The following is a 57,836-nucleotide window of genomic DNA, read 5'->3' on the forward strand; positions in this document are numbered from 1 at the left end:
ACGACCACAATTAAATTTTTTTTATGTGATGTAACCAGAAATTAACGGTTTTTAGATTTTTCCCCTTAGGTCTGCTATATTTCCGATTTCCGACAGACGGACGGACAGACAGACAGACAGACAACAAAGTGATCCTATACGGGTTCCGTTTTTCCTTTTCAGATGCGGAATCCTTAAAAATGGTGCGCCCTTTCTCAAAATGACCCGGTATGCAGTAAACCCGGTTGAACAGCTTTTTGAAAGCTTGTTAAGTTGTATAATGAGTTTACTAGTAGCCCACTCACAGAATGATCTAGCAAAGGGCTCTCGATGCAGGCTCTCCGCGCGTGAACAACACTCGGCACAACTAGCACTCAGCCGCTCAGTTTGCTCAGTTTGATTGATGATAACTTGCTCAAGAGTCGCTTCAGGACTTTTTAGGGTTCCGTAGTTAACAAGGAACCCTTATAGTTTCGCCATGTCCGTCCGTCTGTCCGTCCGTCCTCGGTTAATCTCAGAGACTATTACCTAGTGCTAGAAATCTGTAATTTGGCATGGGTAAAAATATTAATCACGCCGACAAAGTGGTGAAATAAAAATTTGATAAATATTTTTTTTAGGGTAGCTCCCCTACATGTAAAGTGGGGATGAATTATTTTTTTCTCGTCTACCCCATAGTGTGGGGTATCGTTGAATAGGTCTTTCTTAGATTTCTAGATCCGTTTGTAAAATATGGTGTTTTAAAGTGCTTATTATTATTAGAGTAAGTGCCAATTCTCTATCAGCCAAATGGTAGTATATAGGAACATGAAAAAATTCACAGCAGTAGTATATATATAATCAATTTTAAAGGAAAACTATTATGGCTAAGTAGGGTTCACAGGTTAAGGAGTTATATTATCTGTTTTTCGGGGATTGTGACTACGGAACCCTACACTGCGCGTGGCCCGCCACGCACTTGGCCGGTTTTTACTCTTTGACTGTTATCCATATTGTTCATCAATATATTGAGTAACATCAAAGTTAGTACTAAATTTAGTAGAATACTTAATGAGCGGTGGTAGCCTAGTGGAAGACTCGTATTCGAAAGGTCGGGGGTTCCGGGGGTGCCCAACCTCTTTTCTTCTAGTTCTTTCTTTTCTTTTCTGAAAATCTTCTGAGCCAATTATATTGACGCGAGTTTTTCATCACATAGACATCTCACATCACATTAGAACTGGCTCTAAGACATATTTTACAATAAGGAGAGACCAAATTTAATAATTTATAGAACTGCGAAATTTTGGAAAATTATTTTAAACTAGCTTTATACTCCCGACTGCGTGAATTACACAAATTTCAAATCCCTATTTCACCCCCTTAGGGGTCGAATTTTCAAAAAACCTTTCTTAGCGGATGCCTACGTCATAATTGCTGCTCGCGACTACGTCCGCGTGGACTACACAAATTTCAAACCCCTATTTCACCCCTTTAGGGGTTTATTTTCAATATCCTTTCTTAGCGGATTTACGTCATAATAGCTATCTGCATGCCGAATTTCAGCCCGATCTGTCCAGTAGTTTGAGCTGTGCGTTGATAGATCAGTCAGTCAGTCAGTCACCTTTTCCTTATAATTATTTAGAAGAAGATTTTTGAAGATTTTTGTATAATTCAGAGAAAGCTCTATTTAAGAAAATATACACCAAAAGGAATTCTTGTTGCCGTTTATAAAATTTTCTTCTCTTAGTTAGGTATATTTGGCTCGGCATGAAAAGTTAAGGGTTAAATTCATACAACAGTTGAAGTGGGTCACCACTCCCCACTCACCCACGCGTTCGTGTTGTAAAGCAACCCCCAAAACTTTGTGACTATTTGACATATTTGTGGAGTTTAGCACATTTTCAAAGCTATTTAACATGATAAACGTTTTGGGTAAAATATTTTCTATTTATTGCTATAACCATCATCATCATCACCATGACTACCCCATCCAGCTCACTACAAAACTCAGGCCTCCTCTCATAGTGAGAAGGGTTTTGGTCATAGTCTACCACGCTGGGCCAGTGCGGATTAGCCACTGGCATTAGCAGACTTCACACACCATTGAGAATATTATATAGAACTCTCCTCTGCAGGCATGCAGGTTTCCTCACGTTATTTTCCTTCACTGTTAAAGTGAATGATATTAAATTATTACTTATGTTACCCCCTTACGGGTTGAATTTTCGAAAATCCTTTCTTAGAGGATGTCTACGTCACGATAGCTATCTGCACACCTAATCATAAATAGGCCCGATCCGTCCGAAAGTAGTTTTTTTTTTTTTTTTTTTAATTCAGATACAAGTTAGCCCTTGACTGCAATCTCACCTGGTGGTAAGTGATGACGCAGTCTAAGATGATAGCGGGCTAACCTGGAAGGGGTATGGCAGTTTTTATTAAACCCATACCCCTTTGGTTTCTACACGGCATCGTACCGGAACGCTAAATCCCTTGGCGGCACGGCTTTGCCGGTAGGGTGGTAACTAGCCACGGCCGAAGCCTCCCACCAGACCAGACCAGAAATTTAGAAATTATAAAATTCCAAACCCCTGCCAGGAATCGAACCCGGGACCTCCCACTATTAAGACCACAGCGCTCACCACTGCGCCAGGGAGGTCGTCAATCGTCGTCGTCGTTTGAGCTAGATCAGTCAGTTAGCTTTTCTTTTTATATGTACCTATACCTATTTAGATCTAATTTTAATTTTACTTTTGTTTTATAAAGTGTTTATCTAACAAATAAGTGGTGTTATTTTCATTTAATGGTTCTATTCGGAGTGGGTGAAGCAAGCCAAAGCAGCCTGATAAGGGAAATAATGGGAAGTTTCGGAGTCAGTGGCTCAGAAAATGAATTATGGAAAACCGACTTACTAAGTAAATGTTTGTACTGCCGCAGTCTAATTTATGTAGTGTCTACGGGGATTAGAATAGCTTTGTTTATTATAAGTTTATGCTTGACCATTGTTTTATTACTAATATACTAATCCATACTAATATTGCGTCTGTCTGTCTACAACAGGATACACTGTAATCGATAGAGATTGTATATTTCTATTGCTGCTATAAAACATCGAATTATAAAAACCCGGCTAAGTGCGAGTTGTGCCATACCCCCCCCCCCCCCTGAAAAATACAATTTTATTGAATTTCTAATTTAATATTCAGTTTTGGGCCAATGTTCTACATCAAATACCAAAATTTCAGCTAGTTTGTAACTCATTAGACCCGTGCCACGCGGACAGACAAACAGACGGACAGACAGCAGAGTGACATTAATAGGTCTCCGTTTTATCCTTTGGGTGCGGAACCCTTCGTGTGCGAGTCTGACTGTCATTTGAGCGGTTTTTTAGGGTTCCGTACCTCAAAAGGAAAAAAGGAGCCCTTATAGGATCACTTCGTTGCCTGTCTGTCGCGTCTGTCAAGAAACCTGCAGGGTACTTCCCTTTGAACTAGAATCATGAAATTTGGCAGGTAGGTAGGTCTTATAGCAGACATAAGGAAAAATATTTGAAAACGAGAATTTTTGGTTACATCACAAAAAACAATTTATTTTTTGTTGTCAAAATGTCGAAAAAATACGACTGTATACAGCCGTATTTTTTCGATATTTTGCACGATAAGTCAAAAACTATTATGCATAAAAATAAAAAATAAATTGTAGTACGGAACCTTCGGTATGCGAGTCTGACACGCACTTGACCGGTTTTTTTTCATAGTGGGAAGTTGTGTCCTTTTCCAGTAGGGATAGAGCCACTCTGGCATAAGTACCTTCGCGAGTTTTGTGTTAATTTTAGTTAAATCAATGGCAACATTTATTGGACTATTCAATGATTATTACGAACAGGTACTTAGGGAAGCGTTAAGTGGAAGGCACATAATCTTTATTAGGCGCTATAAATAAGTATTAATCGCGCCATAAAAGAAAACGAGGCACGAATTAGCTCTAATAGTATCGTCAGAGACATTAGGCAACGATGATAACTAGGTTAGGTACACTGTTTCAAGAGATCGTTGAAAATTAACGCGTCTCGAATTGTATTACAATAAGGGTGCAAGTTATTTTGATTGCTTATTCGTTTTATTGCAATCGTTACAATCTGTAATTTTATTTTGTTGTGCCTAACTATCTTTAGGGTGCCAACGGTGCCAACGAATGAGACTCCATTATTAAGCCTCCGCTGTCCTCAGTTTGTTCATCCGTCTGTCTGTCTGTTGGCGAGCTGTATCTCATGAACCGAAACAGAGGTGCAAATATTACCGTTCCTTAGTTCTGAAGTACCAATGAAAGGTCAAAGGTCACAGCGTGTTAACGCATAAGATGCAAGACATTATGCTGAGCTGTACATATTACATTTATACTTTGTGTCTATCTGTCTGTGACGAAAAAAACAAATAAATGAATTTTCTTTCCTCTTTCGTTCTTTCAATGTACATAGCTAATAGAAAAACAAAAACTTTTAATTTTTCGTTTTTTTGTGAATTAGCGCTAAAAGTATCGTCAGATACCTACTTTAGGAAACGATGATAACTAGGTTATGTACACTGTTTGAAGAGATCGTTGAAAATTAACGCGTCTCGAATTGTATTTGTACAATAAGGGTGCAAGTTATTGTGATTGCTTATTCGTTTTATTGCAATCGTTACAATCTGTAATTTTTTTATTTTTTTTTTTAAAAAGAATATTAGCCATGTTAAATGACTTATTCCTTTTTTTTTTTTAAAGAATATTAGCCATGTTAAATGATTACTTTCCTCTCCAATTAAGCGTCAGGCTTGTGCTAGGAGTAGGTACGACAATTGCATTACACGACTGCCAGAAAAAAGGAGTGTAATGTTTTCGGGGGTGTAGGTTGTGTATGTGTTTCTTTATTCCACCATAACTTCTAAATGGTTGAACAGATTTGGATGTAGGTAAGGGGTCTCGTTACAATCCTACAGCATCTAGATTGACACTGGCTATAAATTAAAAAAACAACGAAAATCCGCCCTTTATTCATTGTGTACAAATATAACCTTTGCAAATTTTTTGTCTTTTAGATCCAAGGGTTTGATGCGTCAGTCAGGACTATTCTTTTTATTAGTGTTCCGACTCCACTTTTTTGAAGATTTACTACGACTCCACTGTCCGTCCGTCTGTCTGTCCGTCTGTCACCAGGCTGTATGTCATGAACCGTGATAGTTAGATAGCAACAAATAAAATAAATATTTAAGGCGGCTCGCTGTAAGGGTGGTAAATTGGGCGGAATGGAAATATACCCGGATACGGAATAATCTACCACCTTACAAAGATTAGAGGAAAATAATAATTTACTTTACTTGATCTATCTACCTAGTAAAGAATAGAAGCTAGCCGTCGACTCCCTTGTAATGTATATGAGGTGTTATAAATGAAATTTGCTAGATGTTAGGCAAAATTGTTTTTAATGTAACTTTTACCGGGGTCGCTTAATACATAGTGATGGCTAATAATGCTTAGTTATTCTAGCTTAATGCCAAGACTTAATTTAGATACATTAGAATGCCTTAGGTAGATAGTACATAAAATCTATGTTTTAAATTTAAGATGCCATTGGCATGGAATAGACAATGACACAGTAAAATTCATAAAATTGTTTCAAAATAAAGCTCAGTAGTAAAGACAGGGTTCTTACTGTACACATACACTAAGAAGGTTCACTAAACTGTTCCAGGATACAAACATTTGCTTACTTGTAGGTGCGAAGACTGCAATGTAGCTGGACGGCATCGGCCAAGATCCAAAACTCAATTTAACTTGATTCTTCACAACCGAAATGTTTCCTTACAAAGATTTTCACCAAGTCTTATCCATAGAAATTAAGTTGCCAACGTGAATGTGCAAAAGAAATAAATACGAAAACCGAAAACTAAAAACGGAAACGCAAACGGAAAACGCAAACGGAAACCCTGTAACAAAGAAAAACAAGATTATAATTTGTGCTGTGTGAAAATTTCGACACGTGGAATTTTCCCGATCAAACACAACTCACCTATTGAACTCCTGGCCACCAATGGTTTTCAGGAGTCCACCCACAACCCATTATCCTCATTTATTTGGGAAGGTAAAATAACTGGAACTGAAAGGGAAATCATGAAATTAGGATTTTCTCTAACCAAACCGCCATTTTGTCGAATCCACATTACTTGATTTTTCACTCACCATAATTGATGAAACATTGAAATACGTTAGGATGACTAAATTTATAACTATTGTATTTTCCCAGGCGAAGCCATGGGCGAAAAGGAGTGAGATTTTCCTGGAACGAAAAAATTCGTCTTCACATGTTGACTCCAGAAAAATTCTAAATCTCACCAATCGGTGTTGCCTGACGCAACCCGAGTGTGGCCGCTCTCATTTAGTTTGATCATGAAGCCAATTCATTTTTGAATATTTGCGGAACCTAAGGATATATTATAAGAACCGTTTTGTTAATGACTTAACAATAAACAAATGATATTATGGTTTTATTTAATTATTTTGTTTTATTTTTACGACAATTGACAACGAAGCAAACGCCATCTATTGTGGCTCGAATGAACTCTGAACATCGACCCACGCGTAGTTCTGCACCTTGATGCTAGGTGGCACCAACATACTTTGAACAAAATTGATTTTTATTAAAAACGAAACGCTAGTTAGTAGTTCAAAATTTACAACGTCACATCGCACACAACAAACGTGATTTTTTTGCTTTTTTTATAGATAACTAGCTTATGCTCGCGACTTAGTCCGCGTGGACTACACAAATTTCAAACCCCTATTTCACCCCTTTAGGGGCTGAATTTTCAAAAATCCTTTCTTAGCGGATACCTACGTCATAATAGCTATCTGCATGCCAAATTTCAGCCCGATCCGTCCACTAGTTCGAGCTGTTCGTTGATAGATCGGTCAGTCGGTCACCTTTTCCTTTTATATGTTTAGATGGTACGGAACTCTTCGTGCATAAGTCCGACTCGCACTTGGCTGATTTTTTAGATTTCAACAACAGTGGAATTTTTTGCTTTAGGCACGAATTTAATAGTACATTTTTCGTTAATTATTCCGTATAAGAGCATAAATTTCGTCACCACTTGTAGTAGGTACGCTACTGTGAACATTGTTGACCAAATTACACTACATATTTCAGTAATGCGCAAATTAAATTCGGTCGCGGCCAAAATAAATTATTCCGATGAAGTTTCAGCTGAAATTCGCGAGATAATATCAATCATCATGTACCACCGGAACTGGTATTTATTGACTTTATGGATATTTTATAGAGCGACTGATGATGTACGATAATTAACCAACTAGAGTATGTAAAATAAATATTATATAAACTTTTATTTCAGGCGTAACATAACCTATAATTGTGTGTTAGTACAAAAACAATTAATTAATCTATGCTAGTACTTATTACTAGCTTAACTTAACAACTAATCCTACTAAATTAAAAACTAATCCTTATATTCACAATGCTCGTCTCCTAGCGCCTATGCCACCAGATCATATAGATATAGGTATTATTTTTCATCTTTCTAGTGGTGGTAGTATTCAGCGCCATCTATGAAAATTTTATCGAACGTTGCCTGGAAACACTCCTCATTATTTCCTAAGAAATAGAAGCACTGCAGGCTGTGAATTTTGAGACAATTACCCTATTCATTACATTATGCACCGCCCACCCACCCATCACCCATTTCGTTATGCTATAATAAGTAAATATTGTAAGTCCGTTTAGTCGCACAGTAGATACCGCGCACTTTGGCTGCGCTCAACGCGCTGCTGAAGGACTCCCCTCGCTGTGACATATTTCCTGACAAATGGGCTGACCTCATGGGTCAGATCACTTTTGTGAAAATTTATAATTTTGCTTTTTAAAATTTATAATTTTAACAATTTTTGTTAGTATGTTTATGTTAGTTTGTACTCGTAGTTTAATTAGTGTAATTGGCCTTATGACCGTTCTAATTAAATAATAAATTAATTAAAAAAAAAAAAAAAAAAAATGGAGCGTTCGAAATATTTTCTATGCGTTGTTGTTCATTGGTATCGAGTATCAAGACTAGTTACTTACAAGTGATACAGAGCACACGGTCACACGTTGCCGCTGCGGTTAAGTGAATATTCATGAGATTAACGACACAACCTCCGGCCGTGACACACATACATACATACATACATCAACAAATGTATACTTTGATGTGGAATTTTTTTGAAAAGCAGATTCCGGGAAGAGAGCAGGTACTGGCATTTCTAACTGGAAATCATTTATTAATACACTAGATGAAGCCCGCGACTTCGTTCGCGTGGATTTAGGTTTTTTAAAAATCCCGTGGGAACTCTTTAATTTTCCGGAATAAAAAGTAGTCTATGTCCTTCCCCGAGATCAGTGGCGTGCAGGTCATAGAGGCATAAATGCACTGCTTACCCCAGTTGTAATAGCTCAATGCAAATTTTACATTATGACCTGCCAGTAAACAGGTTCCTACCTAACTAATGCCTACCCTGGCTTCAAACCCGAGATGTACCCTAACTCTGTACCAAATTTCATCAAAATCGGTTGAACTGTTGGGCCGTGAAAAGCTAGCAGACAGACAAACAGACAGACACACTTTCGCATTTATAATATGGATGTATGGATGTATGTATTATAAGTCTTATAAGGGCGGTTACGCACTCATCCCATCTGAGTTCGTGAAAATACGTGTCGAAGCCGTCATAGAACTAATATTATTATATAGAAATTATGTATATTAGACATCTAAATATCTACGTCAACATATGACGTAGATATTTTTTATATCCGTATTTTCACGGATTCGGATCGGATGAGTGCGTGATCGCTCTAAATGTGAAATTGTGTCTGTTCTGAGATTTTCCCGTCTCAGATCTTTTCAGATCTCATTGTCCTTTTGGACAATGCCGATTTTTTATTATGTATTAATACATCTAAATATATTTTTAGATATTTTTTATATCCGTATTTTCACGAATTCGGATCGGATGAGTGCGTGATCGCTCTAAATGTGAAATTGTGTCTGTTCTGAGATTTTCCCGGATTTGACAAAAAGGACAATGCCGATTTTTGTGTTCTTGCATCTTATACCTATGAATCATTTTATTCGCCTGTTAATTAATATGGATAGAGCATAAAAAGAGCTATAGATTATAGTCATAATGGATATTTAGAGCGGACACCTTTCTAATTCCGGAGCGAGTGTTGCACCAGTTCGGTCTAGATTTATGGACCGCACATGCGCGAAAAGCTAATTTTTGCGTCCCAATTTCCGTTCAATTTAGCTTGGATTTTTTCTCGAGACCCAATCTTCTGAACTGCGACCATATTTTATTGTCTGGCGATAGTGTGCAGCGCGCATTACACAGAATTCTCTACTTTATGAAAACAGTGTACCTACCTAGTTGGGATGATATCCATACTTCCATACAGCGGCGTGCTGGTTATAGAGGCATAAATGCACTGCTTACCCCAGTTGTAATAGCTCAATGCATATTTTTCATTATGACCTGCCAGTAAACAGGTTTCTACCTAACTAATGCCTACCCTGGCTTCCACACGGTGCACGCCACTGCTTCCATACTAATATTATAAATGCGAAATTGTGTCTGTCTGTCTGTCTGCTAGCTTTTCACGGCCCAACAGTTTAACCGATTGATATGAAATTTGGTACAGAGGTAGCTTGCATCCCGTAAATTGGCATAGGCAACTTTTCATCCCGGAAAATCAAAGAGTTCACACGGGATTTTTAAAAAACCTAAATCCATGCGGACGAAGTCGCGGGTATCCTCTAGTTTCCTAATAAAGACTCTAGCACTGGTTCATATAAAGACTACCCGCAAATAACCAGCTGAACAGACTATATTTAGGTCAGCACTAGGTACAAAGGTTTTTCTTGAACAAAAGTTTTCCCAGCTTGTAACAGTTCTCTCAACAAGATAATTGAGTGCAGTTCTTCTTATTTCCTCTCTGTGCCCGCACACGTTGCCGGTGAAATTGAAAATTCCTCACTCCGATACGATCTCGTTTTTGTTCTGAGCACTGTAAGGGCAAGCGTACACTACCGAAATGTCTAAAAGTATATTATGAACTTTTTTACATGTTTTTAGGGTTCCGCACGTCAAAAGGAAAAACGAAACCCTTATAGGATCACTTTGTTGTCTGTGTCTGTTTGTATGTCAAGAAACCTACAGGGTACCTACTTCCCGTTGACCTAGAATCATGAAATTTGGCTGGTAGGTAGGTCTTATAGCTGACATATGGGGAAAAATCTGAAAACCGTGAATTTGTGGTTACATCACACAAAAAAAAATTGTGGTCATCAACTAATAATTAGTATTTCAAATTTCGAAGTAAGATAATTATGCATTATAGTTTTTGATTTATCGTGAAAAATGTCGAAAAAATACGACTCTAGTATGGAGCCCTCGGTGCGCGAGTCCACCTGCACATCGCACTTGGCCCATTTTTTGACTAGAATCGGACTAACCTGTATCCTCCAGACGTACTAAATATGCATTACACACAATGCAAATCTATGAACTGATAATGGTCCAGTGTCTGTCTGTATATAGATTATTAATTACATAAGTAATCCCCTGTGATTGGAGGAGATTGTCCATGACACGTCGGGGATTAGCCGACGAACAGTACCCGTAGTACAAGATTTTACGTCTCATCAAACCAAATTCGAGAGTCGAAATACTTCCGCGTTACAGTAAAATGGACCTAAACAGCCTTGAATTGAAGTCAAATATTCAATGCCACTAATTTTAATTTCGCAATGTTTTCGCTTGGAGCGCTAGCTGTAGTAGTGTAGACAAACTTGAGCTTTAAAACAAGGTATTTAAGATCCAGTTTACTGTAACGCGGAAGTATTTCGACTCTCGAATTTGGTTTCGTTTGGTGAGACGTAAAATCTTGTACTACGGGTACAGGCGTGCTCATGTTTGCAATATCTAATGCTTTATGCATGCGTGCGAGTGTAGAATATTAATAAACAGGGTGTAACCAGTAGGGCGATTGTCTAAAACCTTTTTTTTTTTTTTTATACAGCAGGGGGAAAATCCTCATGGACACCCGTAGGTCTTCTTGTTGACAGTGTACCCGCCTTTCAGCCTACAACACAGCAACATTCTTGTCTTTTACTCTTTTCCTCTCCTTTTCTCTTCTTCTTCCTTTTCCTTCATTATTATTTCAGCAAAGTCTGTTATAGCTGTCCAGTTTTCCTCAGTTTCTAGCATTTTTTCTATTAGATTTTCTACTGTTAAGTCTCCCGTTCTACTGACAATCTCTCTTCTCTCTCTTTGTCTAAAACCTGCATCAATCATTATTACAATCTCAATTGTTCTGATTGGCTGAATTTGTGCCATTCTTGTTGCAACAATGCATTGTGGCCAATAGTGAGCGAGCATTAACCAATCAGATATGATTGCGATCGTGACATTGTAGCTGTCAAACAACCGCGGTAGGGCCACAGAACGCTGACAAAAATGAAGACAGGTGATAGTACTGATGATAACTGATATGAAATCACAAAAAAAAACGCGAAATAATGCGAAAAAATCCTATAGTTTGTAAAATTTAACGATATATTGCAAATAAAACATCTGACTGACACTAAAGGTCAATGCCGTTGCGTAAGTAGGCCACTCGTAGTCAATGCCGCGTCGTAGGCGGGACCCGAGTTTTGCACGCTATACATTGCGAGTTTGAAAAATACTAAATCACTAAAACTACAAAGTGAGGCAAATGTTTATTGGTATAGGATTGTGTTTATGTAGTATAACAATAACGTTAAGTTTTTGCTAGCGTTCTGGTATGCATGAAAATTGAAACGTGATTGCGAATTCAAGAGCAAGAGCCCGCGCGTGCCAGACCTTCGTTATTTTACAATAGCTGAAAGTTTTTTCTGCGATATTGTCCCCAACACAGGGAGGAACGACCAGCGACTATGAAGTTTGGATCATATGGCTTTGGCAGATAACAGGTAGGTACCTAACAAAGACGTATAAAATCTTACGTCAAATCATAAAGCCTATTTTTTTATATCTTTTTCGGAATAGTATTAGAAATGACGTCATCCATTGTCAGACACTTACGGCGCGGCGGTTACGTACTCATCCGATCCGACTCCGTGAAAATACGTTCCTTTTTGTTTTGTATGGTAGCTTATGACATAATAAATGTCGTATAGATATTTTTGATATACGTATTTTCACGATTTCGGATCGGATGAGTATGTGATCGCTGTTAGTATCGTGGCAAACTTTAATGGCGGCCATTTTGAATTTTTTATTATTTGGTGTTAGATATTATAGCGGCAATAGAAATACTGTAATATGTACGAATTGTCAGTTTAAACGTAGCATGTTCATATTAGCTGTAACATAAAAATGCAACTCCTCAATATATCGAAGTAGGTTGCCTGCACATCGGATTGAAAGAGAGGTGATGCAAAATTATGTAGGTTACGTACTTAGGTGGTTAAGCAATAAGATTAAAACAATAGTATGCAAGATTTCTTTATTGGTATTGTTAGTCCATAAGCAAGAGTAGATCATAAGCCGGCTCTCAATAAACATCTTTCACCGTTGCCGCATTTAATTATTACCTATGGCTACAACATATCTCAATACAATACATGTTCTATAAAAATTTAATTTCTCTACCTATTGCGGTTCACGAGATACAGCCCGCTGACAGACAGACGGACAGGCGGACGGATGGACAGCGGAGGCTTAGTAATAGGGTCCCGTTGGCATCCTGCGAGCATGGAACCCTAAAAAGTTCCCACGATCACATCCGATATACAAGCATTACGCATGCAGATTAGTTCGCAACTCGCCTGTGCTCGCACTCCACTCCACTCCGCTCCGCTCAAAGAAAACTTCTCGAGGGGCCTTCAAGTCATTTAAAAGTTTCCGGGCAAATAATGAACAACTCAATCTAGTTACCAGTTATTCGTTACTTAGCTAGTTTTCTTTAACTACATTTACTATTCAATGAATAGTAGATAACTTTCGTAATTTTGGATCTATTTGGTAGGTACTGTGACTGCTGTGAATGTACGTAGGATTGTTGTTAGTGCCTAGATAGCCTGTGTATACAAGATAATCTAGAAAAAGCTCTTGAGTAGGTCGCATACTCGACGTCTCTCAGCGTACGTCCTCGAAACAAAGGCGGGATACCATCGTATAGGACTAAGGAATTTTTAATTTCGCTACTAACACGTGCTCTTGTACATAATACCTATATAGTACGCGACAGGTCGATATGGCAATCGGGGAGGGAACGCCTCGCACGCCCGCACAGCCCCCGCGCTACCCCGTTGCGGGCGAGCGTGGGTGACGTGCGGGTGTGCGGGGTGAACCCCCGCCTCATACCCCATTTGCCATCTCGACCTGTCGCGTACTATACATTCATCATGATCAACCTATCACCGGCTCACTACAAAGCACGGGTCTCCTCTCAGAGTGAGAAGGGTTTTGGCCATAGTCTACCACGCTGGCCATGTGCGGATTGGTAGACTTTACACACATCTATATATATAAAAGGAAAAGGTGACTGACTGACTGACTGTCTGACTGACTGACTGATCTATCAACGCACAGCTCAAACTACTGGACGGATCGGGCTGAAATTTGGCATGCAGATAGCTATTATGACGTAGGCATCCGCTAAGAAAGGATTTTTGAAAATTCAACTCCTAAGGGGGTGAAATAGGGGATTGAAATTTTGTAGTCCACGCGGACAAAGTCGCGAGCATAAGCTAGTTTGAAAATATAATGGAGAACTCTCATGTATACAGGTTTCCTCACGATGTTTTCCTTTACCGTTAAAGCAAGTGATATTTAATTAATTAAAACTCACATAACTCCGAAAAGTTAGAGGTGTGTGCCCGGGATCGAACCCCCGATCTCTGATTAGAAGGCGGACGTCCTAACCACTAGGCTATCACAGCTTATTATACTTATTTGTACATAGCAGTACTATACATCGCCGATCGCTTATTACTAACTAAAAGTTTCGTGCCTGTATTGGCCCTGAAAACTAAACTTGATAAGAATTTAATTAAAAGTAAAGTTTATGTAAAAAGTAAAAAAAGAAAGGGCTAATTTTAATTAAGCAGCAGTGTGCAGTCTATGAGTTTTTGTTCAAAAGAGTAGTTTTTAAAATTTCAATTAACTTATTAATAAAACAAGGGACGAATAAAACTTAGTTGATCCTTTAAATGGAATTTTTCGAAACTTCTGCTTAATTATTTTTTTATCTTTTATCAGGCACCTTCTTTTTTAAAGTCAGTTATAAATAGGTAAGACCCAAACAAGGTCTCGATCTTTAGGAAATAATTACAAGGTAAACTTTAAACGACTTCAAAGTTCTAACAAAGATGCTTTAAATACTTTTCGTACGTAAAAAACCGGCCAAGTGCGAGTCAGGCTCGCGCAATGAGGGTTCCGTACCGTATTCGTATTTTTTCGACATTTTGCACGATAATTCAAAAACTATGATGCATAAAAATAAATAAAAATCTGTTTTAGAATGTACAGGTGAAGACCTTTCATATGATACCCCACTTGATATAGTCACTCACTTCGAAAGTTGAAAATACTAATTATTAGTTAATGACCACAATTTAATTTTTTTTGTGTGATCTAACCCTAAATTCACGGTTTTCAGATTTTTCCCCAAATGTCAGCTATAAGATCTACCTACCTGCCAAATTTCATGATTCTAGGTCAACGGGAAGTACCCTGTAGATTTCTTGACAGACAGAAGGACAGACAGACAGACAGACAACAAAGTGATAAGGGATCCGTTTTTCCCTTTGAGGTACGGAACCCTAAAAACTAAGTTATAAAAAGGGATCGTATAACAAAATCGGTCAAGTGCGAACCGGACTCGCATAGGAAGGGTTCCATACCATCGTATAAGATATTTTAACACTTTTATGTACAGCACTGCAAGTTTATGACAACAGTTCCATTTATATGTGATCATGTAGTAAACAATTATATTAATTATGTTCGTTTTTTTGATTATTTTTTAATGAAAATAGGTATTACAATAAAAACTTAAAGCTAGCCTTATCTAATTACTATACAAATCATGCCCGCGTGGAATGGTGCAAGAATACTGGCTGCATTTCCGCGCTGGACAGCCAGGCTGATCCGTTGCGCAAAAAATGAGCCAGCCCTTCTGTCACCAGATGAGTCTATTAATCGCGTTAAAATGACTCGTAATATTATTTTTGCCGTAAGACAATTTTTTTGTGTGTATTCACGGTTTTTGGATTTTCATGATAATCTACCTGCCAATTTTCATGATTTTAGGTGAACGGAAAGTTACCTTTCCTTGACACGACAGACAGACAGACAACGAAGTGACCCTATAAGGGTTCCTTGTTTTAGGTAGGAACCCTAAAAACAAAGTTATAAAAAGGGATCGTATAAAAAAAGGTGGAAAGTTTAAAATGTCTCAGCTCAATTGCGTGAGAGGGCGGCCTAATTGCGTTGACGATTGAACTCAACTTTTTCTATCAAAAGTTGCGTCACTTACCGAAGCGAGAGCGTTTAATTTCCTGCTCAAAGTGACATCGGACTCAATTTACAATTTATTCTAAGGCAGTGGTCCGACCGCCGACGATGAACGAGAAACGAGTAGAACTAGAAACTTAAACGAGTTGGCGATCAGCGGGAAGCGAATGTGTGGTTTCGATAGTTTTGTCGCCGGGCTATAAGCAAGTGTGCAAGTGCGACGAGCGATTACTCGCGCCATTTGCCCGCGGTCGCTCAGTCCTGTGCAAACCTGCGCGCGCGTTACACGTGTTCAAGCGAGCGAGCATCGCTGAACGAATATCGCTAAGCGAGTTTATTTTTGAAAGATCGCCGCTCAGCGACAAAACTTGTAAATTAAGTTGTCGCCGGCAGTGTGAACAGTCAGAGAGCAACTTTTGATACATGCATCTTTTTCGTTTACACGAAATGTACATTTATTGTGCGTTTCTTGAGAGAGAAAATAGTTAGTCGATAGTTAGTCGTTTTCTCGCCGGCGCGGCGGTCGGACCACTGCCTAATAGAGAGAAAGCCAGCGAGTACCAGACTGTTAGTTAGCTTACACTCGACACAAAGAAGAACTTTACGAGCATGAGAAGTGAAAAGTTTAATTTTATACTCCGTTGAAGTTGAATTCACCAAAGCACTGGTGATCTTTTCAGGAGAGAATCCCGCCATTCCTGCGGGCAGCGGGCATGTTATGAAATTTTTCATTAAGCCTAGTGCGCTGCAATGAACGCAGTTATGTCGCCTGCTTTAATATCGTTACCGGAGTTTCATTAGCACGTAGGCACCTACTGCCGTGCGGGTGCCAGGCCGGCACTGACCGTAACTGCCGTGGAAACTTAATTGTACTAATATAGATTATTTTCAACGTCGATTTTATCGTCGAAAAACTGTTGAGAATACACAGTTTTAAAATAAAATATTTATAAGGAAAAACAGGCCAAGTGCGAGTCAGGCTCGCGCACCGAGGGTTCCGTACTACAGTTGTATTTTTTCGATATTTTGCACAATAATTCAAAAACTGTGATGCATAAAAATAAATAAAATTCTAAATGCACAGGTAAAGCCCTTTCATATTATGATACCCCACTTGGTTATAGTAATCTTACTTTGAAAGTTGAAAATACCAATATTTGTTCATGAACACAATTTAATTTATTTTTTTGTGATGTAACCACAAATTCACGGTATAGCAGACATTACGGGAAAAATCTGAAAACCGTGAATTTGTGGTTACATCACACACAAAAAAAATTTTTGGTCATTTACTGATAGGCAATTAGTATTTTCAATTTTAGAAATAAGATAACTATCTCAAGTGGGGTATCATATTATGAAAGGACTTCATCTGTGCATTCTAAAACAGATTTTTTTATGCATTATAGTTTTTGAATTATCGTTAAAAATACGACTGTAGTAGGTACGGAACCCTCCTAATAAAAAGCTTTTAAAAATAAAAGAACTCTATCGTCTAGACCAGACTATACAGAATACAAAAATTAGCGTTCTATTGTAGGTGAATGTGACCCGTTTACACTTTTGGCCTTTACTATTTACAGGTACAATCCCAAACAAGCGCCTGTCTGCAAACTATTTACTGAAACCTTAGCTTCGCTTTTTTACACTGTTCAAGTGAAATCTATAATAACCTGTGTAGTATTTATGTGAGCTGAAATACGAGTTTAATTAACCCATTTACTGGCTTTTATGCGGTGATATAATGCATATATTTTTAGATCTCACTCGTCATAACTCTATGACAGTTGTGTCAACTGTCATGTCAAAAGTACAATTTTAGTCCTTCAAAAGTGAACCGTACTTTTGAAATGACAGTTCACACATTAAAACTAAAATGGCGAGTGAGATCTAAAAATGTACCCACTAATAGCCTAGTGGTCAAGATCAACCCATCGCCGACTCACTGCTGAGTACGAGTTGCCTCTCAGAATAAGAAGAGTTTGGCCATAGTCTACCACGTTGGGCAAGTGTAGATTGGCAGACTTCACACACCTTTGAGAACATTATGGAGAACTCTCAGGCATGCAAGTTTCATTACGATGTTTTCCTTCATCGTTAAAGCAAGTGATGTTTAATTGCTTAAAACGCACATAACTCCGAAAAAGTATAAGCTGTGTGCCTGGGATCGAACCCGGACCCCCACTTGAAGGCAACGTCTTAGTCACTAGTCTATCACCGCTTCAAACACCTAGTTACTTTTGTCAAAGAGTTCCTACAGGATTTTGAAAGACCTAAATCCACAACGATGAATCGCGTTCTTTATTTATTTTTATTTGTACCAAAAACATTTACAATAGAGAGAAAAAGAAAGTAAAAGTGGACAGGGAAGCACTTATCTCTATGAGAGATCTCTACCAGTGACCCTTGCCAAAGCGTGGCAGACCCTTGATCTAGTCCTAATCCTAATATCCTATTCCTATATATAATACTAGCTGATCCCCGCGGCTTCGCCCGCGTAGATTTAGGTTTTTAAAGATCCCGTATAGCCTATGTCACTCAGGAATAATGTAGCTTTCTACTGGTGAAAGAATTTTTAAAATCGGTTCAGTAGTTCTAAAGATTACCCCCTACAAACAAACTTAACGACATTACCTCTTTATATAATACAACGGGCCGTGCAGCAGAAATCGTAATATTTTAATTTCGCCATAACTTCAAAACCAAACGTCCAATTTTAATCATTCAAAGACCAAATATTATCTCCATAAACTGTTCTTAGTGATGAAATCATTTATTTTGATAAGGATTAATAGCATGAGTAAAATAAACGCGTTTAAATGTAGTCCAAAAAAAAATCAAGATTTTTAAATAAAAAAATGGTTGCTGTGCCTCACTCGACATAGATGGGTATAGTGTGTCGCGGACTTTTTTGTAGATATTTATAAGATCTACAATTAATTAGAACATTTTATGGTTCTATCTTTTATAGTTTAGGCAGCGTACGCAAAATAAGTAACTTTACTGGTTGATTTTTTACACCTTGTGTCCGAAAAACCCAAATATCTTACAGAACCCTTGAGCCTATTCAGTACAAACAAACAAACAAACAAACAAAGTTTTCCTCTTTATAATATTAGTGTAGATTATAAATGTGAAAGTGTGGATGTTTGGATGTTTGTTACTCAATCACGCAAAAACGGCTGAGCGGATTTGGATGAAATTTGAAATGGAGATAGATTATACCTTGGATTAACACATAGGCTACTTTTCATCCCGGAAAATCAAAGAGCTCCAGCGGGATTTTGAAAAACCTAATTCCACGCGGACGAAGTCGCGGGCATCAGCTAGTCTAAAATAAAAATAAAATGATATTAATAATATCTGTTTGAGCCTGCATCATAAAAAATATACCTACCCTAATTTTATTAATTTTGCTGCTGAAAATTCGCGAACTCGTATAAAATTAAGTCTATTTTTGTAAGAGTCGCTAATTAAAGGAGATTGAAAAATGTTGAAAAGTTGCCCAAATTGGGGCTAATTATGTTTACGGCTGGACTGCAGGCAACTTTTTCTATCAAAAGTTACGCCGTTTCACGTTGTGAGAGTAATAATTACTTCGTAAAGCGACATCGCACTCAATTTCAATTTTTAATTCGTGCATTTTACAAGTTTTAGGGTTCCGTACCTCAAAAGGAAAAACAGATCCCTTACAGGATCACTTTGTTGTCTGTCTGTCTGTCTGTCGGTCTGTCAAAAACCTACAGGGTACTTCCCGTTGACATAGAATCATGAAATTTGGTAGGTAGGTAGGTCTTATAGCAGACATTCGGGGAAAATCTGAAAAACGCGAATTTGTAGTTACATCACACAAAAAAAAATTGTGGTCATGAACTAATAATTAGTATTTTCAACTTTCGAAGTAAGATAACTATATCAAGTGGGGTATCATATGAATGGTCTTCACCTGTACATTCTAAAACAGATTTTTATTTATTTTTATGCATCATAGTTTTTGAACTATCGTGCAAAATGTCGAAAAAATACGACTGTAGTACGGAACCCTCATTGCGCGAGCCTGACTCGCACTTGGCCGGTTTTTTTATATTCGACTACAGCAACCGTGAAATTCCGAATTTCCAATTCCGAATTTCACGGTTACCCGAAGGTTGCCAACGGTACCCTATTACTAAGCCTTCGCTATCCGTCCGTCGTGAGGAAGAGGGTCCGGTCTACTACCAGGACCTCGTTACCTCGGCGGAAAGCTTCAGTAAGCTACGGGAGTTCGCGCACCACTGGCACAAGAGGCGGAACAGCTCGGACCGTGATCGTGGACCAGTGGGTGCTTGTACCTCGTCTGCCCCAGAAAGGGGAGAAAGACTCAAAGGGACAAGGATGAGTAGAAAGAATTTGTAGGGAGTCAAGAAGGCGCCCCGCGAAAGAGCCTCCGAGTAAGTAACGAACGAGCGCCCTCCCGCGTTTCGGCCCATATAACCGCAAGGTTGGTGGGGCCATGGGAGATGGTGGGTTGTCCGTCCGTCCGTCGGTCTGTCAGCGGGCTGTACGTGGTGAAACGTAGGTACTATGTAAAGAGTTGAAATTTTCACAGAATGTCTATGTCACATTCTTCTATTGCTGCTATAGCAACATATAATAAAAAATCAAAATGGCTGCCATGAAAATTAAAGAGATACGGAAGCCAAAAAAAGGATTTATGAGCCCACAGCATTATTCTAAGAAAACCCCTATTATAATTGGAACAGATCACGACTTAACAATGAAAAATAATAAATATGAAGCAAAGAGAGCATTAATAACAATTTTCAACAAACTGAAATAAAAATGTATACCATTATACCGTTCAGCCTTTAAGCCACTCATACAGCCGTTTCGGATAAATCTACGTTTTTTGATAAAACAATTTTTTATAGAGCAAAGCCTCAGGATTATCTTTTAAGTCCAGATCGAGTTGCCATGAAACGGAAGGGGCTTTATATTATTATTATTATCTCCTACGTAAATGTGTTTTGCAAAATAAAATTTGGTAGTTTATGGAACTAGAATTCAATATAAAAAAAGAATAATTTAAAAAAAAAAATGTAAAATTTAAATTATTTATGTATAAATGTTTTAAATTTTTAACATAAAAATAGAGTAATTTCTGCTGGAAAATATTTTTAAGTTAAAAAATTTAAAAATATTTGTCCTTTACACATTGTGACGTCATTATTCGCTTTCTTTGCAGCGTGACGTTATTTTTAAAAAATTCTAGCCCCGTAAACTACCACTATACAAAAAATTACATCATTTATTACTACAGTGCAAGACTCAATTGAAGGGCAAACAAACAGCTCCGCGTTTACAATATGGGTAGGTAGTTATGGTTCGCCCATCTGTGTTAGATTAAGACGTACCTATAGTGTTCCACGAATGTAAATTGCGTGGTCAGCGTCTAGACGCGGTGGCGATCTGCGCGTCGCCCGATTATTATTTCATTATTAAAGCAGCCTCAATATCGGCTTTACGTGTTTTAATTAATCATTTTCCCTGATGAAAATCTCAGGGAAAACCCTAAAAGCTCCCGTAATCAAAAGTGGCGCAGCCCGGGACGGATTTTCCGACTTAAAATCGTAAAGGAAAATTCGTAGAACCAAAACAAATAAATTTTCTTTTGTGACGAGTGCGAAAAAGGGGCCAAGTATGGAAATAGCGAAGCGGTGAGTTATCCTTTCGCCAATCCTTTGTCCTACAAATATAGAGACTATTAATATAAAATGTATTTTTTTAATTGTTGCAAAGATATTAAGTATAAATTATAAATTAAAATGAATTTATTTTAATTTAAGTTTTATTATAATCAAAAAAATAATTTGCAAATAAATTAATATTAGAAATTAAAATGAAATTATTTTAATTTTATTTTCAAGTTGTATTACCTATTTACAAAAATATATAAGTTTTAGCGGTAATGTACTTTTTACTTTATTAATTTATAACTTATACAAATCTTATTTCTAATTCCAATTTTTTTATTTTTACATTACGTTTTTATTGTGTTAAGGGCCCGTGTGTGTCTATTGTGTTAAGGGCCCATGTGTGTCTATTTTATTAAGGGCGCATGTGTGTCTACTGTGTTAAGGGTACGTGTGTGTCTATTTTGTTAAGGGCGCGTATGTGTCTACTGTGTTAAGGGCACGTGTGTGTCTATTGTGTTAAGTTAAAGTTTTTTTGAAAGCCAGTTGCATCCTCATTTCATTACTATTATCATGGCAACCCCGTCCATCTTATCTGTACCGAAGGAAATCGTGCAATTAATTCCTTTGTATGGTGGTGATAAAAGACAGTTAAATCTTTATTTGCGAAAATGTCAGTACGTGATTGATCGGTTTCAAGGAAATGATGAACAAAATTTTTACATTTTTAATGTTTTAACGAGTAGATTAAAAGACGATGCAGCTGCGCTCCTGTCCGAACGAGAGGACATCGTTACATGGTCCGCATTAAAAGCCTTGTTAATCCAACATTTTGGAGACCCTCGCAGTGAAGCGTGCATTAATATCGAGTTAGAATCTTTAAAAATTAATCCAGGTGAAAGTTTTCTTGATTTTTGCAATAGAATCCAAAGTGTTCGTTCGTTATTAATGTCAAAGGTAAATTCGAGCGATGATTTGGAATTAAAACATTCTAAGGCAGTTATATATAATAACACAGCTCTTAACGTGTTTCTGTATAATCTACCCGAAAATATGGTGCGAATTGTTAGGCTGAAGGCACCCACTACTTTAGAGGCGGCTTTAGGTATCGTACTCGAAGAAGTAAACTTTTTAGAGCAATATAAGACGCGTAATCGTGTGCATGGTAATAACCCAATAATGAGTTCGAGTTCAAGGCCAATTAATTTTAATAACCCACAAATGAAGATGCCTCAATTTCAGGGTCAAGGTCAACCACTAAACCCAGCGTTCGGTCATAGACCTCATTTAGGTTTTCAGCCACAACAGTTAGGGATTAGGTCCTCACAACAATTTGGGTACATGTCCCCACAACAATTTGGGTACATGCCCCCACAACAATTTGGGTACAGGCCTCCACCACAATTTGGGTACAGGCCTCCACAACAATTTGGGTACAAGCCTCCACAACAATATGGGTACAAACCCCCACAGCAATTTGGGTATAAACCACCACAACCCCAGCAACAATTCGGGTACAAACCACCACAACAATTTGGGTACAAACCCCCGCAACAATTTGGGTATAAAACACCACAATCCCAACAACCAACTAATGACGTATCTATGAGAACAGCACAGCCGAAAATGCAACAAAATTTTCAGTTGAACGAATTAACTTTGACTAACGATGAGGACAGCTTTCCGAGCTATGGCGATCATTATAAGTATGACAATGACTCTTCAAATGACATTAACTACGGTTATAACGTTGACATAAATCAAACAGAGAATTCTAACTCTAACGTATCTTATCATAAATCAGTACCACTAAATGATATTGAAACCCCAATTCCGGATTTTCAGAAACCAGCCTCTGAGAATAAACAAGAAGTCATAGAATTAAATTGTGACCCCAATTTAAAACTTCCCTATATTTATTTGGAAGAAATAGACGCAAAAATGATGATTGATACAGGCAGTATGAGATCTTTTCTCAGTCCTCGAAAAGCTCATGAGTATTTTAGTGACTCTATTAGAAAAGAACAATTTCAGGTAGTTAGCACTCATGCTTCTAGTAGGCATGACGAAGTGATAGAAATTCCTCTCTTACCTAGTTTCAGAAATGAAAATTGGCATAAGTTCTACTTATATGACGTAGACAACCGTTATGACGGACTTATTGGTAATGATCTTTTACAACAATTAGGCGCAATCATAGATTTGAAAGACCAGTTATTGAAAACTAGCACTACTTGTATTCCAATTATAAACGACAATTTAAATTATACGATTAATATACCTGCAAGGTCAGAACAGCAAGATAAGTTACCCATCGATCAAAAATCAGGCGATGCTGATGCTCTGTCTACAATTAAAATTATTGCTCTAAATTCAAGCGAAGAAAATTTGTCACTAAAAGTTAACGTAGATCAAAATTTGAGTAGCAAAGATTCATCTACAGTAACTATGTTAGATTTGAACCGAACAGCAACCGCTAGTTCCATAGAATTTAATGGTAAAAACGTAAATGATTTCCCAGTACGACCAGAATCTAGTAAAACAGATACAATTAATTTAGCTATAAATCCAGATTTAACTGGGATACCGATTTTGATTGAGGTCATAAACAGAAAACCTGTTTTACAGCTAACGAAAACCCAGAATGCCCCGTTTCAGGAATTATTCATTGATCTTTTTAGCATTGAGGGAATAAAGAAAAAGGTTAGGAAAAAGAAACGTGGCGAAGCTAATATTGAGTTTTCTGAAGGAAACATTGTTTTTGCAAAGGATGTTAATAGGCGTAAAAGTAAAGATAAACCTAGATATATCAAAGCAAAAGTTATATGTCGTTCTGAAGGAAATATTTTACCAATAAAAGTAGGAGAAAGGAAATCCAAAACCTCCATTAAAAACATTAAACATCCTCCACAGGTTCTGCTATGTCCTGCTAGTGGTGATGCAGTCACAGGCTTTTCATCTAAAAACTTAATATAAAAGAAACTGACTTGATTTTCTCTAAAATGTTTGATCGTGTAATCAGCTACTAAGCAAAACAATTGGATTTTTGTAACTTATTACAGGATTATTTAGTATATTTAGAAGTAGTTCTCGTACTATCTTTGTTAGTTTAAGTGAAATTGAAACAGCATTAGCGTTAAGCAAAATCTCTATTTTACATTAATCAATTGTGAACTCTACAGAATTACTCTATGTATCATTTAATTTCTAACTCTAGAACCCTAGCTATCATTCCCAAATATCCTTACCTTTTGGCGAAAGGAATAAAGTATGTACTTACCGCTTGCTAAATCATGTCAAGAATTTTCTATCGGCAATCAGTTCCTATGCACTGCAGATAATCGAGCGTTATATCATTATGGACTTACCCTGGTCACAATCGACGAACCGTGTGAGCTGGAAATTTATGGCATTCACCTCCACCACCGCATTATCGTAGAATCAGATAATATGAAGATGATTCCAATTATTACACTACCTCAATTAAACGCAAATGAGACTCTATCTGGTGCAAGTGTAGTTAACATGGAAGCAATTAGTTTAGACGAAGTGAAATACATGGCCTTTTCATTGAAACATAGTGCTGTTGTTGAAAGTGTTTTAAACGATCAAAAGGACAGTAAATTCAGTGTAATTTTAGGATACCTGACATCAGGTTTTGTAGTTTTAAGTATTTTTGTCTTCTTATGTTACTCCTGGCTAAAATCGCCAAACTGTTCATTAATTAAGAAAAATCATCGGAATGAATCTAGAATCGATCCTTCCGATAATTTTCCTCTTAGGGATGGAGGAGTTATGGTTCGCCCATCTGTGTTAGATTAAGACGTACCTATAGTGTTCCACGAATGTAAATTGCGTGGTCAGCGTCTAGACGCGGTGGCGATCTGCGCGTCGCCCGATTATTATTTCATTATTAAAGCAGCCTCAATATCGGCTTTACGTGTTTTAATTAATCATTTTCCCTGATGAAAATCTCAGGGAAAACCCTAAAAGCTCCCGTAATCAAAAGTAGGTACTGGGTATATATTCGAATATAACAATATTTTAGCATTTAAACTACCGTGAGTGATTTCCATTCTAAATAATATCTGTCCCGGCTGTACTCACGTGTGTAGTCGACGTTAGCCCGACTAGTTTCGAACCCATACGGGGTCCTTTTTCAAGGGAGTCCGTTCGCGCACGCGCCGCGGTTTTGACTGCGGGACGCACGTGCCGCTGCCCGTAGCGCCCGTTGTGATTTCAATCGTGACAATGGATGGATGCTACCCTCAGCGTGGAAACCGCTTTTTGATGCTAAGACAAGGGCATCAGTCGTGGGACGGGACACCATTAGCTCCGCGTGCCTGGATGTCGGTGACGGTTCCAGTGATGAAGAACAGCAGGAACTGTCGGGAGACGATCGGCAGCTGTCTCCCCCCCCCACCCCAGCCACCCTCACAACGGGCGCTACGGGCAGCGGCACGTGCGTCCCGCAGTCAAAACCGCGGCGCGTGCGCGAACGGACTCCCTTGAAAAAGGACCCCGTATGGGTTCGAAACTAGTCGGGCTAACGTCGACTACACACGTGAGTACAGCCGGGACAGATATTATTTAGAATAACAATATTTGTAACGTCACTAATCTCATCATCACTGCGGAGCACGTGCGAACTCATCAATTATCCCGAAGAACACCGCGCCGCCACGACATCACTCATCCCGATCCCACGCTCACTCATCTCACATCCGCCTCCACTCATATCTGACAGAGACCTTTCACACCACTCGGGAAATGTAATCAATGCAAATTCACATCAAAATCCAAATCCATACTCCGTATTAGTCACTACCCATAATATTATAAATGCGTGTGTCATATCAGGATAAAATATATCCAAATTATTATGCTAAAATTGACCCAATCATAAACTTGGAGTCTACAATAAATATTTGTAGTAATAATTAAAACAGAATCGTTATCCCGCGACTGGATATCAACGTCAATGTTACCCAACCCGAAAGGTTATGATTTAGTAGTATCTTATATTCTTTATTGTTGTCCAATTTTATATGGATATATGTTTTTTATGGGGATTACCACTGGGGTGAAAAGGACTCCTCGACCGACCCTTGTGCAGACAATTATGCCGGCCCTCATCCCTTCAGCGAGCCGGAGACACGAGCAGTCTCCGAATTCTTGGTGGAACATAGGGGACAAATAAAGGTATAGCTACCTAATATAGTAGTATGCTTACGTACCTCGTTAGTCTAGCTAGTGGTTAGGACATTCAACAGCAGATGACGAGGGATGAAACTGCGAATGAGTTCGATTCCCGGGTCGGGGCAAATATTGCTTTGTAGGTATTATAGAGAGAGAGCCAGCGCGTGCCAGACCTTCCTTATATTCAAAAGCTGAAAGTTTCACTGCGTATAGTCCCCAACACTGGGACGAACGTTTGTATATGTAGATCTTTGTTTCATAGTTTGTTTGTATCATGGTGGCTTTGGGAGAAAACAGGTAAGTATAATGTAATAATACTAATAATCTTACGTCAAAGTATAAAGTGTAATTTTTTTATTTTTTCTTCGGAGTAGTATTAGTAGTAATAGTAGTAAGTAAAAATGGCGCGACAGAAGTCATTTTTTACGCAATATAATATAAGCTTTATTTTTAATTTGCACCTAGGTCTATTATGTTATATAAAATCTTATGTTTATAAAATTTAATATCTAGGAATGTGACAATACGAAAAATAATATTATGTAAATTATAGATACATATGACTAATTATTTATTGTAAAGTAAATACTGACAACATACTAGGATTGACAGGATATGGCTGGATTTAAAATACAGTTGTCTATAGAAATTATGTGAAATGATATGTAAATCATCAATATAGTATGGCATTAATTAATGTAGTAAAACAATAATAGGTAAACCGTCAATACATGTTGCAAATAATATTATTTAAGTGAATTAATAATAATGTCAACAATCTCAATGTTGGTACAATGGTACCTACCATTGTACCAACATAAATAATTATTAAAAATGTCATGTGATAGTCGACGTCCGCCTGTTTTGCGATGGGAAGATATAAAAGTAGCTACCTCGACAGAGGAGCCACAGTCTCTAAGTGAAATTGATTCGGTGTTAGTTACAGTCTCGTATTATAACTCCTTCTCGTGTTAACTACAGCCTTAGTCTAGTGAAGTGATGTGACTTCAGAGTAAACAAAGGCGACAGAGTTACTAAAGTTAAGTATTCTTATATTTTATTGTAATCACTTGCCTTATAAAGGTTTAGTTATTATAACCATGTACCAAATATGTTTAGATATTATGTTATGTATTATGGAATGTTGTAATGCTTTTAAAAGATGTGTGTTGTGGAGTTTCTTTGCCCATTTCTTCTCCACAACGAAACACCTTTGGAAACGGGTGGTAGATTCATTTTAATATGAAATAGACCTATGCTGAGAAATACAACAAAATACAGATAGGTCTATAAAGATTAAAGTATTAAAGATCTTTCAATAAATGATTAATTATTATTCGACTTGGTTGGTTTTACTTCTGTATTTATAACCTACCCTCTTTGGCTATTTATTTTATACATTGAGATAAAAGTAAACACTAGGTTGTTAGCTTCTAATTATTATACAAGCCTGTTTAGATGATTAGGATTCGTACTTTAAAATAATACAGCAGATGCTTTGCTTGAATTTTAGTTACTTGGCATTACCTGACAAAATTTACAACTACCTACATTTCAATCAATTGATAGATGATAACTTTTATAAGTCGTCATTAACTTTTATTAATCATCGCTATTAAAGCCCACTGTCTTAACTTCTCTCTTTTTACCATAAATCTTACACGTGCGAAAAGTGTGTTTGTTTGTGGTCTGTTCTTTAATTAGGTACACGTTGCAACTCGCAACAAAGCTACGAATCGACATGATTTTCTGCATGATTATACGTCTTAGTTGAAGACCTGGCGAGTGGGATAGGTTATTTTATCTCCGAAAATCAACGAGACTCCACAGAGTTTTTTTTTGTTATCGTTATACTACATAGGTAAACACAATCCAATATTTCAATAACCATTTACCTATTTTGTAGTTTTAGTGATTTAGTATTTTTCAAACCCGCAATGCATAGAGCGCAAAACTCGGGTCAATGCCCACCATTACGACGTGGCATTGACTCCGAGTGGCCTACTTACGTTCGTTAACCTCTAGCGTTAGTCAGATGTTTTATTTGCAATATATTGTAAACTTTTACAAAATTATAGGATTTTTATAATTTTTTTCGCGTTTTTTATGGTATTATATCAGTAATCATCAGTACTATCACCTGTCTTCGTTGCACCCTGTATATTTCAAAACGTGGCAAGTATCAGTACACTCATACATTACCGCGCGGAGCCCGCAACATCACTCGTACGTCGATCTCACTCATGTCTTAATATATCTGCCCCATATCTGCGGAAATAATATTATGTCTGCAATATGCATAATATTGTTTAGGGTTGGGAATCAAGATGCCTTGAGCCGTTACACCTACTGTGTATAACGCACAGAGAATTCAACCTCAAGAGTACGCATATTATACAAGTACGCGAGTACGCGTCGAAGTTCGGGTGAAAATCTGCGAAATAAAATACCTATTGGCCTGAAATACGAGCCTGGCAATTCCCTTTTTCCCGCGTACCTATATAAATAGTTTCTCATCGAATATTCACGCACATCAGACCGAATTTTTGGAAAGAGTTAGGGTTGACATGCGACTGCGCCAGTCCATCCGATGCCGGAATTATTTATGACCGAAAGTAATGTCGATTTAATCTTTATTTTTATTTTTAAAAGTAATTTATGGACGTACAGCCGCGCCATATCGCTGTTAAGAATTTTGGAAAAGGTAAAAGAATTTTGGATTAAAATACCTGCACAAAATAGAGAGCTTTATAGCAGCCAAAGCGCAATGTGAGAGTTCACACTGGGGAAAAAGAATTCTTTGGCTTATAAAAAGTTCTTGTAAAAGAGAAAACACATTACCTACCTACTTTTTATTGTTGTGAGATAGGTTTGCACTTGACGTCAATCATCTTCTAAAGATTGACTGATCTATCAACGCATAGGTCAATCTACTGGAAGGATCAAGCTAAAATTTGTCATGTAGATAGTAGGTATTATGACGTAGACATCCGCTAAGAAAGGATTTTTGAAAAATCAACCTCTTAGGGGGTAAAATGGGGATTCAACATTTGTGTAAAACACGCGGACGAAGTTGCGGGCATAAGCTAGTACATCATAAAAAGCAATGCTGAGTTCTAGGTTGCCTAGAAGATGCCTATGCACTCTTGCCTTAAAGGTATTTAAAATTTTAGATGACTTTCACACAGCTTTGAGAACATTATGGAGAACTCTCAGGCATGCAGGATTCCCCACAATGTTTTCCTTCACAGGTAAAGCAAGTGATATTTAATTACTTAAAACGCACATAACTCCGAAAAGTTAAAGGTGCGTACCCGGGATCGAACCCCAGACCCCCAATTAGAAGGCGGACGTCCTAACCACTAGGCTATCACAGCTCCACTTCTCATTCATTGTTTTATATTTTACTAGCTTATATGCTCGCGACTTCGTCCGCGTGGACTACACAAATTTCAAACCCCTATTTTTCCATTAGGGGTTAAATTTTCAAAAATCCTTTTTTAGCGGATGTCTACGTTATAATAGCTATCTGCATTCCAAATTTGAGCCCGATCTGTCCAGTAGTTTAAGCTGTGCGTTGATAGATCAGTCGGTCAGTCACCTTTTCCTTTTATATATTTAGATGTGAGATGGTAACCAAGCGCAAACCATTCTACGATAAAATAGAAAGAGATTTCAATAATATATCCAACATGCACCAGCTTCAAAGGCGATCCTCTTCAAAGGGAGCACGATCGGCGCTCTTAAATATATTATCGAACAAAGAGAGCTGTGCAAATCTAGGCCTCCTAATTATGTAGTCTCTGTGAGAGTGACACTGGGAGAAGGTACATACGGCCGGGATGATTGCGTGCGAACTGCAAATATTTACCCTTTGGGCTGCGAATGCCCAGTCAATTGTCAAAATGAAACCTCAATAGCTCAAACTCAATGACTACATTTTAAAATGACGTCCAAAAAAGAGAATTTTTTTCAGAGCTATTTTTTTTTAATATATTCACCTACCTACGTAAGTAGGTATAGGTACGGCAATTTTATGCTTATTTTGAGTGTTTTTATTTTTTACTAGCTGACCCGGCGAACTTCGTACCGCCTATTGTATGGGAATATAGAAAGGTGTTGTTTTTAGAATTTTTCAGGCAATTTTTTTAATTTTTCTCTCCGTAACAACCATTCTCGTACTTCAAGGAATATTATAAAAAAAGAATTAGCGAAATCGGTTCAGCTGTTCTCGAGATTTGCGAACAGCTGAACCGATTCTGAATTTCAGCGAAAAGAACAAGAAATAGGGTAGATCGGTACTGCCTATGCCAGCTCTTCTTTTTTCCTTACTTTCTTTTTAAAAAGAAGCGGTCATAATGGGGATGTGGTCATACGGGGAATCGACATACCGGGAAGTGGTCGTAACGGACCCAAACGGAATAACCTACACATGACCTATAAAATAAACAATCTACAATCTTATGGGAGACTAGTTTATGCTCGCGACTTCGTCCGCGTGAACTACACAAATTTCAAACCTCTATTTCACCCCTTTAGGGTTTCAAATTTCAAAAATCCTTTCTTAGCAGATGCCTACATCATGATAGCTATCTGCATGCCAAATTTCAGTCCGACGCGTCCAATAGTTTGAGCTGTGCGTTGATAGATCAGTCAGTCAGTCAGCCAGTCAGTCAGTCATCTTTTCTTTTTATATATTTAGATGCTAGGTAAGTATTTTAGCGTTTAAACTACCGTGAGTGATTTCCATTCTAAATAATATCTGTCCCCGTGAAAAAGGACCCCGTATGGGTTCGAAACTAGTCGAGCTAACGTCGACTACACACGTGAGTAAAGCCGGGACAGATATTATTTAGCTAGGTAAGTACATTCTCGGCGCAAATATTGCTTGTTCAATAAAATTTAATTCTTTCATCTCGCGATCATAATTCGGAATGGGCACAATAAACAAGGTATATGTTCTCTTGGAGGGAATTTGGAGAACAATTTGATCCACAATGGGGGCTCGTTACGGCACAGTTACTGCCAACTTATTGGGGGCGAAATAACGGCGAAACGTTTCTAATATCTGTAATAACTGAACGCGAATCCAATAAGTGCTACTTTTGTTTGTGTAGTAGTGCAATGTGGGAATCTAAAGAAAAAGACTGAGTGACTGACTGATCTATCAACGCATAGCTCAAACCACTGGACGGATCGGGCTGATATTATAAGGCATGCAGTATTATGACGTTAGACATCTGCTAAAGAAAGGATTTTTGAAAATTCGACCTCTAACGGGGTAAAATAGGGGTTTGCGTGTAGTCCACGCGGACACAGTCGCGGACAAAGTCCTATTAAGAGCCATGATAGCCTAGTGGTTAAGAAGTCCACCTCCCGTTCGGGAGGTCGGGTGTTCAAGGTACGCCCCTCTGACTTTTCAGAGGTATGTGCGTTTTAAGTATCACTTACTTTAACGGTGAAGAAATAACATAGGTACCTAAGTATAAAGTCTAATTTTTTTAATTTGCTTTGGAATTAATAGTATTAGAAATCACGTTATGTATTGTCAGACACTAAGTTGTAGTAGAGAAACTTTCAACTTTTATAAAATAACGAAGGTCTGGCCCTGGCTGACTCTCGCTCTCTATCAGGCCTGTCATCCTATAGTGTGCACTGAACATATTAATTGGTTGGAACGCTGCAAACGTCTCGAGTAATGAAATTACGTCAGCTATTAGGTTAATGGCAATTAGTTGCAGTAATTGAGCGCTTTGCATATATCAACGCCAATGTCCTAATAACATCATCATCATCATCAACCGATAGACATCCACTGCTGGACATAGGTCTCTTGTAGGGACTTCCACACGCCACGGTTTTGCGCCGCCTGAATCCAGCGGCTCCCTGCGACTCGTCTGATGTCGTCCGTCCACCTAGTGGGGGTCTTCCAACGCTGCGTTTTCCGGTGCGAGGTCGCCATTACAGCACCTTGAGCCCAACGTCTATCGGTTTTACGAACTATGTGCCCAGCCCATTGCCACTTCAGCTTCGCGACCCGTTGAGCTATGTCGGTTTGTGTTCTCCTACGGATCTCCTCATTTCATCAGGTAGAGAAACTCCAAGCATAGCTCTCTCCATCGCCCGCTGAGTGACTGTGAGTTTTCTTATGAGGCCCATATTTAGCGACTATGTCTTGGATCCACATGTCATCACTGGCAACACGCACTGATCAAAGACTTTGGTCTTCAAGCACTGAGGAATTTTGGACAAGAAGACGTCTCGAAGCTTCCTGAACGCTGCCCAACCGAGTTGGATTCGGCGGCTGACCTCTTTCTCGAAATTGGACCTACCTAACTGGATTGTGCGTCCTAGGTATATAATATTATACTCGTCTACAATTTCGAGTGCCTAGCTCCCAACGATTACTGGGTGGGGCCAGACTTTCTGTACTTGGATCTTTTGTATTTTAGTTAATCTTAGAGGTTTGTCTTTGTCTACCTATTATATTCAATTAGGTCCTCTTTCTAAACGTCTGTTAAGAAGATTTGCTTGATAAAAGCAGTTTCTGATATCAAAAAACAGGTCCATGAAAACTAAAACATTTTCCACTTGCTAAAACAGAGCATAACTCAATTTCAAACGAAACATGTAGCATTGTTGCGACGTTCCACATTTCCACATAAAGAATACCCACCACTCCTGTTCCCGATATTCGACAATGTACCGGGAACTATCGTGTACCGGGGAGCGTGTACACTGTTCCGGGGCCGGTCGTAGTGATGAGCGTTGACAAAACTAACAGTTATTTAGACGGTTTCTTTGCTGCAAAACGGTTTATCGCTCAACCAAGGATAACCTAAGTTCAATCACGAATTATCTACTTACGAAATTTTGCCGCGTTAACTCCACATCATACACATTAAAAACTGATTGAAACAAAAATCGTGGTTTTTGAAGCAATTAAAATGAGTGTGACATTGGACATCAAGTTGTAAGCTGGTTTTATAATGCTTCCTTTTTACTCTGCTTGTGTGAGCTCAAATTAAAATAGAGAAGCGGGAACTGGTTCATTGCCTCATTTACATGATACAACTGAACCACATACATCACTATTATCTAAATATATAAAAGGAAAAGGTGACTGACTGACTGACTGACTGACTGACTGACTGACTGATCTATCAACGTACAGCTCAAACTGCTGGGCGGATCGGGCTGAAATTTGGCATGCAGATAGCTATTATAACGTAGGCATCCGCTAAGAAAGGATTTTTGAAAATTCAACCCCTAAGGGGATGAAATAGGGGTTTGAAATTTGTGTAGTCCACGCGGACAAAGTCGCGAGCATAAGCTAGTCCTAAATATGATTTGACATTAGCTAATGTCAAAACGTGTTGTATAATTAAAAATTCGAGTATAGTCGATACGGGACCTAAGCCCGACTAGCTTCGAACCCACCCGGGGTCCTATGAAGATAGGGAGTAGGGACTCGGCTCTCTGCGCTCAACCGCGACACGCAGTGAGCTGAGTCCCTGTGACAAACTGTGACGAAAAACGTTGCTAAACGGAGTGCTAAAACTTCAACGAGCCATCACTACTGGGTGGCAAAACAAACGACGACAATGACAAGTCTATTTGTATTGTCGGGTTTTTATCAAGAGGGATAGGTATCGGTGTTGCCCGCATGGGAAATAAAAGAATATGTACAAGGCAATATGAACTTTTTTATACAATGGAGTCTTCACAATAGAGAAGTGCGCGGTTTTGTGTTTTCCCTTGAGATACGAATTTGGCACACACTATTGAAATTACTTATCTCGAAAATTGTAGAACACATAAATACTTGTGTTTTACAAACTAAGTTTGTTGCAGGCTTTCCCCAGACCTGCTTGGAACCCTCGTAGCATTAGTTTGTTGTAGGCTTTTCTCAGACCTGCTTAGAACCCTCGTAGCATTAGTTTGTTGTAGGCTTTTCTCAGACCTGCTTAGAACCCTCGTAGCATTAGTTTGTTGTAGGCTTTTCTCAGACCTGCTTGGAACCCTCGTAGCATTAGTTTGTTGTAGGCTTTTCTCAGACCTGCTTGGAACCCTCGTAGCAATAGTTCGTAGCAATAGTTTGTTGTAGGCTTTTCTCAGACCTTCTTGGAACCCTCGTAGCATTAGTTTGTTGTAGGCTTTTCTCAGACCTGCTTGGAACCCTCGTAGCATTAGTTTGTTGTAGGCTTTTCTCAGACCTGCTTGGAACCATCGTAGCATTAGTTTTATGTTTACGTAATTAAGTATTTATCTCCATTACATCATTGTGCCACCTGGTGCATTCTTACCGCCCGTTGTGCCAGATCCTTTTTCCACCCACATGCAAACTGTGGAATCAACTCCCTTCGGCGGTGGTCCCATTAGATTAGGTACAACATGGGGTTCTTCAAGGGGCGGACCAACAAATTCCTGAAAGGCCGGCAACACATTGGTGGTTCCTCTGGTACTGCAAATGTTCATGGGCGGCGGTAATCACTTAACATCAGGTGACCCGACCCGCCTGCTGGTTTGCTCGCCAGTTTTATATATAAAAATAAAATTGTCCAGTAATTTGAGCTGTGCGTTGATAGATCAGTCAGTCAACTTTACCTTTTATATATTTAGATCAATTCATTTACTTTAGTTGATGACAACTGACAAGGCGAGAGAATACTCTTACATACCTACGACCTGTATGTACTAATATGTTTTTTTTTTTTTTCTTTTATTAAAAAGAATATTGGCCATGTTAAATGACTAATATTCCCCTTTCCTCTCCAACTAAGCGTAAAGCTTGTGCTAGGAGTAGGTACGACAATAGTGCAACCGGCAGGGTTTGAACCATCGACCTTTCGGTTTTCAGTCCACTCCTTTACTCGTTGAGCTATTGAGGCTTCAAATATTCTGAGCCTACGACTAGGTAAGTATGTAAAGAAAGCGGAAAAAGTCCCAAATGTGGTCGGGCATGAGATACGGTGGCGGTATCCGTTTACGAGCACATTCTTCGCCCGATTAGCCGATAAACACGAAGTAGTGGCCACAGCTCCCCCTCGGACACCGCATTATACGAATTTACGATATCATTCGACGCCGGAACGATTTAGTTAAGATCCCATATAACTATTAACGAAGGGAAGGTCAGAATGGGGCGGCAGTTGCGTGTGAAAACGGGCAGTTCGGAAAAGTTTTCTTTTCCTACACGTGTTGAGGTAATCATGCATGGAAGATCAAGAATTTCATCATTTTTATATTTTGGTTTTTAACCACCTTCCAAAGAGGAGGTGATTCTCAATTCGGCCCGTTTTTTAGGGTTCCGTACCTCAATAGGAAAAATGGAACCCTTATAGGATCACTTTGTCTGTCTCTCTATCGGTTTGTTGGTCTGGCATAGGCTACTTTTCATCCCGGAAATTCAAAGAGTTCCCCCGGGATTTTAAAAACCTAAATCCACGCCAATGAAGTCGCGGGAATCAGCTAGTTTTATATAATCTAACTAGCTTCTGCCCGCGGCTTCGCCCGCGTGTGCTACAGGAAACAAATGGCATTTTTTTTTTCAGAAACAAACATTATAACATCAGGACGCGCACTCTGAACAGCACTAAATAACACATATATAACCTTCCAACCCCCATTTCACCCCTTTAGATGACACCTAACCTCAAGTTAAAACCTACTTTCCAAATTTCAAGTTAATTATAACAAAAATCCTGAAACACATATTTCTTCATTCATCAAACCCAAATACAAATTTGCATGCAAATAACTTGAAAAATGACCGACTTTCATACAAACTTCCATCCCCCATTTAACCCACTTAGGGGTGGAATTTCGAAAAATCCTTTCTTAGTGGATACCTACTCTTTACAAAGAATAGACCCTCCAAATTTCATGTCTTTAGGACCAGCGGTTTAGGCTGTGCGTTTATATCTATGTCAGTCAGTCAGTCAGTCAGTCAGTCAGTCAGTCAGTCAGTCAGGACTTTGAATTTTATATATATAGATAGTGTAACAGATTGTACTTAGTAATGAAAGCAAGTATTCAAACTACTAGTTACCTATGTAAGCGTATAATAAACCTACAAATCAGAATTATGGCTTTAGTTTTCCTAGCTCATCAATCGATGTCATAAATTATTCAGAAAGCATAAAATGTATTAGGACACCACTAGAATATATTTACGATTTGAGTTATTGCTCAAATGATTTATACGTGCATGCATTAATACTTCAGGAATATGTAGTCATAAAATAGGAAAGGTAAATCTAAGTGTTTACATGTCGTTGTGTTATGTAAATCCAAGGGTAAACATGTTTACAATGGCGATAAGTATACGTACCTACTTATATTATGAATGCAAGTGTGTTTGTTTGTTGGTTTGTCCATCAATCATGCTGCAACGGAGCAACAGAACGACGTGTTTTTGCATGGGTAGAGTGTAAAGTGACATAGGCTACCTTTTATCCCGGAAAATCAAAGACTTCCCATGAGAATTTTAAAATCTAAATTAGTGGGTATCAGCTAATGCTACAATAAAACCTAAAGCTAGCCTTATCCAATTATTGGACAAACAATGTCCACGTAGAATGATGCCAAGAATACTGACTGTATTCCTGCGCTAAACAGCCAGCCAGGCGCCTTTGCGTAAAAAAAAAAGAGCCAGCGGAGCCAGCCTTTCTCCCACCAGATGAGTTAATTATTAACCGCGGTGAAATTTTGTAGGTTTCTTTTAAAACAAGTTTTTTTTATAATTTATTGTTCACAAAATATTCAGTTAAGTACGTTGAAATACACAGACCACCATCCTCTGGAAACTGTAGAAGTTCATCATCATCATTATAAACCGATAGACGTCCACTGCTGGACATAGTCTCTTGTAGAGATTTCCACACGCCACGGTCTCGCACCGTCTGTTGACTAACGCTGGGAAATGCGTTTACGCATCCCCCCCTAGAAGCCAGCCAGTAACCCAACCAGCCAGCCAACTGGGGGAAGGTATGTGGGACTCGCCGGCCGAGAGGCGACAGGAATACCCTCTAAAACCCAGAGTGGCGCTACTGCGCGCGTCGCCTGGCGACTGGGTCACGAGAACACCGAAGCAATCAACCGCGACCCAGCCAGCGACGTCCGCCGAGGCGAACCCTCCACCGAGGGGGAACCCAACGGGCGACAACGCGATCCCACGCACGTCGCCAGCGTCCCATCTTTCGCCTCGTCCACTGTGCCCTCTTCTAGTAAGAGAGACACGCGTCGAAACCTCCACCCTGCCAGGTCATTAGCCATATCCAACTATATCCCGAGCCTCAATAGCTCAACTGGTAAAGGAGTGGACTGAAAATCGAAAGGTCGACGGTTCAAATCCCGCCCGTTGCACTATTGTCGTACCTACTCCTAGCACAAGCTGGACGCTTAGTTGGAGAGGAAAGGGGAATATTAGTCACTAGCTTATGCCCGCGACTTCGTCCGCGTGGACTACACAAATTTCAAACCCCTATTTCACCCCCTTAGGGGTTGAATTTCCAAAAATCCTTTCTTAGCGGATGCCTACGTCATAATAGCTATCTGCATGCCAAATTTCAGCCCAATCCGTCCAGTAGTTTCAGCTGTGCGTTGATAGATCAGTCAGTCAGTCAGTCAGTCAGTCAGTCAGTCAGTCAGTCAGTCAGTCAGTCAGTCAGTCAGTTAGTCAGTCAGTCAGTCACCTTTTCTTTTTATATATACAGATTTAACATGGCTAATATTCTTTATAAGAAAAAAAAATGTCCACCTAGTTTGACCAAAACAAGATTGGTAAAGATTGTTACATTAGATCTCCTACATCCCAATGGGCAGTTAAACAACAATTACTTGTATTATTTAACACAAAACGTGGGCATTTATCTGAAACGGGCCGCTTATTGGCGCTGCGTGATTTAGCGCAAATATAACTCGACCTGTACGTGCTTGTAATGCAAGTCTCTCAAGATAATGAATAGCGGTTTTCCACAGCTATCGAGCCATGGTTTTAGGGTTCCATAGGCTAACACGAAACCCTGACAAACTGCTGTGTTGTGATAATATCGTGATGCGCCGGAAGGGGAATATTCACGATAGAAAATTATCATCTGATTTCATCCTTCCAAAAAAGTTTATTTTCAAAAGGGAAAACTTTCTATTCTAGATTTTTCTCTGTCTATTTTATTTTATTTTATTTATTAGATTAACTACGGCTACTTACACTAATGCATTTAAAAAAAACTTAATTCTGAAAATATAACATACTAAAATGTAGTCGCCAATTATAAGTTAATACAATATTTACAAACATATGTGACAAAATAAAAATACATTACATCAATAAGATTACAGATAAGACTCAAGACTTCCAATATACAAAGATCTTTTCCCGAAACCAATACAAAGTCTAGAGCCATTGTGACAAGAATATATCAATCGATTGCGATTGTTAGGCAATCTTGACTCAAGTCAGTAAATGGATGGGTGACCGACTTTGGAGGTCCATTTTTGACCATTTCATTTCCTCCGTGCCTCATAGAGCACGTTAAGCCGTCGGTCCCGGTTATTATTACTAACGTAGATAATAACTGTACCCGTAGTACAAGATTTTACGTCTCACCAAACGAAACCAAATTCGAGAGTCGAAATACTTCCGCGTTACAGTAAAATGGACCTAAACAGCCTTGAATTGAAGTCAAATATTCAATGCCACTGATTTTAATTTCGCAATGTTTCCGCTTGGAGCGCTGGCTGTAGAAGTGTAGACAAACTTGAGCTTTAAAACAAGGCAAATAAGATCCAGTTTACTGTAACGCGGAAGTATTTCGACTCTCGAATTTGGTTTGGTTTGGTGAGACGTAAAATCTTGTACTACGGGTACTGTAAAACCTAAGAATCGAAATCTCGTTCTTTTAGAGAATTGTATGCGGAAGGATCTGGGAACCTACTGCATTATTATTCCAAGAAAACTCCTGTCATTAGGGATTCTAGAATTTTATAAATACAGATAATAGTGGTATCTACCTACGATAGATATTCCTTCCGAGTTGTTCCACAGACTACAAGCTTGATATTTAGTAGCACTTCATTTGATTGCCACCATACATTTAGCCGTTATTCTTTGTTCTAAAAGTTGCAACAAAAACTAGTTAGAATCAAAAAGAAAAGGATATCCAGCTAAAGTGCAGCAACTCGCGCCGCCTGCTACGGTGCTACGGTGCTACGGAGCGTAACTGAAAATAAGTGTTACTTAAAGAAATTTCAGTGCAGTTGCCCGGTAATGCATTGCGCTTTGAATGTTTAGGAGTCTTGCTTGCGCCATGCGACCCGACAATATCATTCAGTACCCGTAGTACAAGATTTTACGTCTCACCAAACCAAACCAAATTCGAGAGTCGAAATACTTCCGCGTTACAGTAAACTGGATCTTAAGAGCCTTGTTTTAAAGCTCAAGTTTGTCTACACTTCTACAGCCAGCGCTCCAAGCGGAAACATTGCGAAATTAAAATCAGTGGCATTGAATATTTGACTTCAATTCAAGGCTGTTTAGGTCCATTTTACTGTAACGCGGAAGTATTTCTACTCTCGAATTTGGTTTCGTTTGGTGAGACGTAAAATCTTGTACTACGGGTACAGTATGGTATTCAAAAATATTATGAAATCTTATCATCAACTAGAGACCGCCCCCAGCTCTCTAGGTCCAAGGCTTTGGGCTGGACCTGGGCAACATGACTCGGTTCTACGAACTATGTGCCCTGTAGAACCGTTGAGTTGACATTGGTTTGTTATCTTTTCGTTTCATAAATTAACTAGCTTATGCCCGTGACATCGTCCGCGTGGACTACATAAATTTCAACCCCCTATTTTACTCCCTTATGGGTTGAATTTTCGATAGTCCCTTCTTAGCGGATGCCTACGTCATAATAGCTATCGCCATGCCAAAATTCAGCCCAATCCGTCCAGTAGTTTGAGCTGTGCGTTGATAGATCAGTCAGTCACCTTTTCGTTTTATATACCTACTAGCTTATGCTCGCGACTTCGTCCGCGTGGACTACACAAATTTCAAACTCTTATTTCACCCGCTTAGGTGTTGAATTTTCACAAATCCTTTCTTAGCGGATTCCTACGTTATAATAGCTATCTGCATGCCAAATTTCAGCTCCGATCCGTCCAGTAGTGTGAGCTGTGCGTTGATAGATCAGTCAGTCAGTCAGTCAGTCAGTCAATCAGTCACCTTTTCCTTTTATATATTTAGAAGATAGATTAATTTAAAGAAGCTGACTTGACTACAATGTAGAAAGTATAAAGTCTTCATTTGACTCAAAAAATGTGGATAATATGAGTCTTGATTTGAATAAATTCATGATACTAAAACCGTAATGTATGTCTGTAGAACTTTATGTGTTGGCCGCCAGTTTCATCTCGGTTGGAGAATAAGTACCTTTATATATTAAGTTTACCTTTGTACATTTTATTTTTTGGGCCATAAAGAAAACAAACATAATATAATCTAACTAAGTGAATAAACAAATTTTAATAGCTATTAACGAATTAAAATCATGTTCGAGAGAAATATGATATTAAAATCTCTCTTCAATATTTTTTTTAATAGAGATAGAGAGCAACCGAGCAGGCGGGTCACCTGATGTTAAGTGATTACCGCCGCCCATGAACATTTGCAGCACCAGAGGAACCGCCAATGCGTTGCCGGCCTTTTAGGAATTTGTTGGTCCGCCCCTTGAATAACCCCATGTTGTAATTTAGTGGGAACACCGCCAATGGGAGTTGGTTCCACAGTTTGCACGTGCGTGGAAAGAAGGATCTGGCACAGCGGACGGTCGAAGTGCACCAGACACCCAGGTGGTGAGGTGAGGGATTTTACAGGTTCTTCTACGTATCTCCATCTTCCTCATCTCTGATTAAGATCGTACAGTGTAAATATGTTCCGCAGGCCACGAACCTCTTTATTTATGGCTAAACTGCGGGGCGCGTATTTTTGTAAGAGCTTACAAAGTTGCAACTGCCTTGCCGTGCAGCTTCCGACTTGCTCCGCGCTCCGTCTGGAGATACATCTCGCGGAGTCTGTAGTCTCGTATTTCTCTAACTGGATACTGTAACTTTGTCAACATTTGCGCCGGTTTAACACCGGAATTCGTAGTCAAGATAGAGGCTTCTTTAGAGGATGATTCAGACATGTGTCTTACACAGCCTTAATTTTTATTTTATTTTATTGAATCACCAACAGAATTATACAAAAAAATATATTATACAAAACCTAGGTGCCAAATTATTATATGTACCATTCCAATTATAGGCGGCTACAGCATGCAAATTTAAACGGATAAGTCGTACGAAACAACGTAGAATTAACAACAACGAAGAAACACACAAAATTAAAAAAAAAGATTAAGGGTAAAAATGCATTGACAAAAAGTTGAATATCAGCCACACTCAGAGTCGCTAATCGTTACTTAAAAGTGAAAACGAGACAGATTTATGTGAGAGAGATATGCCTCTGTCCCGTTTTAACTAAACTTAAGTAACAATTAAGCGACTCTGAGTACGGCTGTTAGACACGTTATGTTGTCTGAATCGTCCCTATAGCCCGCTACTATAACTATACCTACTTTAATACGTCAGTTAATCTTTTACATTTAAAGACAAGCTTGTCGTTCCTCCGTAAAGAGTAACTAAGCGTAATGTACGCTTAAACGAAACCCGTACAAGCGGCAATCTCGCTGAATTGATCCTCGCGCAGCTCAGCGGGAAACAACACCAGTAATCCAGTTCCACATTTACAGAATGAGCGTATTAATAAAACACGCGGGACAAAAACAGGGCAGCGGCCCTTTACTACGAACACCGATGATATACATCCACCAAAGATACAAAATACTGAAGCTTTATCTATAAGATATATAAAAGGAAAAGCTGATCGACTGACTGACTGATCTATCAACGCACAGCTCAAATTACTGGACGGATCGGGCTGAATTTTGGCATGCAGAATAGCTATTATGACGTAGGCATCCGCTAAGAAAGGGATTTTTGAAAATTCAAACCCTAAGGGGTTGAAATTTGTGTAGTCCATGCAGACGAAGTCGCGAGCATAAGCGCGACTTCGTTCACGTGGACAACACCGCGTGGAGCTTATGATCAAACTGCTACATTTAGAAATTTTATATTTTACACTTGGAGCACGCAGATGCTTAAAGTAAGCCCCCACTGCAAATAAAATATTTTGAAAATATCCAACAAGATCTTAGAAAATCCTAATACTCACTGACTTACACTGTAATTCATAATCAAGATAGGGCTTCTTTCTTTAGAGAACGATTCAGATGGCATGTCATACATTGCATTCCATAAAGGTTGAATAATATGACACATGTTGTTTGAATCGTCGTATATAAAAATAATAAATAATAATAAAAAAGCTTTTATTATTCTTAGTTTTTAATTAGAATACTTAGTTTTTAATTTTTTTTTAAATCTTATTATTAACATTATATTATATATACAATTAGTTTTAATTTTTTTATTATTATTATAAATTATAAATTTTTATATAAAAATAATTTATAATCGTCCTATATATTTATACTACTATGCGGGCGCGGTGCCTATCCCTGTTGCGTAGAGTCCGGTTCAGCCCCAACGGCCTCCTGAAGGTATTTTCTGACAGGATCGACTGCCAGTACTTGAATCACTGTTGTATGATTCACGTGCTGGCAAATCGATCCTGTCCTAATTTAAATAGTTATAGATTTTTTACTAACAAATAGGTTTAAGTTTCGTGTAATTACTAACACCAATATGATCCTTGTTGGTTGAAATAAAAACATTTTATTTTATTTTATTTATTATATAGAAGCCCCTATCTTAACTGTGTTAATTCCATATTCCATTGTTAATAGTGGGAAAAAGCACGTAGTGTCTAATCGGTCAGTTTTCTAGGGGAAACTGTATCTAGGTATTGTATATCAATGCTCTACACCGAACACGGGCTTAACGGGCCGTAGCATGCGAATATTTTATTTCAATAAGGAAAACAATCCCGCCGAGGTGGAAACAATATGCTAGGGTGTATGGTCGATATAAAGCCCCTTTTTTCAGGACTTAAGGCGAAATAGGTTCACAAAGGCGAAATGTTTGGAAAAGTCTGGACCGCCCGCGCCCGGGCGCCCGAGCGCAAATTTGTTGCACGCTTTTTATAAATATTTATATTTAAAATATTATAAGTATTGATTCTATGTACTCTGTTACCATAAAATAATACCGTAATCCCTTAGTGTATTAAACGATGAACGTAAATATGAAATTTTATTGAAATTGGTTTTATATCAATCGAACTAAACTGGTTTTTCTCCTAATGGCCGTGTAAAAATGCGTATTTTGGGGAACCGTCGCGAAAACTTGATTCTTTGAACATCCGAAATGTGTCTCAACACCGCTTTTGGGACGCATATCGCCTTAAGAAAAAATAATTAAGGAAGTTTAGTTACGATTGTAGACGAGTATATATACCTAGGACACACAACCCAGTTGGGTAGGTCCAATTCCGAGAAAGAGGTCAACCGCCGAATCCAACTCGGTTGCGCAGCATTCAGGAAGCTTCGAGATATCTTTTTGTCCAAAATTCCGCAGTGCTTGAAGACCAAAGTCTTCGAACACTGCGTGCCAGTGATGACGTCATATGGATCCGAGACATGGTCGCTAACTATGGGCCTCATAAGAAAGCTCAGAGTCACTCAGCGGGCGATGGAGAGAATATGCTTGGAGTTTCTCTAAGTGATTAAATCAGAAATGAGGAGATCTGTAAAAGAACTAGAGTAATCGACATAACTCAACGGGTTGCGAATCTGAAGTGGCAAATGGGCAGGGCACATAGTTCGGAAAACCGATAGACGTTGGGGTCCCAAGGTGCTGGAATGGTGACCTCGCATCAGATTACCATATTACAAATTCCTAAACTTCCTCTTCTGGGAATCGAAAAGAGGTGTCTAACTAACAAAAAACTGGCCAAGTGCGAGTCAGGCTCGCGCACCGAGGGTTCCGTACAACAGTCGTATTTTTTCGTTATTTTGCACGATAATTCAAAAACTATGATACATAAAAATAAATAAAATCTGTTTTAGAGTTATTTATCTTACTGCGAAAATTGAAAATACTAATTACTATTTCATGAACACAATTTTTTTTGTGTGATATAACCCTAAATTCACGGTTTTAATATTTTTCCACCTGCCAAATTTCATGATTCTACGTCAATGGGAAGTACCCTTTAGGTTTCTTGACAGACCGACAGAAAGACAGGCAGAGACATACAGACAACAAAGTGATCCTATAAGGGTTCCGTTTTTCTTTTGAGGTACGGAAACCTAAAAAAATTGGGGAAATCTTCACTTTTCACGATATTCTGGTCACCCTTATCGGGGAGAATTCCCCCCAATTTATGATGCGGCGCTCTAGTGTATAATTTTTGCATGAGCTCGTATCCTCGTTCCGCGAATGGAAACAAGGGTTCGCAGTTTATGGAGAAGGGATCAACGGTGAACTGGCCTTTACTATTAATAGAATATTTTGCTAGCTGAACCGTCACGGCTTCGCCCGGTGAAATTCCTGGGAATCTTTTCTTTGTGGGGGTCTACGTTAGAGCGGGAACATAGCAACTAATTTATTAACTAAGCAATTGTATACAGAGGCGGATTAAAATATCGAGAGCAGCCTAGGCAAGCACCTCATAGGCGCCCCTCTAACAGCCATATTAAATTTTTTTCTAACTAATTTCAAAAGAACGAGGAATCGTCTCGTTGCATAGCTGGTTGTTGGTGATTATACTATTTATGTGAACGAGTGAGAACATCACGTCATGATACTTTGCTATACTAAAGAAGAGGCAGTATCGGTCACTCCACGATAATATTACTTAGTAGGGATAATTAGGTCGGCCAGGGTAGGTAGGGTCTACATGATCGAGCGCGCCCCTTCGTAACCTCGCGCCTCTAGGCACGTGCCTAGTTTGCGTAAGGGATAATCCTCCTTTGATTGTATATAATAATTTAGCTGTAGGTAGATAATAGTTGTATCAATAGTTAGTCGTTAATGTTAAAAGATTGCAAATTTGGAGGGGAAAACTGATGCTGAAAGGGCGTTAAATATCCTTGCGATAGATGATGATGATGATGATTGTGACATCTCTAGACTAGAACCGTAGATAGAGTAATAAAGGTAGATTGAAGTACTGTGTAACCGCGTATGAGATAGCGACGACGTAACGATGAATAATACGACAATTATTATGACCATTTTAAAAAATGAAAATGAAAATGAAAATCTTTTTTATTCGTATAAACTTTTACAAGTGCTTACGAATAGTCGGATGCATCTACCACTGGTTCGGAATGCCTTTCCTGCCGATTGTTTAGTAGTCAATATATTTTGTAGTAACCGATCAATTATATTTCGGTTCGTTCTTATACGCAACGACCGTATTGGCAGGGGGGGTGGAGGGGTGGCGATTTACCTTCGATCTTACATTCCCTTTGCGGTCGTGAGTTCGTCCACTCAGCCTCCTCCCTCTAATGCGGCCGAACATTTATTCATTGAAGTTACACTGTCCCATACTAAAATTCTTCTTGGCGTTTGTTATAGTCCATCTCTACACATGGATTATTTCTCTGCCTTTGAACGTTTACTTGAAAATTTGACCCCGTCATATAGTCATACCATTGTAATGGGTGACTTCAACACTTGTTTACTCAAAGGCGACAATCGGTGTAAAAAGTTACAGTCGGTTACCGATGCGTGTAATCTACATATATTGCCGCTCCTTGCTACTCATAATAAACCCGATTGTGTCCCATCTTTGCTTGACTTAATTATTGTTTCCTCACCTGAATTCGTTCTGAAGCATGGCCAGCACGAGGCTGATGTTTTTTCTCACCATGATCTTTTATTTCTTTCATATAAAGTCCGTCCACCAAAAGCAAAATCGAGAATCCTTCTGCAACGTAGTTTTAGTGGAATGGACAAAGAACGTCTTGTTGAAGATGCTCGCCTTTTGGACTGGTCTGCTGTTATTAACGCTGCTACGGTTGACATGAAAGTCGAATTATTTAACTCCTTTCTCATTCAGCTTTACGACGTTCATGCTCCGGTTAAGCCTATAAAAATCAAACATTTACCAGCACCTTGGCTAACAGATGATCTCAAAAAACTTATTATGAATAAAGGCTTTGCGAAAAGTAAACTTAAGGCCGAAAAGTCTGATAAAAATCAGCGGAATTATAATAAAGCTCGGAATCGCTGCAATACATCGTGTAGAGACGCACAACGACGCCACATTCACAAATCTGTCGAAAACGGCGACCCTGCCAAAGTTTGGAAATTTCTAGAATCTCTTGGAGTTGGTAAAGCATCCCCTAGTTCGCCTCATCAGAATATTGATATTGATCTCCTTAATAAACATTTTACTTCAGCTAGTACAATCGATAACTCAGATAAGGATCGCACTCTGAGTATTCTTTCATCTATGCCAGCTCCTGATTATCAACCGTTTAATTTCAATCCTTTCACTGAATGTGATGTTAAAAAGAACATATTATCAGTCTCGTCTAATGCCGTGGGTGATGATAGCGTTAGTCGTAATATGATCTTACCTATCCTTGACGTTGTTATTCCTGTTCTAACACATATTTTAAATGTATCTATCTCAACGTCTAAATTTCCTGAAGCTTGGAAAAGTGCTCAAATTATTCCTCTCCCAAAAAAGGCTCATGCCTCACATTTTTCTGAATTTCGCCCTATTTCAATTCTCCCATTTCTATCTAAAGTTCTTGAGAAGCTAGTTTTCCACCAATTGTACCTATTCCTAAACAGAAATTGCCTTCTAAATCCCCTTCAGTCTGGTTTCCGGTCGGGCCATAGTACGACTACAGCGCTAGTAAAAGTCACCGACGACATTCGACGGGGCATGGATAATAAACAGCTCACTGTGTTGGTATTGCTGGATTTTAGCAATGCATTTAATTCCGTCGATTTTGACATCTTGCTGAGTCTGTTACGTTCCATTAACATATCTCCATCAGTGGTTGGTTGGTTTCAGAGTTACCTCAGTGGGCGGCGGCAGCGTATTCGCATCGAAGGTATGTTTTCATCTTGGTGCGAATTGCGTGCTGGGGTTCCTCAAGGTGGCGTGTTGTCTCCTTTACTCTTTGCTATCTTCATTAATTCAATTTCCCAAATCATTACTTCTCTCTATCACATGTACGCAGACGATCTCCAAGTGTACACTCAGTCAACTCTCGAAGACTTGCCCTCTGCTATTTGTACTATTAATAGGGACCTGGCGGCTGTCAGTGAATGGAGTAAGAGTTATGGTTTAAAAGTGAATCCTTGTAAATCCCAGGCTATTATTATTGGTGGTGCTGGCTTGATTTCGAGGGTTGATTGGGATAATCTACCAATACTTACATTAAATGGTGTTGTTATACCTTATAGTGCTACTGTGAAAAATCTCGGTGTCTACTTGGACACTACTCTCTCGTGGTCTCATCAATTAAAGGAACTCAGTAGAAAGACCTTTGCTGCCATGGGTTCTCTCAGGCGCCTACGTTCTTTGCTTCCCATTCCTACTAAGATTATGTTAGCTCAATCTTTACTGCTCTCTATTCTCGATTATGCAGACGCAAGCTACATTGATTTAACCGAGGACCAACTTAATAAACTTGAGCGAATTCAAAACCTTGCTATTAGGTTTATATTTGGCTTGCGCAAATATGACCATGTCTCCGAATTTCGTTCAAAGCTCAAATGGTTACCCATTCGCTTTCGCCGGAATCTGCACATTGTTTCTCTTCTGTACTGTGTATTGTTCAATCCAATGACTCCAAGTTATTTAAAAGAAAATTTCAAATTTCTAGGCCATGACAGACCAGATAGAGTTTTACGATCAGCGGGAAAACTCATTCTAGCGCCACCTACACATCGGACAAAATACTTTAAGAATTCCTTCACGGTCACTGCTATCTGTTTATGGAACGAGCTTCCCTCGCAAATCCATCGTGCTGAATCCCTTAACAAATTTAAAATTGACGTCAAAGATCATTACCTATCTCTTTGCTATCATCAGTAACGGCATAGTTTATTATTTAAATCTATATGTGTATATATATCTATGTAGTCTTATGTATGTCTATTATACTTTATTTGTATGTATTAGTGTATTAACAATATGTATTTTATATTCTTATTATATGGTTTAGTTTATTTAGCTATTGGTATTTAGGTTTATTTTACACCACCTCCCATTGTCCATTTGTTCGTTTTTTCCCTAGCGTTAAGGTTGTCTGGAAGAGATCGCTATTTAGCGATAAGACCGCCTTTTTGTACCTACTTATTAAGATTTCTTTTTGTAACCTGTCATTTGTGTTTCTGTGGTGCAATAAAGTATATACATACATACATACATACATAATATTTGTATAAAACGTTTTTATGTGAAAACAAGTAAATAACTAATGAGAAATACAATTATGCCATGAATTCTCAAAGTTTGTTTTGCAACTAAAGTTGCATTCCTTGTATGTATTCTTGAAAAAAACCAGTTACATGATAAGGGACAAAAAATAGGTTACCTGCGTCTTTGTTTATCACATTAGTAACTTTATCGGTGCTCTCTTTTTAGTGTGAATGAGAAAGCAAACGTTCCTGTATCTACCTTTATTATCTACGACTAGAACACATATCCTTGTAACTATTAGAATAGTTTGTAAACTGAATCAATTGAGATATTCGGAATAGTTTTATTGGGTGACTCAAACACATTACAAATTCAATCTGGCTGTCGGGAGTCGGCAGTCGTACGCGTTCCGCGCGATCCCGACGTGGATGGCTCTTGAATAGTTTGAAATGAGCTGTGGTACAAGCAGAGGCGGATTACCCCGAAGGCAAACTAGGCACGTGCCTAGGGGCGCGAGTGTTACGAAGGGGCGCGCGCGATCATGTAGAGCTCCATTACCTGGCCTACCTAATTATCCCTACTAAGTAATATTATACAACTGGATAGAAACAACTTCGAAGCTGGAACAAGGAAGCTGACAGAAGAATTCAGCTGGGCTGGGCAGCATTTTCAAAGCTACGACAGGTCTTCGAATCGTCGATACCGCAAAGCCTTAAGACTAAGGTCTTCAACGAGTGTGTCCTACCTGTGATGACGTATGGAGCGGAAACGTGGACACTGACAGTTGGTCTCGTCCACAAACTAAAAGTCGCTCAGCGTGCTATGGAGCGAGCTATGTTTGGTATCACTCTCAGGGATAAAATCCGGAACGAGGAAATTCGCAGAAGAACAAAAGCGACCGACATAGCTCAAAGGATTAGCGCGCTGAAGTGGCAATGGGCAGGCCATGTCTGTCGCAGAACCGATGGCCGATGGGGCAGACGTGTTCTGGAGTGGAGACCGCGTACCGGTAAGCGCAGTGTAGGACGACCCCCGACCCCCCGCCCGCTGGACCGATGACCTGAAGAAGGTGGTGGGGAGCGGGTGGATGAGGAAGGCTGAGGACCGTGTTTGGTGGCGCGCTCTTGGAAAGGCCTATGTCCAGCAGTGGACGCAAACAGGCTGATGGATTGGATTGGATTGGGAAGTAATATTATCTCGGAGTGACCGAAACTGCCTCTTCTATAAATATCAAAGTGTCATAACGTGATGTACTTCACTTGTTCACATAAATAGTATAATCACCAACAACCAGCTATGCAATGTGGACGATTCACTTAAAAACACGGTATAAAACACTTTGGCACGTTATTGTGACTTAAAACACATTTGACATTACAAATTCAATCTGGCTGTCGGGATTCTGAAGTCGTACGCGTTCCGCGCGATCCCGACGTGGATGGCTCTTGAAATAGTTTGAAATGAGCTGTGGTACAAGGCATAAGTGACTAAATTATATTTTGATTTTGAAGAAATTGTCTTCACTTTTTTAAATATAAATGTACGAGCTTTTCTAATCTGGAGTTTTGGATGAAAGTGATACTTAATTAGCTTATGCTTAGGGGTTGAATTTTAAAAAATTCTATCTTAGCGGATGCCTACGTCATAATAGCTATCTGCATGCCAAATTTCAGCCCGATCCGTCCAGTAGTTTGAGCTGTGCGTTGATACCCAGTTGACACTCAGTCACCTTTTCCTTTTATATATTTAAACTCCTAATCCTCTCCTCTCGGTTGAGGCGTCGCTGGCACGATGACATTGCTGAGTTGGCGGGAAACGCCTGGACCAGGCTGGCGAGCAGATGGAAGGGGATGGAGGAGGCCTAAGACCAATAAATGGGTATTCCAATGACATAGTGAAGTTAGTGAATGACATTAAACTTAGACAATTTAATTTGCTGACTAAAAATAATAATAAATTACTTTTTAAAAATAATAATAATTTTATAAAAACTTTTATATTATGTAATTTAACTTCCTATTCTAATTTGTTTTGACATAAGTACTTACAAATCACAATATTATTATAAATCTAAGACTATGTAATTTCATTTTAAGCATAATATTATGCAAGTACTTCTAATTGCCATAATAGTAACTCAACTGCAATTCTTGTAACAAATTGTATAAAATATTATGATTGAATTGGAATAAAGGCTTTATTTATTTGTTTTATTTATTTTAATCCTCTCCTCTTATGGCTTGCACCACAACTCTTCATCAGCTGTAGCGATCCGCACTAATTATTCCGAGAGGACTGAGGGCCGATGGAATTTGAATTCGCTATGTTTTGACATCGACACGTTCAGCGATCCGATAAAATAACATTTTGAATGGTTCCTCATCATCAACCCATCGCCGGTTCACTACTGAGCACAGGTCTCCTCTCAGAATCAGGATGGACTTGCCCATAGTCCACCATGCTGTCCAAGTACAGATTAACAGACTTAACATGGGGTCTTGCTGTGGGGTAAAGCGGCAGATTTTGGGAAAATATTCGTATTACAAAAAAGGGCAATACGTGCAATTTATAATTTAAAACCGCGCGATTCCCTACGAGAGATATTTAAGGAAATAGGTATTCTTACAGTAGCTTCCCAATATATTTACAATAATATAATTTTTGTACGACAAAACATTCACAGTTACAAAAAAATCAGTGATCTCCATGATAGGCAAACTAGAAACAAAAATAAGCTAGCTACTCCTGCGCTCCGCCTCTGGAAGGTGCGAAAGTCATTTGTGGGAATGAGTGTAATATTTTATAATAAAATTCCACAAGCAATTTTAGACTTGCCTCTACACAAGTTTAAAAAATGTGTTAAAAGTATGCTCCTAAAAAAAGCATATTATACAGTCGCAGACTATGTAAACGATAAAAAAAGCTTGGATTTGACTCGCTCCAGCAATGCACGGGGCTGCAATGGCTTGTATAGTACGGTATAATAACATTGTAAATTGAAAAATTAAAAAGAGCAACCGCCGAGTTTCTTGCTGGTTCTTCTCGGTAGGAACGGCATTCCGAACCAGTGGTAAATTAAAACTACCTGACTATTCATAAGCACTTTTAAAAAGTTTACATGAATAAAACACATTATATTCTATTCTATTCTATTCTAACATACCCTTGAGATCATTAAGGATAACTCTCAGGCATTCAGGCTCCATTATACATATCTCACACCGCACCGGGTGTGAGATATGTAGGTATAATGAAAATCACTCACGACAGTTTAAACGCTAAAATAAAGTAATCTTGTACTTGTACGATGGTACGGATTACGGAACCCTTCGTGTGCGATTCCGACTCGCACTTGACGGTTTATTTCGACTCAACTGGTGCATTCTGTTGAATAATAATCACAAGTTATCTATCTATATATATAAAAGGAAAAGGTGACTGACTGACTGACTGACTGACTGACTGACTGATCTATCAACGCACAGCTCAAACTACTGGACGGATCGGGCTGAAATTTGGCATGCAGATAGCTATTATGACGTAGGCATCCGCTAAGAAAGGATTTTTGAAAATTCAACTCCTAAGGGGGTGAAATAAGGTTTTGAAATTTTGTAGTCCACGCGGACGAAGTCGCGAGCATAAGCTAGTTTCTGTATAAGTCCCGCAAATTGTTATTGAGCCGGAGACATGTCTGATTACATCGAAATAACGTCATTTTGACGTCAGCCGAAATAAAAATATGCCATCAGCTCGAAACTTCAGTCCAGTGCTAACGTCACTAAAATGGCGGCCACGCGCATTAGCAATTTGCGGGACTTATATGCTCTCCGGCAGACAGTGAATCGATAATGTATTTTTAACAACTAGAATGCGAACTACACGTCAGCTGGGAGTGCCGGTTTACGACGGGAAGTGCATTCTGCATGTATTACAGAACATTGCGACTATCGCAATCACTTTGATGACAAGTGGAGTCATAAACTTCGCCAACTACAGAGCACTGGTCTCCTCTCAGAATGAGAATGGTTTGGGGCATAATCTACCCACGCTGACCAAGTAAGTTTTCTAGGCATTGAACGCCTCCCTGGCGCAGTGATAAGCGCTGTGGTCTTATTAGTGGGAGGGCCCGGGTTCGATTCCCGGAAGGGGTTTGGAATTTTATAATTTCTAAATTTCTGGTCTGGACTGCTGCGAGGCTTCGGCCGTGGCTAGTTACCACCCTACCGCCAAAGCCGAGCCGCCAAGCGATTTAGCGTTCCGGCACGATGCCGTGTAGAAACCAAAGGTGTATGGGTTCAGTAAAAACTGCCATACTTACTCCTTCCAGATTAGCCCACTTCCATCTTAGACTGCATCATCACTTACCACCAGGTGAGATTGCAGTCAAGGGCTGACTTGGAATAAGAAAAAACTGTCAAGTGCGCGTCGGACTCGCACACGAAGGGTTCCGTACAAGAAGAACGGTTTTTAGCAGCAATAGAACACATAGGTATCCTGTGAAAATTTCAACTCTTTACCTATTACGGTTCATGAAATACAGGACACGGACAAACGGCGGAGGCGTATTAGAATCCCGCGGGCACCCTTTGGATACGGAACCCTAAAAACAATGAATGGAATGGAAATACCAGAGATATATAGTTTCATTGTTACGTAATATGAGAGCAAGGTCTATAAGTATTCAGAGATGCATGCAGGTCGCATATTAGAATATTCTAGTGCTTCGGTGTCGACGGGATGGCTGGGAGTGATCTAGCACGAATATATTTGGGGTATAGAGCATGATCACCCTGGAGACTTTTTGTTTTACGACTTTTTAGACTTACTTTACAGACAAAGTCTATTTTCTGTAAAGCCTATAGAGCATCCCTTCATCATCATGATGCTCAACCCATCACCGGCTCACCATTGAGTACGGGTTTAGCCATATTCTACCACGCTGGCCTAGTACGGATTGGCAGACTTTGAGAACATTAACTTCAGGGATGCAGGTTTCCTCACGATATTTTCCATCACCGTTAAAGCATTGTTTTTGAATTGTTTAAAACGCACATAGCTCTGAAAGTTACAGGTTCAAGAGAATGAGGTTAACACAGATTATCAGAACTTACATTAGAAGAACAGCAATTTAAAAAACCGGCCAAGTGCGAGTCAGGCTCGCGCAATGAGGGTTCCGTACTACAGTCGTATTTTTTCGACATTTTGCACGATAATTCAAAAACCATGATGCATAAAAATAAATAAAAATCTGTTTTAGAATGTACAAATGAAGACCTTTCATATGATACCCCACTTGATATAGTTATCTCACTTCGAAAGTTGAAAATACTAATTATTAGTTCATGACCACAATTTAATTTTTTTTGTGTGATCTAACCCTAAATTCACGGTTTTCAGATTTTTCACCAAATGTCAGCTATAAGATCTACCTACCTGCCAAATATCATGATTCTAGGTCAACGGAAAGTACCCTGTAGGTTTCATGACAGACAGACAGACAGACATGCAGATAGATAGACAGACAGACAGACAACAAAGTGATCCCATAAGGGTTCCGTTTTACCTTTTGAAGTACGGAACCCTAAAAAAATAGACTCCAAGTTATCAATTTAAACAAATGACACGAGAGGTTTATAATAACAGCTAAAGTGTGCGGTAATAGGTGACAACTGGCGCTGATTGTGTTGTGTTTCGCTAAACTAAATTTAGAGTATCTGCATCCTTTTCCTTTTAATATTGCTCAAAAAGGACGGCGCATGAATTTTACATTTAAAGACTAAATTTTAGTGCACGCTACAAATTTAAACGATGCGCTCGCGACTGGCAGCTAAGGTCCCGAGGTTTGACGGATCTAAATTAAACTTAAAACTGTCAAACTATGCCTGTCCTTTTCATTTTATACTAGTAAGAAGAGGATGCGAATGCTCTAAAATTAAGTTGTGCTCAGAATCAATACCACTGTATAATGTATTCTATTCCAGTCTCTCGCATGCTCGCAGGCTAAATCCTATACATCTACATATTGTGTTGTCACTTTTTAGGGTCGCTTTTACGTTTCATCGAATTTGAAATCACAACGGTACTAAAGAAGTTTTCACTTCAATAATGTAAATGAGCCTTCTAGTAATACAAGATGGATGATGACAAAATAGGATATAGCAACATTTTGTCGAGAGACAAGTCGCTAGTGTGTCTTGTGCGACTAAACTAGTGTGTCTTGTCTTCCTTTGTCTGGTGGGAGGCTTCGGCCGTGGCTAGTTACCACCCTACCGGCAAAGCCGTGCCGCCAAGCGATTTAGCGTTCCGGTACGATGCCGTGTAGAAACCAAAGGGGTATGGGTTTAATAAAAAACTGCCGTACCCCTACCAGGTTAGCCCGCTATCATCTTAGACTGCATCATCACTTACCACCAGGTGAGATTGCAGTCAAGGGCTAACTTGTATCTGAATAAAAAAAAAAAAAAAAAAAATTGGTCGTGTTGACTAAATTCATTGATATTTCACGATTTGGAATATTCAGGGAATTGTAATTAGGTACCATGTGTGTTACACATCAATATTTTATAATGTATTCCACGTATGATATCATCTGACTAAATTATGAAATGACTCAACTATGAAATTGATATCAATCAATTTCATAATAAATTTAGTTGTTTTGTTTGCGGTTCCTGTTTGTAAATTTAATAAATAAAACATATTTAAACCAAAAATGTTAAAAATTAAAAAAATTAAACTAGGTAAACTTAAAACTACGAGCTCGACAGTACTAAGGACAAAAATGATGTCTTGTTTGAGCTGAAAGGGCTAAGTACTGCCTCAGCATAATGTTGCAGTATTTGACTACTGCAGCGCTGATTTTCAGGCAGAGCCCTGGGTGTCACGACCCGACAACGAAACATAATAATAAGTAGGTACTAGCTGTTGCTCACGACTTATTTTATATTATTTAATACGTCGTGTGGATTTCCCGTGGATTTTCAAAAAACGCCCCGCTAACCCGGTGCGGGGTGACGTGCGGGAGTGCGGTGCATAATACCCCAATTGCCATCTCGACCTGTCGCTTGTCGCGTACTATAGGTGCCTATTTGATTTGCTATAATTGGAAGTTGGAACCTAACTACATTTTCTCGATACCAAGTAATTTCTCTGCACACAATTGAAATCCAAGAAAGCCGAGACAATCACAAGTGTTTGGAATGGTACAATGCCCCGTACCGTACAGTGAACACTGTAGCGTCTTTTTTGTCAGAAACTAATGAGTCTCCCCCTCCCTCCTCAACTCCCCCCCCCCCCAACTAACCCCCCCCCCAGGCGTACGATCTAATTAATTTTCCCACAAAGCCCTAACACGGTGTTCGTACCAAAAATACGATTAATTTACAACAGCTACTTGGCAAAACTCCCACTTACGATGTTTACCGTCAAAGTGCTTACAGTACGCGACAGGAAGAGATGGCAATCTGGGGTCGATGGTGCTCTGGGCGCCATTATCTGGGGAGGCGCAGGTTCGAATTGAAAAATTTTCAACCCCTAAGCTGGTAAAATAGGGGTAAGCTAGTTATAAATTATTTACTTTTTTGATATTAACGAGACTTGAGTCATCATTATTTTATTGTTTACATAGTGATTCAATAAATAATAATTATTGTTTAGTTTTTAAAATGGAACAATAATTACAGTGAACTTAAATACATAAATATCGGTCATGAAAAATAGCGTACACCTGAGCAAACTGGTGTATCAATATATTTTTGTACCTACCTATTGTGTTACATAATTTAACACGAACATGATAAAAATTAGAAAAAACAACAAAACAAAACGTGTCAGATACACTGAGGCTGTTCGATAAGAAAAATAGACTTTAAAACAAGTAGGTACTTATGTACACAGAAAAAAAGGATAAAAAGTTGTCTGTTATAATGTATCTATTAGAGAGGAGATACTATTTATTGTAATTTTATTATACATACCTATTTATATTGAGATCATAATATTATACGTAGGTAACACAGGTGAAAATCCATACTTTCATATCCATACTAATATTATAAATGCGGAAGTGTATCTGTCTGTCTGTCTGCTAGCTTTTCACGGCCAACAGCTTAAAATTTGAAAATGATTTTGACGTAATTTGGTACAGAGTTAGCTTACATCCCGGGGACGGACTTGAAACGGACGGACGAAAAAAGAAAGAGTTCCTGCAGGATTTAAAAAAAAGTCGAAGTCGCGGGCATTATCTAGTATTATAATACGTATTATATAGGGTGTAACCAGATTAACGCTAGCAAAAATGAAGACAGGTGATGAAGGAGGTCATCGAACGTTGCGTAAGTAGGCCATTCGGAGTCTATTCCACGTCGTAGGTGGGGCATTGACCCGAGTTTTGCACGGTATACATTGCGGAGTGGAAAAAACTAAATCGTTAAAACTACAAAATGAGGCAAATGGTTATTGGTATTGGATTGTGTTTAGGTAGTATAACAGTAACGCTAAGTTTTTGCTAGCGTTCTGGTTACACCCTGTATGTGCACTTTAAACATTATCAAGAGGATGTAAGTACCTATTTAATTTAACTAGCGTTCACCGTTTAGTCATTAATCATTATCACCAGTATGTTTAGGGTTCCGTACCCTTCGGATGCCAACAGAACCCTATTACTAAGCCTCCGCTGTCCGTCCGTCTGTCTGTCAACGGGCTGTATCTCGGGAACCGTAGGTACTATTACGGTAGGTACTCTCTACCTATGTAGAGAGTTTAAATTTTTACATAATGTGTATTTCTATTGCCTTTATAGCTACAAATATAACATAAATTTCAAAATGGCCGCCATGAAAATTGAAAAGATTAAAGAAGTGTTATCTATATATATAAAAGGAAAAGGTGACTGACTGACTGACTGACTGACTGAATGACTGACTGACTGACTGACTGATCTATCAACGCACAGCTCAAAC

General features: G+C 38.9%; 1 protein-coding gene across 1 annotated transcript; it reads left to right on the top strand.

Annotated features, from left to right (window-relative positions):
- Positions 1-22,565: 22,565 nt before the first annotated feature.
- On the top strand, positions 22,566-37,696 carry LOC138402477 (uncharacterized). The gene is made up of 2 exons (XM_069499173.1): positions 22,566-23,221; positions 37,372-37,696. Exons 1-2 carry the CDS (start codon positions 22,566-22,568, stop codon positions 37,694-37,696), a joined length of 981 nt encoding a protein of 326 aa, XP_069355274.1.
- The last annotated feature ends 20,140 nt before the right edge of the window (positions 37,697-57,836 follow it).

This window comes from Maniola hyperantus, chromosome 6, assembly GCF_902806685.2.
Source record: "Maniola hyperantus chromosome 6, iAphHyp1.2, whole genome shotgun sequence".
NCBI classification, from domain to species: Eukaryota; Metazoa; Arthropoda; class Insecta; order Lepidoptera; family Nymphalidae; genus Maniola; species Maniola hyperantus.

Coding starts and splice junctions, on each gene's coding strand:
- LOC138402477 (XM_069499173.1), top strand. CDS start 22,566: ATGTCCCCACAACAATTTGGGTACATGCCCCCACAACAATTTGGGTAC. Junction 23,222..37,371: donor AGTCCTCGAAAAGCTCATGA/GTATTTTAGTGA, acceptor ATCCCCCCCTAG/AAGCCAGCCAGTAACCCAAC.